Below are 72,089 nucleotides of genomic sequence, written 5' to 3' on the forward strand. Positions count from 1 at the left end.
GTGCTAACACAGTAACATGCTCACAGAAAAGACGCTAATTAACTGAAAAAACATTTTGTGCTTCTATTGTAGTTGTTGAGTGGGTAACAGCAAATACAGACACCGTTCAAGGCAACAACAACAAAAAAAGCTAAACTATACACACATGGTGAAATTAAGCTGACAAGACTATACATTCAAACGCAAAGGTTTCTAAAAATCTGGTGTCAGAATTAGGTGCTTCATACACTGTTGGCAGCTTTCCTTTTTTTCCGCTCTTCCTCCAACCTCTGATCTCCCAAGCCTGGAGATTCACGTTGAACTTGCAACGTAAGACTTTATTCACTAGAGGTCAGTGTTGGGCTGGCAGAGGCATTGCCATGGTACACGAGTAATGAACGTTAATTAATCCTCCAACCACACAGAGATGGAGGCAGGAGGTTGATACTAATTTTACAAAAGATCAGGAAACACTGATGGCACAGCAGTTTTCAGAACAACAGAAAACAGAGGCTGGAAAGGAAAAAGCCAACAGTCCTCGCAGGTACCAAGGTGCTTTGCAGAGTCATGTTATTTCAAAAGCTACACCATGCAACTCCACTGCAGAACTGGGCCCAGGTGCACCAGTAGAGGAAGGGCAGCGATTAGAGACGATGAGGACTATGTGACACAGCAGTTTGGCAACGAGAGAAAATTAAGCAGGAAAACAATCCTCTATACAGGAAGAACTTCACTTTCTGACCTCACCACGTTTTGGACACCCATTTGTGAGGAGTTACCTATTCAAAAAACTGTTTGTTGATCTTTGCAGTAACTTGAAAAATTAAACAATAGAGGTGAGGGAAACTAAAGAAAAAAAAAACCACACACATTTTCCTTGTTTATTTCTACCACATATGGTAGAAATACCATACCTTATGACCTGAAATATACTGTAACAGAGCAACTGAAGCTGGCTGAGTTATACTGAACCAAATCTAGTGGCGTGACATGTTTTTTCTCTCCCCTGTAGTCATTTGTTTTCACTCATTTGAGAATTTGGCCTGAGGTACTCCCTGATGGTCTTGGATTTTGCAGAACTCTCTATGTCATTTTGTCTTGTAAATATGATGTACATACTATTTTTCTGCACCAAATCTGTGTAAATTTTTATCTTCTTACTCTTTAGAAAACAAAGAAAGTGAAACATATTTCAGTCACTGATACTTCTTAGGAACTTTAAATAAATTCCATTTGTTTCCTTCAGTTCCTCTCACAATATCTTTTACTCTTGGAACCCACTGACATCAGTGGAATGGCAAATGTCATTTTGGTATTTCTTTTCACATAACCGCTGATCTTCCAGATGTATATATTGTTGTCTAGAAAATGTTGAGGTCTTAGAATATACAGAATTTCCATGTCTTATTTAATGCTAAAAGGACTATTCAGTATTGCTGTTTCATTGAGCTTTTAAAACCCTGTTTATTCATTTTCAGAAGGCTTTCACTTGCTCAGTTAGCCAAACCTAGTGCCCTTCAAGAACCCCCCTACCAGATGGGTAGGTTGCCCTAAAAAAAGCAGTAAAAAAAGCTTTGCATTGATCAGAAGCTACTCAGGAAAGAGATCTTCTCCTGGCAAGTCTACATGAACCTTTTCTACAAATTTTTCCAAATAGATCATCAAGGTAAATTGACTTTTCTTTGATGGGAGACTTGAAAACCCTTGGAAAGAGGTGGACGTGCATCTCTCTAGTGAGATTTCAACACCCTAAAAAGCTGGAATATTTTTGATGATGTACATAAAATTTAACAGGGGCTAGTTCCTGACTCCGAAACAAGAAATACTTTATATTTATTCCGCTTCCTGAAACTGGACAAGGGCCTCTGAAAATCTTGGGACACCTAACAGAATATAACCATTGGTATTTTTACAGACTATTAAAATATGTATTTTCCAGATACAACTTCATATATTAAAGTTACCAAAATGTATTTTTGGTTTTAGCCAATACTTTAGAAATGTAAGTCCCAGAAATTCATCTCTTCCTTGAAAATTTTTGTCTTCTAAATAGAGGTTTTCTCTTCTGCTTTAATCTCCTAGCCACACTTTCTTTAAAGCAATCTTTGGTCTTATTGTTTCCATTTTTTCCAGTGTTATTTTTTCACTTTTCTTGGAACCTGCTTAAAAGACTTCACTGGCTTTGCTTTCAGCTTCATAAAACACTCCCCTTTCATTCATTTTACTCCATCTTAGTTGTATGAGTTAATATAGAACAACAGAAAAAATGTCCATCTTTCTCTCCTGTTGTCTCTACAGATTCATGCCATTCTCCTTTCAGATTAGTGGCCCCAAATAAATTTCCCTGAATAAATGAGCCTAAGGAGTTAAAGGCATTGAGTATTTCAGAGAAATGTCATCCTATTCGGTTCCATGGCAAAAAAAAAAAAAGCCTTGAAAATTAGTGACAAAGTTTTGTGCAGTTCTTGAAGACACATAAAAAAATAACAAATAGGCTAAGACATCTACATTTAATCCAAAAGAGGATGGTTATTTAAAGCAAGTTCAATGAACGTATAGAGGTTACCCTTTTAAATAATAAATTAAAGAAATTAGTAAATTAAATATACTTAAGTATTCTTTTTTTTTCATAGAAGGAATTAGTTATTTTATTTAGCTGTCCCTTTGGCAGGCAGCAGGGAGAAGAAAATATTACAGGTGGATGTTCTTGTTGACAGCAGTTTCTAACAAAATAAGTACATCTTTTCTTAGTTTAGTTACATGTGAATTAAGTTCTGCTTCAAAAATTTAAATAGGTCATTAATAAAAAGAATTGTGGGGTGGTTTGTTTGTTGTTTTTTTTTTTTTTTTTTTCTGGTAAACCCGTGGTTTTTCATTAAATTAATTCCATTAGAGTAACAGTTCATTTTGTTTAGAGTTATGTGAAAAAGACTACAATGTCTACATAAAAATCAGAAAGAAAAAGCTTATGGGAATCAAGGGTATTACTTTACATTAAAAATAGACAAATATAAGTTAAAATATTTTGTTGAAATGTATTTGGTCAAGTTTTCACTTCATAGAAAAAAAAACAACAATGGCACAATGAAGCATTTTAATATTTAATCTTAATTTTTAGTTCAAAATCCTCCATACCTCTACCACAAAAAATAATACAATAAACAGAAAATGTTATTTAAACAACTTTCAAAGCACTCAAAGTGTTTGAGACCAGTTTTGGTTAGCAGCTTGTCCTGCCTGGTAAATGCTCCATATAATGATGCTCTGGATATTATTTGTTGCATGAGGTTTTGATTTCTACTTAAGAAATTTATTATAAGCTTATTCAGTTGCTGAGTTTGTAACCTCCTAATTCTTGCAATAACAGATACAGCTATATAAAATCCTTTCTCAGAAACAGATTACCTTAGTCAATCACTTAGAAAGCAGAGGTCTTTTCATAATCTTTTTTACCAATAAATAAATCACTTTAGGAATAGCTAACCTCCCAGACACGCGAACGTCAGGATAACTATATTTAAAAGTACATTAAGCCTAAATATTTGTACTAAACTCCCAGTAAAGTCCATGAAAATACTGTCTCTGTTTTCAGTTGAAGTTGCAAATACCCTAAGACCACTCACCCCAACCCAGTGCAATATAGAGCATCTGATTCATCCATACTTAATGTACTAATATAAAAGTAATTCTGTAGATTCATTTTGTCGCACACTATAAAAACATCAAAGGGCAGGTACAGGTTTCCCAAACCAAAAGATTAATAATAAAATGTTCAAACCATTTTCATTGTTGGATATTATCCAACAAATTAAGGTAGACTGCAAAAAATATTACCTTTCTTCTCCTGATAGTTGGGGATAAAGGCTTTTCAAGTTTTTACCATGGCCTGTTTATTCATTAAAGATGCAAAGTTATAAACTGGGTAAAAGACAAAATTAATTTTTGTTCAAAGATGTCATTTTCTCTGTGTTAAAATGGTTATTGGTACAGCTTAATGGATAATTTACAATATTTGGCCCAGCTGTACACTGATACATTGATTTCTTGATCTTGCATCATTAATGAATGCAATTCCATTGAAAAGATATGAAAAATGCCTACAGCTAGACAGGCCTTTCACAAAAAAGAAATGAGACTGAGAAAATACACTTTCAGGAGTATATCGAAGCAGTCCACTTCAGTGAATTGTACATGGTGATACATAATTGATTTTGCTGCACCTGAGGAGAACAACGAGGCTCACAGAACTTTACCATTAAGAACACATAAGCCCACATAAATTGCACCTCAGAATTGTCCAGAATTCAGTTGCTGCTGCGCTGAGAAGCTGCTTAGAATAAGAAGGCCCAAGGGGGGAAGAACTAAAATGAATAAACATTCCTCAAGTTTCAGGCACCATCGAACTGTTTTGTTAACTGATGTTAGGAAACAATATATTCAACACGGCATTTCAAAATTAAGGGCTCAATGGCTTCCCAGTTTATTTCTTCAGGTTCTTAAAAATGTTCTTCTTTACAATAGATTTTCACAGGCAGTATCTGCATTCAACTTAGCTTAAGGCCGCAGCTGTGAGAGCTCTCTGCCTTGCAAAGATGAATGATAATAGAAAGAAAATCAGAAAACTCAGTTTTAACAACCCAGAATATTTCCCTGGATTCTAGACAACAAAGTGAACTGGAAAAAAAAGAATCTTTGAGGGATGTAACTACATAATTTTTTGGAGAAAACACACCAAGTACTGGAAATAACATTTTCAGTATATTTAAAGAAAGGTGAATAACTGAAGAATAAGACAAAATATCACAAAGAGGAAATCATAAAAATCTGCATTGTTATGTTTCAATTGTTCTGTACTGGTATGTTGAATAACAGGTGTACAACTGTTGTACAATTAACACACACCTCCCCAAACTTTATTATTAAAAGACCTCCAGAATGTTATCTTTTAGCCTGGCCCTAATATTACTCCTTCATTCAGGATACATAACTAATATTATCTCTGGCATTCACATCTGCTCTGATGAATATGGTTACAATTTTTCCAACACTAACCAATCCGTTGATGAGTAACGTATTTCCACCACTAAGTAATCTATGGCTATTAGAGCTTCAGAGAGAAGAGCTACTATTGCGCAACAGGAGATGCCTACCCAACTCTAAGGAACAAGACAGGAACAAATCTACCAGCAAAATGCAATCATATAAAACATCTAACTTCACTGTTTTCACCAGCATTTGCCAATAAATTCTTATTTATTTCACTTTTCAGGAATACAAAAGAGTTCATATATATAGTTATTTAAATCTGGGGCAGATTCTGAACATTTGTGAACTTCAAACACAAGAAAGAATCAAAGTAATTTGAATATGAAAAACCCCAAATTGCTGTGTTTGATTAACAACAATTCAATTAGTCTATGATTTTATTGTTCCTATTTAAACCAATACAGTACTGGAATATCAAAGTCTATATTTATGTTTTAAATTCTGTGTTATGTACACAAACTAAGGCTTCAAGAAACTTGATCTTGAACTTAAGATTTATTTAAACTCTCCAATTCTCTGTTGCCTTCACTGCATTTTATAATGTGGCAAAAGAGTGAATTTAAGAAGAAAATGCTGCCTGGAGCAGCCTTAATCACCTTCCAACAGCCAGCTTTCTTTTTGTCTTCTGTTCCTTTCCTCGCATCTTCTTCAGGTTTGCAAATTGTACGCAAACATCTATAAGATTCCACCTATCAACTAATGCTCCAAGTAGAAGACTCCATTAAAGCATGTTGAAGAGTACTACTTGTAAAAGGGGACAAGATTGACTATCTGTGAATGATCAAACCTCTTCTATCCTCAAATTCAGGATCAATGTGCAAACAAGGTTCAAGAAGCTAACAGGTTCATGATATGGATCAAGTGTTAAAAGCCTGGAATGTATTACAGTAACAATTTTTTAAAAACAGAACAGAATGTGACTTAGTCACCTATTGGAGAAAACAATGGGTCACTAAGTAATACATTAGCCTGAATCTAGGTTCAATTCTAAATTGTGCCATTAACTTCCCACATTTTTTTGAATGTGTGAATTAAACGACTTATTCTAGAGTGAAATACACATAGGTGGATTTCTACTATACATCAGTCCTTTTAAAAGTGCCATATTAAGTCCCACTTTTATGGGAACATTAATTTACACTCCTAAAAGTGACTGGCCTCATAAAATCAGGGTTGTATTCTGTTCCCATTGAATACCTCAAACATAATTTTTAAATCACGGTGTTCTCAAAGACACTCTATAATTAATAACAAAAGAAATTAAATAGATAACATTCCATAAGCAAACTACCTCTGATCGTTCTTTTCTGCTGACAGAAATAAAGATTTTTAAGTCAATCAAAGTCTGTTCATTCATCTGACAACAATATTTTGTTGAATATTTCAGATATTGACGATAAATCTATCTACAGTAATTGACTGGATTTTGTTTGAAAACATACTGTAGAGCATTAATGAATACACCAATGTAATGAGCTGCAGCTGCTTGTTGACAGCAGTACACAGTATATTATGAAGATATTTGTTACATCTCTGATTAGCAAAGTCCTTTTTCACACTTTGATTACTAAGAAAAGTTATATACTTGCCCGTGAGACTTTTTTTTCAGTCTACTAGCTGAGAACTTCAGTGACTGGCAAAGAAAATGTCTGACTATTCAGTTCAATTCAAGACTAACTTTAGTTGCTTCAGAGCCAAACTCTCCTTTCACTGTACCGGTTAATTTTCAAGATCACACAAAATAAGGACAGCCCTGAAGGGTATACAAGGCCCAGTACAAAAGTTGGTTGAGAGAATTCTCATCCCACAGAAAAGAATATGAATGAGGATTTTAAAGAGTCAACATCATTGTGTGGTAGTCATTTGACACCTTGCCGCTGATTCAGAAGTGCAGGGTCATCCATTTCAGACTTTCACCTTATACAAGTAGCAGTCTAGGACTGACTTCAAAATACTCTGGCATCAGTAATTTCTCTGAAGTCAGGCATTTTCCTAACAATAAATACATGAAAATCATTGTCTGCCATGTCAAATCTTTTCTTTCAAAATGGAAAGCTCTATTCTGTTCGTTCCTTTACAGGAAAAAAAACATAACACCAATAACCAGAAAAACCCCACAGAACTCAGAAATCACCCAGATGCCTGCCATGAACTTTCTGGGGAGGGAATTCTCTCCTAAGAGAATCTCCAACCTTCTCATTAATTTTTGTCATTAACATACACATATGCAACTCACCCTGTAAAAGAAAATATTGTTTTTCTGGTCACAAGACAATAGCATCTAATGGGTTAGATTTTCAAAGCTTTTTATGTACCTAAGGCAATTCATAGGAAATGACTTGAATTTTCAGTAGCACCTACACAGGTTATGTTCTTGGCTCACACTGGAAAGAGTAATGAGTTATGCAATAAAAATACACTTTGGCATAAATTACACCAATCTGCCACAGGCTGTTTTCAAATTACTGCTGTAAAATACACTGTATTTGTCCAACAGTTATTGCTTTGAATCACTGCAAATCTCTTGATCTGGGGCCAAAAGCCTTAGTTTTACCAAGGTCAGTGCTTAACATTTCATATGTCTTTAATCAATTTTTTCTTTCTACAGATAGCCCACCATTATTATTGTCCTATGATTTTTACTGAAAAGTTTTACAAACCAATAGTATTATTTCCAGAGCTGATAGGTCAGGAAAACCCTGAAGCTGTCATTAAAATTCACAAACATTCTCTCATGAACTATTTTACCCTATATATATATTGCTGCAGGGTGGCTCAAAATATGACAGGTGCAAAACCAAAAATATACCTGAACTGCATTTTAATTTTGTCTTTCTCATATTCATATTTCAAAAGAGTTTTCTTTCTACCAAGCCATTTCTAACAACAACATTACAAACACTTTCAGATCTATAAATAATTGCTAATCCTTTTCCAGGTCATAATAGACTGACTTTCTTTTGAGATATACCTTTCTGCAAAATGGTTTTCCATTTTAAATATGTATTTTCTTCTTAATACCTTGTGCTTAATGCTTTTTGGAGAAAGGGAACTTAGCATTTTATTCAAAGTGTATTCCTGAAATCCTTGTCTTTACATAACGTGCAATCTCCATGTTGGAAAGAAGGCTAGCTCTAAAGTTCACCGGAGTTGGAAAGAACCTGCCTTTTGATTATTATGGTCCTTGCTTCTCAGTAAACGCCTCCTTCCTTTTTAATACTAACGAAGTCCTACCTTTGATTATACTTGGCTTTGTCTTTTAAACTTTCCTTTACCCCAAAGTGAAAAAAAAACTGTGTCCAGTTTTGGGCTCCCCAGTTCAAGAGGGACAGGGAAATACTGGAGCGAGTCCAGCGAAGGGCAACCAAGATGATTATGGGACTGGAGCACCTCCCTTATGAGGAAAGGCTGAAAGAGCTGGGACTCTTTAGCCTGGAGAAGAGAAGGTTGAGGGGGGACCTGATTAATGTTTACAAGTATCTAAAGGGTGGGTTTAAGGAGGACGGAGCCAGGCTCTTTTCAATGGTTCCCAGCGACAGGACAAGGGGCAATGGGCACAAGCTAGAACATAGGAAGTTCCGTTCAAATACACGGAAAAACTTCTTTACAGTGAGGGTGACAGAGCACTGGAACAGGCTGCCCAGGGAGGTTGTGGAGTCCCCTTCTCTGGAGATTTTCAAGACCCGCCTGGATGCAGCCCTGAGGGATGTGCTCTGGGCAATCCTGCTCTAGCAGGGGAGTTGGACTAGATGATCTCTAGAGGTCCCTTCCAACTCTGAAGATTCCGTGATTCCGTGAAAGGTAAAAGCCCAGAGACTGGATTTTATGCACCGGGATTGTTTTACTCCAGTATTACATAAAAATTCCTTGAAAAAAGACCAGAAGCAAATTAATAGAAAATTCCAATTGATTTTAATGAGGCCAAAACTTTATCCTACATACCTCTGTTTTCTTTCCATTTAAAGCAATGAGACCCTTATTTAAACAATTACATAAACATGCACAAGCTTCTCAATTTAAATATTATAGAGCCAAAAATCTGTTCTTGTAGCCTTGGGATCCCTGGCCTAGACCAAAAAGCCAAATTCAAACTTTTGAAAATGGAGACAACAGTTTGGGTGACAATCCACCTGTATAAATAACAGCAAAAACTTTCTGTAATAACTATCGGTGATAAGTCCATACCACACTGAAGCTCATGATTTCAAGCAGCACCCTATAAATTGAAAATTAATCCTTGACCTTCCTCAGAAGCCACTGTTTTCACCGCAAGGCAGCTGAGGCTGTACGGCCCTTGAATGGTTTAAGTGGCACACTCCTACACCAGGGTTGTACTGTTATCAGACAACTCTGCTGGCACAGATTTGGATTCTTGGTAAAGCAAATACCAGCTGTGAAAAACGGCAGTTAGTAGTGACTCTTTAGTCTAGGACTATGGAGTTATCCTGGTATGCATCTATTCAGCTATCCCAGTATGAAGTGGTGGGAATCATAAATATCCACATGTGATCTGGTTCAAAACACTCCTCTCAGACTTAAAGGTCTCCAATAACATTTTGCAAGCTGCCTGTAGGATCAGGTAGGCTGGGCATTTCTACATAAAACTAGGAAGTCACACTCACATTAGTCTTACTCTATTCTCATGAATATTTGCTTAGAGACATGTAGAGTCACCAACCTTGGAGATATTCAGAACGCGGATAAACAGAGCCTTGCTAACCTGATTCAGTTTTAAAGTTGGACCAGATGAGTGCCACAGAGACCTTCCAACCTTAGTTATTCTATGATTAAATGATTCTATCAAACTATGTGGAAAATCTCCATGAAGTACCAATCCGTAACTCCGTTCCGCAATATTCAATTTATCTGTTCTGTTTAGAACTCTAATTTTAGGGTTTCTAATTTTAAAATACTCTTGGGCATTTTATAATTGAGGGGGAAAAAATTAAACTCTGAACTTACCAGTTCCTTCAGGAAAATCATAAACAATAATTAGTTATGAGGTAATTTCATCACTATACCCATAATTTTCCAAACATAACAGTTAGGTCAAGGTTGTTAGGTTTCGCAATTTTAGTGCCATTCTGGTGATATCTGAAGTTTTATTTGATAGTTTTAGGCCCAGCTTCCAATGATTCCCTCTCATTAAAAAGAATATCTCCTCTGTGCAATGTGTTATGCATGAGTTAGTGGAAGAAAAAAAAGAAATACTATTTTCCTTTTAAAAAACATCATGTTCAGTATTGAGAAACAGTTTATATATTTGAAATGCGTGGGAATGGCAATGCTATAGTATAGTAAAAATATACAGACATTGGTCACTTAGTGTTTTCCACAGACGCTACCTAACTACCACACATTTTTCTTGCAGAGATCATGTATTCACGAAGCTTTATCACCTACAAAACATTTGGAGTATGTAACATACCCTGGCTGAAGACAGAATCACTCATTTTTCTATTTTAAAACAAGACCAATTAAGAATTAGTACCTCAGATTTTTCTTTTGTAAATTCTTACATGGAAATATGAAAGAGGTCAACTGATCCAGAAATAATATAACTAAAGAGGAATTGCTTCGAATTCCTCTCTGTAGCCAGTGCCATACCCTCAAACCTATTAGGAATTTTAATATTAAATGCTGGTTAATACTGCCAAAAACCGGTAGATCCTTAGTATGCAAATAAGCCTTCACTCACAGTTTATTCATAGCAAAGTGCACAATGCAGGATGCATCCAACAATATCATGTATACATTAAATCTCTATTTGCTGTGCACAGTATACAAGATTGCTCCGCATATATACTGCAGATGTTCCTCAGGAATCTCACATTTGGTCCCCACAGCTCTTAGACATCTAAAAACCTACAGATCACTGTTCAAATATAAAAGGTAAATCTTCAATTACAATACAAACCAACTGAAATAGTTGGTTTGCCTACAGAAGACACTGTAGTTCAGTGAACTACTAGTTAACTGGGGAACAGGGGGAATAATCTACAGTTCTAAAAACAGAGACAAGAGAATTTTTCCAAACTGATCAAGACTCAAGTGAAAGCCACTGTTCATTTTCCTTAAGTGGTAGGTGAACACTGCTAAGCATGAAAGAAGAGGAATCTTTTCATTTAGGAAAGGAATTGTCTTAACTTCCATGGGAGAAAGTGTCAGCAATCAAGAGCCTGATTCAAAAGAAATAAATGAACACTTTCTAGAAGCTGAGCACCCCCATTTACAGTGAAACCCAAAAGCAACCAGTTCATTCTGTACCTCGCAAAAATCTGCGATGCCACAAACCATAAGACGGTGCAATATGTCTATTTGAGAGGAATAGGGTTTTTTCAACCTTAATTTGGAAACCTAGCTTATTTCTGAAGAAGAGATTCCAACTAGGTATAAATTAGAGATGAAATATAAATCAATTTCATATTTTTATAAAGTGTCATGGAAACTTAGAGCAACTAAGAATATAGTATATATTTCATGTTTTCCCCCAAACTATACCTGTATTTTGGAAAAATGATAAGCAAAGTAACACAAATGCAAATTTACAGGGGATAGAAAACACAGAAGGTTCTAATTTCAAACCATAGGTACCACCACCTGTCATTCAACCCTACACAGAATGATGAGAACCAGAACGAACTCTGTAATGCCAAGCCCCAGATTTGCTGCTCTGGCAGCAGTCCTCTCTGGCTGATCAGCTTTGTGACCAATCTTGTTTTCATTACCTACTTCCCCAGTGAGGAATTACGTTTAGTTATGATTATGCTTGTCCAATTATAAATACAGCAGATAATCAAGCAATAGAAGGACTAGATAACTTAAGGATATTTTGAATTTAGAAATTATTGAGAATTACTCAGGAAGAAAGAAAATGCATTGCCATTCAGAAGTGTCTGTGATTACAGACATATAAATTAAGTCATTTTCAGAGCTGCCAACATGAATTGGATGCCCAGATTTAGTAAATCTCAATGTGATTTACTTGTCTAGATAACAGCCTAAAAAGAATAAAGACTCTAAATACTTACACCTGTAATTAGCCATAATCTTCCTCCAAACTAGTTTGCAAACTGCACTTGATGACATGTTTACTACTAAAATGAAGTTATATCGTCATAGTGCCTAGGACAAGAACAGGACATATTGTGCTAAACTCTGAATAAATGAAGGAAAAAGGTGATCCTGGATCATACGACTTAACATAAGAAGTACTTACACCTTGCACATCTAACACCAATTACAGATTGCAGTGGCATTTTTTGACTGTTCCCCATCCTGAAATGTCACATTAGACGAACTGCAGTGAGAGGGAGAGCTCATTCTTTAGCAGCATTACATCAGAACGGGTTCACTAAGGCAAATATCTGAAATACAGTTTTTGCCCTTGCTGAACATCTAGCTCTAAGAAGCTCCTTTTCTGCAAAAAAGGAAAGGTATATGAGAAAATACTTTTTTTTTTTTTTTTTTAATGCTCATGCTATAATCAAAACTGATTGGAAAGCAGTAAAACTCTATATACAGCTGGGAAAGGATGAAACTGCAGTGCAGAAACAGTTTCACCCAGTGGCAGCTTGCCACTGAAATGATAGTAGGCAGTTATATAAAATGGACATTCTACATAAAACTTCATTGCCAGTTTTCTAGCTCTACAGGGTTGGTGCTTGACTCCGTCAATGCTTATGGACATTGTACTGCTCATAAAGTTATTGGATTAGAAAATATATCTGAAGAAAATATGGCTCCTAGTGCACGCTGTAGTTTGAAATCATCCATATTCATTTTGATGTGCCTCCATAAAGACGTATGATACTTCAGATGCACATCTTGGCAAGCCTGAGAATTTTAAAAAGGCTTTACTGAGAGAAGTGGCATGTTCAATGAGTGGAAAATATTCCAGAGTTTTCTAGGGACTGGACTCCTAAATAACAAGAAAAAATGCTTAAAACTAGAACCATATGCTCACACTGTTCAGTGGGTTTCCCAGTGGGTGGTACATGAGAAAATAGGCTTTAATATCTGTTTCTGACTTAAACTATGGGAAGGTGATAAAGTCTATCCACTGAATGGCAAAATATTTCACAATGAAATCTAAAGAGAAGCTAGTCTAACTATAAAATTACATTTTAACAGTGAAACATCTCAGCGTTTTACCCATGAAACTTAGTAGCATTTTAAGGCCAATCCATCTCCAGCTGAAGACTTCCCCAGATCTGAATAGGAGAAGAATTAAGCATCAAGCTCTGTACTAGCAGAGATAATTTTTCCACTCTTTATGTAATGACTTAGTATATGTTTCCAGGATGTTTATGGGAAATAATAATCAAAATCACTTGACTGAGCATCTGTATTATCCTTAGTATGACAACATATACCAGACAATATATAGAAAAAGTCTAATACAATGAATTAAATAAAAAAGCAACCTGAATGAGCAGCAAGTGCAGAATAAAGTATCATATAGCCTTTTCTCTTAGTCTTGAAAATGCTGCAGTTTTGGGGTTTTTTTCTGCAATGTTTTGTGTGATGTGATTGCGGATATCTCTTTGAAAGGCCAGTCTATTTGGGTCAGGGAAGACAGGGTGAGAGAGTTTTCATTTACTAATTTTTAAGCGATTAGCAGAATCAGAAATTTAACTGTTTGTTTCGTCATTAATGCTTACAGCAAAACTATTATTTCACTTCTCAAAAATCAGTTGTCAGTATCATATCAGTTGTGTGAGAGTGACAGAGCACTGGCACAGGCTGCCCAGAGAGGTGGTGGAGTCTCCGTCTCTGGAGACATTCCCAACCCACCTGGACGCGTTCCTGTGCAACCTGCTCTGGGTGACCCCTGCTCTGGCAGGGGGTTGGACTAGATGATCTCCAGAGGTCCCTTCCAAGCCCCACAATTCTATGATTCCATGTGAAGATGCTATCGAATGATATGAATAATATTTAAAGGACTCGCTTTTAGTATGCAAGAACCCATGATGTTACTGAAGGTAAGTGATAGCTTTTTGATAGTAAATAGCTTTAAAGAGAGACCTCTACATTTATACCACTACCTCCTTCAATCCCCTATCAATTTGACATTTCTCTGTAAATGAAATCAGAAAGACATGATGACTTATCAAAAAAAAAAATTAAAAGGACATTTCAAAGACGGCCAGCCTGAAGAGAATAATGGGGGAGTAAACTGGGATCAAGGCTGCAATAGAGAATACTAAAACTGACAGATAATTGCCCACATTATTATCAACATCAAAATGAGTATTTGTATTTTACAGCAGTGAGAGCCTTCTTCGAATGAGTTTACTAAAGCAGAAGCCAACAGAAAGGAAGATTTGCAAACTGGTCAAGAATATATGCTTGTTCGCTGTGAGTTCTAGTCCTGCTTCCTCAGCTACGCGTCTTTTCATAGATCTTCATAGACCTTGTTGTTGGCTTGATTATAGCATTAAACAAACCTGATATACAGTATACAATACACATACTATGTTATTTTTCAGGTGTACTCTAAGATTGGATAGTGCCTGATGCTTTCACTTAGTTTGATTGTGCATTTCAGAAACGGCTTTTAACAAGTAGGTAATCCAGGTAGCACAGTAGAAAGTAAACTATGTTTCATTTTGTTTCAAAGAATGGTAGGGGTTGGAAGTGACCTCTGGAGATCATCTAGCCCAAACCCCTGCTAAAGCAGGTTCACCCAGAGCAGGTTGCACAGGGTCATGTCCAGGCGGGTTTTGAATATCTCCAGAGAAGGAGAATCCATGGTCTGTCTGGGCAGCCTGTTCCAGTGCTCTGCCACTCTCAGAGTAAAAAAGTTTTTCCTTATGTTCAGGCGAAATTTCCTGTGTTCTAGTTTGTGCCTGCTGCCCCTTGCCCTGTCACTGAGCACCACTGAAAAGAGTCTGGCCCCATCCTCTTGACATCCCTCCTTTAGATATTTATAAGCATTGATAAGATCCCCCTCAGTCTTCTCTTCTCCAGGCTAAACAGACCCAGGTCTCCCAGGGCCTTTCCTTATAAGGGAGGTGCTCCAGTCCCTTGATCATATTCACATCCCTCTGCTGGACTCTCTTCAGTAGTTCCTTGTCTTCTTGAACTGGGGAGCCCAGAAGTGGACCCAGTACTCCAGATGTTACCTCACCAGGGCAGAGTAGAGGGGGGAGGATGACTTCCCTCGACCTGCTGACCACACTCTTTTTAATGCACCCCAGAATACCATTGGCCTTCTTGGCCACAAGGACACATTGCTGGCTCATGGTCAACTTATTGAACACCAGGATTCCCAGGTCCCTCTCTGCAGAGCTTCCTTTCAGCAGGTCAACCCTTAACCTGTACTGGTGCATGGGATTATTCCTCCCTAGGTGCAGCACCCTACATTTGCCCTTGTTGAACTTCATTAGGTTCCTCTCCACCCAGCTCTCTAGCCTGTCCAGGTGAATGGTGGCAAGCTTTCTGGTGTGTCAGCCACTCCTCCCAGTTTTGTGTCATCAGCAAACCTGCTGAGGGTATGCTCTGTCTCCTTATCTGGGTCATTGATGAATATGTTGAACAAGAATGGGCCCAGTACTGATCACTGGGGAACACCGCTAGCTACAGGCCTTCAACTGGACTGTGCACTGCTGATCACAACCCTCTGAGCTCTGCCATTCAGCCCGTTCTTTATCCACCTCCCTGGCCGCTCATCTAACCCACACTTCCTAAGCTTACATATGAGGATGTTATGGGAGGCAGCGTCAAAAGCCTTGATGAAATCAAGGTAGACAACATCTGCTGCTCTCCCCCTATCTACCTAGCCAGTCATACCATCATAGAAGGCAATCAGACTGGTCAAGCATGATTTCCGCTTGGTGAATCCATGTTGACTGTTCCTGATAACATTCTTTTCCTCCACAAGCTTAGAGATGACATCCAGAATGAGCTGTTCCATCACCTTTCCAGAGATGGAGAGAAGGCTGAGTATTTTCCCAGGTCCTCCTTCTTGCCCTTTTTGAAGACTGGAGTGACACTGGCTTTCCTCCAGTCCTCAGGCACCTCTCCTGTTCTCCATGACCTTTCAAAGACAATGGAGAATGCCTTCACAATAACATCTGCCAGCTCCCTCGGCACTCGTGGGTGCATCCCATCAGCACCCATGGATTTGTGGATGTCGAGTTTGCCTGAATGATCTCTAACACGATTGTCCTCAACCAAGGGAAAGTCTTCCTTTCTCCAGGCTCTCTCTCTTATCTCCAGGGCCTGGGATTTCTGAGGGCTGCCCTTAGCAGTAAAGACTGTAGCAAAGAAGGCATTCAGTAACTCCACCTTCTCTGTATCCTCTGTCACCAGGGCACCCACTTCATTTGGCAGCGGGACGACATTTTCCCCAGTCTTCCTTTGCTACTGATGTACATGAAGAAGCCCTTCTTATTGTCCTTGGCATCCCTTGGCAGGTTTAATTTTCAAGCAGGCCTTAGCCTTCCTCATGGCATCTCTGCATATTTTGACAACATTCCTATATTCCTCCCAAGTGGCCAGTCCCTTTTTCCACATTCTGCAAACTTCCTTCTTCCATTTGAAGTTTTCCAGAAGCTACTTGCTCATCCATGTAGGTCTCCTGCCTCCTTCACTTATTTTCTTACTCATAGGGATGAACCAGTCTTGAGTTTGGAGGAAGGGGTGCCTGAATATTAACCAGCTCTTTTAGACCCTCTGCTACCTTCTAAAGCTCTGACCCATGTGATTCCTCCAAGTATGTCTTTGAAGAGGCCAAAGCTAGCTCTTCTGAAGTCCAGGGTTGTAATCCTACTTATTGCCCTGCTTCTTCCATGCAGGATCCTGAACACCACCATCTCATGGTCACCACAGACAAAGCTACCCCCAACCGTCACATCCCCAGTCAGTCCTTCTTTGTTTCTTAATACAAGGTCCAACAGCATACCTCTCCTTGTTGGCTCCTCCACCACTTGCGTCAAAAAGTTATCATGAACGCTCTGCAGAAACCTCCTGGACTGTGCATGCCTGGCTGTGTTGCCTTTCCAGCAAATGTCATGGTGATTGAAGTCCGCCATGAGAACCAGGGCCTGTGATTGTGAGGCCTTTTCAGCTGTCTGTTAGAGAGCCTCATCAACTTCCTCTTCCTGACCAGGTGGCATGTAGTAAACACCCACAACAGTGTCACTCATATTAGCCTGCCCCTTAAGCCTTACCCATAAGCTTTCGACTTGTTCTTCATCCACCCCAAGGTGGCTCGATACATTCCAGCTGCTCTCTCACATAGAGAACAACTCCCACCACCATGCCCTGCTAGCCTGTCTTTCCTAAAAAGTACACAGATATCCATGACAGTGTTCCAGTCATGAGAGCTATCCCACCATGTCTCTGTAGCTGCAATGAGATCATGGTCCTGTGACCACATACAGATTTCTAGTTCTTCCTGTTTATTCCCCATGCTGTGTGTGTTGGTGCATAGGCATTTCAGAGAGGTTAAGGTCCTGCAGGTTTCCCTGGAGGAGTGCAAGAGAATCCATTATAGCCATACACATTCTTCAGGTGGTTGGCCTTCTGATTCTCGTCTTGGGAGTCAGTTGGCTTATTCCCCAGTTGGATGGCATGGCATGGCATGAGCATTGCCACCCTGGACACCACCCCCCAAGTCCTTCAGTTTAAAGTCCGCCTCCCAAGTTGTCCAGCCTGTTTCAACAGTTTCACTCTAGCATACAGTTCTCCGGGGTCCAACCGTACTGAAGCAACTGTCTTCAGAAGCAGGTCTTCTCCATAAAACTCAGCTCTTCCTTGGCTTAAGTCTTTTTGTGTAACCTTGACAGTGATTAACTTCATCAGAGAAAATTACCACTCCCTTCTTATCTCAGGAAATTAAATATAAACTGTCTTTAACTTAATCCTATAATCAATACATAATGTTTCAAGTATAAGAGATAGACAGTACTTTGGAAACTGAGCCATCCAATGCACAATACTCCGGACACCTACATGCAGATAACATAAATTCTGATCTTTTACTGCTAGGTGCTGTTCAAAGAAATGTTTTATATTTTGGGCTTTTTACCTTATAGGTTTTGACTGCAAAGCCAACTCACAGATGCCAGCAAAATAAAATTTCTATGGAAATCCTAGAACTTGAATGACATTTTCCAAAGATCTCTTTATTAAATAAGGTAAGAAAGAGGTATGTATTAAAATTACAGGAAAGTTTTCAAAAAATTGATGTTGCTGAAAAAGCTATGTTAACCTGGACACTGTAAAGGTTATAAAACCATTTTATAAGCACTAACAGAAATCCCATATTGTCTATTAAAAAATTTATCAGCAACCCTGAAAATTTATTTCTTCTACAGCATAAAGCATAATTGAAAGGAATAAACAAAGAGGAGCTAGGTTAATAGTGCACAGCTATAGAACAAACTTTACTCTAAAGAACTGTGAAAAGGAAGATAATGAATACCTTTTAAATCATGCTGCACAATAGGAATTTATTCAAAATGATAATACTTACTAAACCAAATTTTCATTTTCCAGGTGTTTTTATAGATAAGTCTTCTTTTTACTTCATGTGCCGTATGTTGCTTGGATTGATCCTAAAGTTAGGACGACTTTGAATCACTTAACTTTTTCTCGCTTAGAGAATGGGGAAAAAATCCATTCTACTGAATTTATTTTACTTTTCAACACATCAAGAAACTTCCGCCTAAGTTTGAGCATTTTGTGAAGATGTTATATGTGAATTATGTGCTGTAAAGATACACAATGAATTTTGTCTCAAGGACTGAATGTATTTGAAGCAGAATATGAGGGCAGGAACTGCATCAACTCAACATACTAGTTGGTAATTAGGCCAACGTATACAAAGCTGAAACTATGAGGAAGGAGAACTGAGTGGCTTTCCTCAGGGGTCAGAAGTGGGACCAGTGTTTTTTAACGTCTTTGTTGGCAACATGGCCAGTGGGATTGAGTGCACCCTCAGCAAGTTTGCAGATGACACCAAGATGTGTGGTGCAGTCGACATGCTGGAGGGAAGGGATATGATTGAGAGGGACCTGGGCAGGCTTGAGAGGTGGACCTGTGCAGACCTCATGAAGTTCAACAAGGCCAAGTGCAAGATCCTGCACGTGGGTCAGGGCAATCCCAAGCACAAATACAGGCTGGGCAGAGAATGGACTGAGAGCAGCCCTGAGGAGAAGGACTTGGGGGTGCTGGTGGATGAGAAGCTCAACATGAGCTGGCAACGTACACTTGCATCCCAGAAAGCCAACCGCATCCTGGGCTGCATCAAAAGAAGTGTGGCCAGCAGGGTGAGGGAGGTGATTCTCCCTCTCTGCTCCACTCTTGTGATACCCCACCTGGAATACTGCATCCAGTTCTGGGGCCCTCAACATAAGAAGGACATGGGCCTGATCAGAGGGCTAGAATAACTCTCCTATAAAGACAGGCTGAGACAGTTGGGATTCTTCAGCCTGGAGAAGAGAAGGCTCCGAGGAGACATTATAGCAGCCTTCCAGCACTTAAAGGGGACCTACAGGAAAGATGGGGAGGGACTCTTCATCAGGAAATGTAGTGATAGGATGAGGAGTAATGGTTTTAAACTGAAAGATGGTAGATTTACATTATCTATAAGGAAGAAATTCTTTACCGTGAGGGTGGTGAGACACTGGAATAAATTGCGCAGAGAGGCTGTGGATGCCCCATCTGTGGAAGTGTACAAGGCCAGATTGAATGGGGCTTTAAGCAACCTGGTCTAGTGGAAGGTGTCCCTGCCCATGGCAGGGGGGTTGGAACTAGATGATCTTTAAGGTCCCTTCCAACTCAAACCATTCTATGATTCTATGATATCTGCAGATGTAATGTCATCTGGGAAATAAGTTGTCCAGTTGTCTAAAATGGTAGTTGTGGACCTACACTGGGGTTGGAACAATCCTCATTATCAATACAGGCTGGGGGATCACATGATAGAGAGTAGCCCTGCAGAAAAGAAATTGGGGGTACTGGTGGATGAAAAGCTGGACATGAGCCAACAATGGGCGCTTGCAGCCCAGGCGGCCAATCGCATCCTGGGCTGCATCGAAAGAAGTGTGGCCAGCAGATCAAGAGAGGTGATTCTCCCCCTCTACTCTGCTCTCATGAGACCCCACCTGGAGTACTGTGCCCAGCTCTGGAGCCCTCAACACAAGAAGGACATGGACCTGTTAGAGTGGGTCCAGAGGAGGGCTACTAAGAATATCAAAGGGCTGGAGCACCTGTGCTATGAAGACAGGCTGAGAGAGTTGGGGTTGTTCAGCCTGGAGAAGAGAAGGCTCCGGGGAGACCTTACAGCAGCCTTCCAGTACCTGAAGGGGGCCTACAGGAAAGCAGGGGAGGGGCTGTTTGCAAGGGCATGTAGCAATAGGATGAGGGGCAATGGTCTTAAACAAGAGCAGGGTAGGTTTAGATGAGACATTAGGAAGAAGTTCTTTACAATGAGGGTGGTGAGACACTGGAACAGGTTGCCCAGAGAGGTGGTGGAGGCCCCATCCCTGGAGACATTCAAGGCCAGGCTTGATGAGGCTCTGAGCAATCTGAACTAGTTAAAGATGTCCCTGCTTACGGCAGGGGGGTTGGACTAGATGATCTTTAAGGTACGTTCCAATCCAACACGTTCTATGATTCTATGATTTGTGCAGCATATGAATCGACAATACCACAGATGCTCATGTTTCAAGATGTGCTAAAGCTACTGGACATGGTTAGAGCTTCTTTTTAACACAAAGATGACCACAGATCTCTTTTCTTGTCCTTTTTAACTGTTATGGTTCCTGTCTCTCTGGTCTATGCAACTCAACTGCTGGTAAGAAATTGCCTAACTCTACAGGTTAAAGGTCTATGAAAAATCACATCAGCAAAAATAGTTTACAATTGTCTAAAATATTTCTGAAATACTTTGCTACAAAATATTTTTCATGTACAGAACATCCCCTTGCAGTGGTCGAATAAAAGTTTTACAGGACCTTATTTAGGATAATTAACTAGTCATTCAAACTCATACCAATATATTCTTTGTGTCACACCTCAGTGCCACTTGTTCATATATAACAATGTATAAAAGCCAAAGCCTTTTTCTTTTTAAAACAAATCACGGCTGTGAAGAAGATGGAAAACACTCACATGAAGTGAATTATACCTGTGAGGAAAATGGGGCAGTTCCCCTTGACTTCAAAGCACTTTGGACCGAACCCTAAGGAAGATGGGAAAGCCTAAATGAGGACAGACAAGTCAGATGAAAATCATTCACTAAACTGGCATTTTTAAGGAGTGAGAACAATGAAAGGAATCTTTTTTTTTTTAAAAAAAAAAACACCAATAACAACAAATAGCTGGGGAGCACAGAGAAGTTTTTAGCAGTTTAGAAAACATCCTGTAGAAAAATAGTTACAGATAAAGAATAAGGTGCAGAGAAACATAAAAGCTATTTCACACAGAATCACAGAATGGTAGGGTTGGAAGGGACCTCTGGAGATCATCTAGTCCAACCCCCCTGCCAGAGCAGGGTCACCTAGAGCAGGTGGCACAGGAACACGTTCAGGCAGGTTTGCAATGTCTCCAGAGATGGAGACTCCACCACCTCTCTGGGCAGCCTGTGCCAGGGCTCTGCCACCCTCACAGAAAAGTTCTTCCTCACGTTGAGATGGAACTTCCTATGGTCAAGTTTGTGCCCATTACCTCTTGTCCTGTCGCTGGGCACCACTGAGAAGAGCCTGGCCCCATGCTCCTGACACCCACCCTTTAAGTATTTATAAGGGTTGATAAGATCCCCCCTCAGTCATCTTTTTTTCCAGACTGAAAAGACTCAAATCCCTCAGCCTTTCTTCAGAAGAGAGGTGCTCCAGTCCCCTAATCATCTTCGTAGCCCTTTGCTGTACCCTCTCCAGCAGTTCCCTGTCCTTTTTGAACTGGGGAACCCAGAACTGGACACAGTTCTAGTTTCTAGTAGCAGGTAACAGAATTTGATAATTTATAGTAGTCCTGATTAGAATCTTAGCATAACTTTTATCCTGAACCAGAAGAAGGAATGTGAAGCATGAATTATCCATGTGATCCAAATCAAACTTTCATGTTGAATTCCCTAGCGTTTGCTGGCTTGTCCTACTTATTTCAGTAGGAAATTATTTCACATTTAAATGTGTTCTGTTAAATTCGTTTTATTTTAAAAATCTAAGCTGTTTTTTTTTTGTATTTTCTATTTGCAATATCACACAAGTTATGTCTCGCTTACTGTCTCATCTCTCCCAGTAAAGTGCAACACTATTTCGTACAAAAAGATCAAACAAAGCACACAGAAGGCTAACTGCCTGTTACCTAAAATAGCCTGTGTTTCAAACGGATTTCATTTCAAGGTAAATAAAGGCCCATTTAGCAAGTCTGGCATTTGGTTAGCTATACAATTTACCTTGCTGCAGGTCGTAGCTTTCAAGTTATCACAGAATGATAGCTTGCATGGGCTGTTTACTTCTTAAATACAATATAATACATTGAACAAAGACAAAGCTACTTCATCCTCAAAATGTCTAGCAACTGCAAAAGATATCATTAACACAGGACACAACACTCCTTTCAAAGCAGAACAGTCCCACGGATGCATACCATAGCTCTGTTGCTGCAGAGGCTGACGAAACATCTGGTTGTCAAAAAGTCTTTATGTATCGGCTTTATAACAGCACTAGATGAAATATAGCACCGTAGGGAAAGTCTGGATGGAACTGCTATTGATTAAGGCAGCAATCAGAAATGGCATAGTCTTGAATTTATTTTTCAGTTTTGCCACTGGTTGGTTTTAAAATTTCATGGAAATCACTTTTGTATCCTCCAGGCTGGGAGGACTGTCTCCTTCAATGCTTGTGCAGTACCTGACAGGAGGACTGAGAATCACAATGAATAATTCACACTTCAAGTAGCATGAGTTGTATCACAGTAGAGCAAACTCACGGGGTGCACATAGCTCCAAAAGCTGGATTCCTTCCTCAGCCACTGTATACCAGTACTTATGACTTCATAAGAAATTATATGTGTGCAGCAGTTCAGCCATCAAGGAAGTGATCAGCAGTAGTACCTGGTGGGGCACAGCCTTCTCTACTTAGCACCACTAAGAGACAAAGGAAGGGTGAGCTCCTGGTAAGTAGGGCAAAGCACAAGGGTGCTTGTCACCAACTTGACCTGTTCTTCAGCCTTTAGGTGCTTTGTTGTGCTCCCAATGAACATGCTAACACACAGCTGACTGCTGGTCTAACAGCCTTACATTATATGAAGAATAAATACGCAGTTTGGGCCTATCTTAGGGAGGTGAAGACGTACTGTAGTTCTGAAACCCTCTCCTGTACATAGGAGATAAAGATCCCCTGAATGTCTCCACATAACACCCATTCAGCTTTCACAGCACTTTTGCAATTGGATTGCAATTGGATTCCTTTTGAAGGGAACTAAACCAATAGCTTTTCTTTGAAAGCACCCCAGCACATGGCTGACTAGCACAAAGTCATCCACTGTGCACCTGGTACTCCTTTCCCTTCAGAAATCTTCAAACCATATGTTCACAATGTGACACTGGATCAAGGGACCAAGTGATCAGAATAAACCCTTGAATCACACATAATAAAGAGATGCATAGTCTCAGCAATAACTGCCTCAACGTACTTATCATATTGCAATGAAATACCTAATATAAACAAAGCAACAGTTTAACTAATTTCAAAATTTGCTACATGGCAAATTCTGTGTCTCTGTGTCCATTTCAAAATTTGCCATCATTGGAGTAATGAGGATGAAATTTAAAGTAATGTTTAAGAGCACATTTTTAAAAATTGCTCTGATTATTTAGAAAGAGTACCAGAAAACATTACAGATGAATGTAAAACTCCCCTTTGAGTCAAGTGCTGGGATCCTGCTTTGGTGGAACATGCGTGATTTAAGATGGTGGCTTTTTCTACTCAGTAGAACCACTTTCAGAATGAAGTAACAATATTAACTTCTGGGTTTAAACCAAGCTATGAGTGACAACCATCCCTCATGTGCCTTTCTCTTCTGAATATTTTTCAATGGTTAATCTTTATTCCACAAAGGTAGTTTTCCTCTTTTATGCTCTCTTATGCTCTACACTATTCTTCATAAAATTCTTCTTTTTGTCCAGGCACATTGTTTGCTCTGTAACTTCCAAACTGCTGTAATTTGCCTTGCTGGGACACTCTAATTTTCTACTACTTCCTCAGACATACAGGGCCTGACTCCCATTTCATTTCCACCAATTTGTACTACTGTTACCTGCCTCCAGTGAACTCTCTCATAGTTTATATAGTGATACAAAAGGAATTCTGCACAACTGAGTTGTCTCTGCTTCAGCTGCCGTTAACTCTTTGTAATTGCCTCCAAGTTCTCAGCTGGTTTCTCTGGACTGTAGTCAGATGAGCAACCTTCTAATAACAATAGAAAGATGCGCTACCCAGTAGCTGATGAATAACTGAACACCCTGGGAATATTACTGATAGAAAGAAAGGCTTACAAATTGAATGGCTCTGAAAAATGGAAGAATAATAGAAGTCTGTTGGTGCATATTAGAGGGAGACTCTAAATGACTAAATTTTATGAAAAATGAGAAATAGTCCTAAAGTGATCATTTGAAACTAACAGGAAATATCTCCTCCTTCAGACAATGAGTCCCTTTCCGTCACACCCCTTTCTGATAATTTAGCCTCAGGCTTTACGTTATTTCAGACAGCTACATATGTAAGTACAGAAAGTAATTTTTATTTCATAAATTCGGACCTTTTAGAAGTAATCTTACCCATGGGTCTGTATTATGAATAAACAATATGTAAGCTTGCATATTGTTCTTTTTTCATACTTATCCATTGAATCACTGAGAAGTAAATTTCCAGGGGAATTGATCTATAGCCTAAGTCATTCCTTGGACAAGTGGCGAACAATCTGGAGGCAAAAAAACTTGTCTGCATAAAACATCCATTGAATAGCAAACACAGCCTCTAAAACAGCAGCATGTTCACAGGCTATTCACAGTCAAGACAAAGGGCTGATTCACAATCAGGACAAAGATAATTGGGCACCACAGCTCGTTCAAGCAGCTTTGGAACAAAGGGCCTATGTGGAGACTCAGTTTTAACTATTTTACCAATAAATATAATATCTTCTGTTCTGACACAAGAGTCCCTGGGTGAACATCCCAGGTCTTTCCTTCTGCAGTGGCCTGCACTTGCATTATAATGAAAGAAAATACAAAATGAAAATAATTTTTTAGAAGACCAGAACTGGCATATTGTAAGAAAACGTGAATTACTTTCTTGTGCAGTTATGACCATATAAGCACTATTTCCAGTTTGTTTCTGCAAAGTCATTGATAGTAATTCCACTGCTTGAAGATGCACAACTGGGGTAGACTTTCAATAACATTTTCCTGAATTAAGTTTATGCATTCAAAGAAGAGTGAGATCCCTACACTACAGAGAAGGTAGTCTCATTGCTCAGGACAGTTCTAGAGAATACAGGTCTTGCAGTGATAAGGCTGGAGTAACACCTGGATGCTTTCACTCCTATTCTAAAGCAAATCAATGGACTCACGGAGAAACCCATCTATGTTATTCAAGACCACAGAGTATGACAGAAAGGCAGTTCCATCAGCTTTCCAATGAGAAAGAGAGTGGTCCCTGGTTCCCAACTACATGTGCCAACTAAATTGCCTAGAAGGAAAATCCTAGCAATTCCCAATGTTGATGTATTAGCATTGAAATGCTAATCTGGACATTAATTAATGTTAAATTAGTTACAGTGGAATAAAATTACATCAACATAAAAATCAAAAGAGCTAAGCATAATTTGCCACTTAAGATAAATATTTCTGCTTTACATGGGAATTGTAACAAATGATTTCTATATCAAGTTAATTGATGCCAAATAACAGTGAAATTCCCTTGGAAGTGAATATTACATTCACATTATTTCCAATAAAAAAAAATAAATTGTATTGTATGCTGTTAACATAAGAATAAGATTCCCACAGTGTACATTGAAACTCAAAATACAGTAGCACACATTCAGGGTAAAGTAATATACCACCACAATCCCTGTCCAGAAAAAGGGTGAAGTAAAAATTTCAAAAGCTCGATCTGTATTTAATTGTATTTGTGAAAGTACCCATCATCCCCAATCGAGGTTTTCATCTTAGTGAACAATGGATATTGGCTTAAGCCACCTAGAAATATTCCTCTCCAATGGGTAGTAGGCCAAACCAATCTTTCACTGCTACAGCATTTTGTCCCCTTCAAGTGATGATTATCAAAACCGCATTCTAGTTAATATCATTTCTTCCTTGTAGTAGAAACAAATCGAGGTGTTATTTTTTTCCTTATAATAACTTTTATGAGTTCTAGATAAGTTTTCAACAGCTCCTGAGGATAAGAAGAATTACAATAAAGTTAGATAAGCATTTTGAAATAATCTATATCCTTAATGGTAGAAATATAGATACTGCTTATAAGACAGGTTATATCTTATATGTAATTTTACTGCTCTTATATAAAGAATCTACAACGAAAAATTCTTCAGCTATGCATATACCTGCATTAAAAGTACAGCACCTTGAATACAAGCCATGTGTCCCTGAAAGAACTTACATTATTAGTATATATGCAGCAACTATTCATGAAATGGAGAATTAATTTGATGCAATTGTAGGCTAAAATAGGAATCCAAGATACACGGGATGAATCATCACCATTTTCGATTGACTGTAGAGAGACCCTAGTTGGAATTAGACAAGTCAGATCCCACTTTCACCTTAGAATTTTCCAAGTAAAAGTGAGGCCTCCAAGACTTTTCCAAGCCTAGTTTTGTTGGAATACATAATTCCTTAAGCTCTCTTTCAAAATTCCATTTTACAATCCTATTGACTTCACTGAGCATAAGTGATTAATGAGTCTCAACATTCAGGTGGAAAAATAGAATTACCTAGTAATGGGTCAATACATCAATCAAAATGTATTTTGATAGCTTGAAGAGTTTAAGGTTGGTTGAAGGGAACTGCACACACTTAAAAACACAATGCACTGCCTGCAAAAACATTCTCATGCACTTCCGATGCAAGATGTCACATTTATTTTGCCATTATACCTGCAAGAATGAAGAACTAATCTCCCAGAACCCCTCAAGAACAAATTATGGTTTAATGATTAAGTTTTCTGCTATTTCTATTGGTAACGAGAAACACCATATCCATGACATAAAAAGCATCAGAATATTAAACTATGTTCCTCACAAAATGAGGAATAAGACACTGACCTTCAATGCTGACTTGTTTTTCCCCTTTGTTTTATTCAACATCATAGTAAATTATTCCATTTTAGAATCTCCTCTTGGCAATATGAAAAATAAGAACTAAAAATAGATTTAATTAGAGGGATTTCAGAAGTTGCATTCTATCAAAAATTCTGTCATAATGAACTGAAAAAGCATTCTTTACTCAGATAAAGCAGCTCTTTATCATCCTAGCACATAGCTATAATAGACTGGCGTGTTACTATTTTTTAGAATAAACCTCACTGGAGTATGCTTTTAAGTCAGTATAGACACTTCCCCTTACAAACTAAATTTGTTTCTGAAAAATGAACCCAATATTTTAGTCATGCAAATATATACTTTTCTTTTTAATTAACATACTTCCTTTCCTCAGACCATCCTTGTTATTGATATTTAATGATTTAAACTAGAAAAGATTACAAGAACTACCCTATGGGTTACAGTTTTCAAGGGTTTATGACACCGGAATGGATCTCTGCACCTGGGTGTAAAAGGAGAGTGGATTGTGCACCTGCTGAATATTTTCAAAGGAAAGTGCAAGCAGTGCCTTCTGTATAATTTTACTATGCAAGCATGTAAATTGCCACATAATTGCAGATTATTTTTCAAATTTCTACATAATTGTGCTTCAAAAATATGAACTTCCTATAACAAACAAAACTGAGGGCCAGATTTTTTCTCTTACTCCCACTACTTCACATCATTCTAGACCTGCAGAACAGCTATAAACTGGGATTAACAGGTTGGTTAGACAGGTTTATAGCTGCTTTCTATCCTTGCAATAGCAGATATCAAGCAAAACACAGTCAAATTTGAGCCTGAGGCTCAAAACATTATTTCAGATACAGACCTAACCTTTTAAACATGGCACGTATAGGATGTCTGCCTAAGGCTGCAGACAGCTTGAAACAATCACGTGACAAGGTATATATTATCCACTTCATCTCAATGCAGTATTAACTCATAAATCTAATCTGGCTGGATATTAACGCGGTTCACTGCTCAAGTACTAATAAACCAGAAAATAATAAATTTATCTACAAAAGAAAGCAATGAGGAATATCTTTTTAGTTTCTAATTAATTTTCACACTTAATCAGAAGATTAGGTGTATATAGTTCTGTACTTCAAGCTAAAGCGACAGTAAAACAAGACTACCCCACAGATATTTCAGAGTCCGAATAATTTGTTAAATCCCAGTTGCAACTTTCCCTTGAACATTGGAAATGCCACACAGGAACTACACCTTCCGCACCCACTAAGAAGTGTGCCCTAGCATCTTGTTTGTATAGACAACAGAAAACCCCTCCAATTTATATCAATTGAGTTTGAATTAAAGACAGGTAGACACAGTGCTTAGCGATATGGTTTAGTGATGGTTTGTGTCAGAGTTAGGTTGATGGTTGGACTAGATGATCTGAAGGTCCTTTCCAACCTAGGCAATTCTGTGATTAGGCACACACTAGCAGCAATAACAGTTCAGGCTGTGAGATAGGCCTATTTAGTGAACGAGGTGCCAACAGACCTTCCTATCAGAATAACGTGTTTACACACAGAGTATTTCTAATTAACAGGTTTTATAAAATAGGATTGTTTTGATTTATATCGACATGTTTGCTCTAAGTAACTATGAGCTTTGGGAAAAGATTGGGAGAAAAATCAGGAAAGAGCATGGTGCATATGTTGGGGTATATGTTCAGGTTTATGATTCATGGATGACTAAACCACCTGCCTACCTCTTTCACATGGTGTAGTTATTTATCAAACACTAGTGCAGATCTAATGGATACACATGGAGATGAGACTTGTTGGATGCTACCTTTGAAAAATCAAATCTATAAACGGTGATGGAAACCATCATACTTGGCTGGTATGCTTGCTAACAAGCAAGAGCTTGCATATTAAAAAGACTGAAAACTAAAATTGGAAAGGACTAGAAGCAAATTCTCTGTTCTCTAACTCTATTGAGACTTTTAATAAACACGTGGTTTCATTACATTTCTTACAGACTGCTCATTTAATATTCTTTAGGTACAGCAAGCCACCAATACTTCTATTAAAAGTTCAGGTTTACTGAGTAAAAATGTACTTTCAGTCATTATATGAGAAAAAGAGGAACAGAAATGAGGAAGTAATCAAGTAAAAATGTTTTAATAAACAAGATTTAATGTCAGTATTTATTTCCTGTGATCTCTGCATATAGTCTACACACAATTGTGAAGGATAAACGTATTTTTCTCTCTGGAATACTGCATCTGATAGTGTTTGTTGGAAAAAAGGTTATTGAAACAGTGTTTTTTTTAAAGATTTAATTAATGCTCATTAATTTTTTTTTTTTAGCTTAAATTTAAAATTAAAAGTGGTCTTCTAGTTTAATGCTGTACTTATGCTGAATTTCTTTTCTTTAAAGCAATAGTTGGTGAACTGGAAAATTATTGTTGAGCACTCTGTCATATTCACTACAGTGCACTAGTGATGATACGTTGTATGTGAATAAGCAAAAACAGCCTCCTTTCTGCATTCTTTTGAATCATATTTTGCCTGTTAGTGGCACATGAAAAATAAAATAATCTAATCAAACAACATTGTGAGATTACTCGCTATCAGCTTTGAGAGGTCATAGCAAACGGGAGGTTCCTGACATCTGGAAAAAGCCAATCACGACACTTATGGGCAAAAGGGATTTACAAGATTTGCAGGCTGAGTCACCCTAACCTCACTCCCCGGAGGGTTATGGAGCAAGTCTAGGAGGAAATCACTTTCAGGCCTATGATAAAATCATGACTGGAGACAACCAGCCCGACTTACCAAGGGCAAAGCATACATAACGAACTAACCGCTGCCTTTGATGAGCAGACTGGCTCTGTGGACAGGAAGACTCTGCTTTCTGCAGAGTATCCTATAGTGTCCTTATAGCCAAGATGGAGTGTGTGTGTGTGTGTATATATATACACATACACACACACATATATATGTACTTGTGAGATATGGAGGTGGGTGGAAAATTGGTTGAGTCACTAAGTGTTAAGGTTATGATCAATAATACGAAGTCCATCTGGGAGCTTATAACTAGAGGTGGGGGATTATGTGTTAAATGGATCTCTGTTGGCAATCGGTGTTTGCTTTGTATGAAATATTTAGTATTTGTGATATTTTTATTTTCCTTTTCTAGTTTAGCGTTAAGCATTCATTACTGAATGCAGATGCTCACACCACCTTAATACCAGATTGACCTCAGAACTACTGAGATAAGGTAAAAATGCTTCTGATGAATCATCGTAGCATTTTCCTAGCAAGCGGAACTAAATGTAACTCAATAGAAAGCTATCTTTAATACGAGCAAAGAACATAGATTGTTTTTTGAATCAAAATTTGATCAAAAGATACCAAAAATAAGCTCAAGAATTACGCCACTAGAAAGTTTTAGATATTACTTCTAGTATTTTATCTCCTTTGTCACCAAGAAATCAAGGAATTTCTTTGCCGCTATAACAGCATACAAAAAGGTAAAGACAAATTTTATTTGCTCTTAACACTTTTCCAAGGCAGAGAACTAATAACTGTCTGTGACTATATCATGCAGGCTACTTTTACGTACACAAGAATATTTTGAAAATACATATCTTCAGGCAAAAAAAAAAAAAAAAAACTTTGGAGGATAGATTGGCTTCATTTTCCAGATTTCCATCTATCGTAAGAGAAAACTTTAATTCTTGCGTCTTCTGTTCCATTTCTATTGCTTAAACTAGGAAGTCATGAACCACTGGAGTCAATGCATCCTGGCATATTAGCACACACACACCTGTTTTACGCTTGAAAACACTCATGCTACTCTATGTTCACGGCATGATGTTCCAATTCCAAACACTTGGTTTTCACAGGTGGCCTAAATATGTGGATGACATAAATTGTTCCTATTGTCAAGGCAAGACCTCTAATCTACAAAAATACATGCTTGACTTCTTGTAAGTACCATAAAACAACATGAGTCTCCTGGTTTTCTTCTGAACATACCAGAAAAGCTCGAGAGAATCATTTCTGCCATTACAGCTGACCCAAAGGCTACAATATGCACTGTAATACTGTATTATCTGTCTTGTTCAAAAGCAAAAGTAGATCATTTATAGTAACCGATCCTACAAATAAGACTGCTAAAATACAGATGGTTTATTTCAATTTACCTTATTTTAGTTATCTCAGTTATTTACATGTCAAATTTGAAGTACTTCAAAATGGGTTTGGGAAAACCTGTGGACTACCCACAGTGGATAACTGGAAATCCATTATTTTTTGATGATTGCATTCTGATAATTTTCTTCCAATTAAAAGATTTTTCCAATAAACCACATCAAATTTTAAGCTGGTCTTTTTCATCTATCAAATACACCTGAAGTATAACAAAGTAAATAAAATTAGCAAAATGCTAAAAGAAGGTCTTATGAAACTGAAAGCTGGTGGCTGTGCATTTACCATAATGCACTGATAGATCTTAAAAGGTGTAACAAGTAGAAAGTTATAGTACAGGTGGACGCGAAGGCTGTGTTCTTCTAAAACAAAAAACAACTAACCTCTGAAGGAACCTAGGTCTACTGTTTTTCAGAGTGTGCCAGGTCAACGCAGTAAGTGCTCCATACTTGCAGCGTTCTTATCAGATTAAATAAGAAGATTCTCAGGCCATTCTGAGATTAATCTGTACCTTGCAGAATAAGGCTCTAAATGGTATTTGATTCAACACTCATCCCCCACTGAGAAAAGGATTTGGGCACTGCAGAAAGCCAGCCATGATTAAATCTGGATTATGCATCACTGATTAAATTTAAACAAGTCTTTTATGCACATTTACACAATGCAAAGCTTTTGATATAGTTCCAAAATAAAAATTGCTAAAACTTTGCAGCTGTAGAATTCATTTAATAAACTATAGCTCCAAGAGTTGTTGCCAAATTTCCAGCTACGCTTTCAGGATGGAATTTGATTGGATATTTAAAGAACAAAAATGGTCATGCGGCATCTGTGAGAAAGCCTTAGTGCCTCTGAAAAGAATTATGGTTGTGCTTTAGTGAAGTACTTAGGATGAGAACCAAAAAGTGGATCCTTAGATATCCTAAAGTAGATTTTCAGAAGATTTCAGATGTGCTAAATCTAAAAGTGAGCTAGAAAACCCAAGGACTAACTACTTCACATACCTAAATTTTGGCAGAAAGCTTAGTCAGGAATCCTAAATTCTATTCTCCCTTACATTCTGGGACACCATGCTTTTAGCTGAGCACTTTCCTACTATTCAGAAACATACAATTTGCAAACGTGGTCTCACACACAGGCTTCTGTGAGTGCCAATCTAATAGGACAGCCTCTATCTTCAGTATTCGTTGACAACTGATTTGTCACCTAAACCTCATCAGCAAGCTGGTTCTCTGAATCCTTCTTTAATAGGTGCTTACAATGCCCTGTTTTACAAGCACACACAATAGAAGTGCCAAAGCACTGAAGCCTGGGCCACGCCAGACTTTCTAGGGTTTGTCTGGAACTCTGCTTCACCATAATGAAATATATAAAAGGGAGAATGCACTTAGGAAATGCACAGGATCATTTTCCTTAAAAGCTACCAGAATATCCTATTATGTACTGAATTCAAGCTCTTACATTCCATTGATTCACATAAGAACCCACTCAAAAATATACTTTTCAGTGATTGAAATAAACTTCTAGACACACCTTAAAAAAACAGAAAGTGAACCTCTGACACCTTGACCCCAGTAAATGGTTGTCTATCCTAATGGTACCTACAATATGTACATACTGAATTTTTGAATTCTTTAAACTTTAACTATCCCTCCAGGCTTGAAAATTTAATCTTAGAAATGCACAGAGAAACTCAGTTCTGGAAAGTTTCATTAAGCATTTCAGTGCCCAGCTTATGCCTAAAGTTGACAAAACTTCACATACTACTACTTTTCAGAGGATCAGACAAAGGCAGCTTTCTTCAAAAAGCGGAAAAGTGTCAAACTTTTTGTGCAATAGTGTAGGTTTTGCAATAAACTTTTGTAAGGGAGACCAAAATGCCTACCTACTTTTTGCCCAAGGTTGCTCAAATTCCCGTCTCCCATGTAAGAACCCTAACCAAATTTCTTGGGCCTAATTTAACGTGGGAGGCAAAAAAAGGCTTTCTGTAGCCCTCATGCTGAAACTGTGCTAGAAAGAAAATATTTCAGGAGGTACTGTAATATATAAAAACTAAGCACGAGGGAGAAAGAAATGATAGGATGATCACTTAAGGTTTACAGAATTGCACACCTCATTTTTAGATCTGTGTTACACTGAGGCATGATCATAATAACTCTTTAAGGTCAAACTTAACAAGATCTCAGCATTAGACTGATGAGCTGATTTTGAAATTCAGAGAATAAAACATGTTACAGTAAATACTTTGTGATGCTTCCGGACCTCACTGCCAATACAAAGCCATGTCTCATTGTGTGGTCGGTATTTAACGTGTGTTAGAAAAACGCTGACTACTCTGAAATAGTAATATTTAGGAGGAAAAAAAAATTACCACAAAAAATTAACACTAGACACAGTGATAGGTAATGCGTAAATCACAAAAGCACTAACGATCACCAGCTACAGTTCCCAAAGAAATACCTCCCAGGGCCATAATTAGGTGCCCTACAAGGGCCGACTGAATCTTTCTCTAAGTGCCCAGCCCTGGTTATGGACTAGAGATAGGATGCTGGTCATGACTGACTTTTATTGGGCAGCATAATTCTTAGGAACTGGATATGGAATCCTCCAGAGATGATGTGGGAGGTACCCAGTAATATGTAGGCATCAAATAACCTATAATACAATTTAGTAAATATTATTTGCAATACATTTTACATGATGTAAACAAAACTAAATTAAAATACAATATAACAGGCAGAGTAAGCTCATTTGGTAAACAAGATCCTTCAAAAGACAGCATTTCCAGTGCTCAGAAAGAGCAGACCAATTTGAAGCAGATAAGTAAGGACTATTATCAAAGGGATAATAACCATCTCATACTTATGCATGCAGCATAATGAACAGAAAAGCACAATAAGGCAGATATGTTAGATTAGCATAATTTTATTCCACTATTCAAATGTGTAAGTTGGAAATGGGTTTAGTTTCAATTACTGCTTTTCTCCATGGGTTTTAAACATTTTATTCAAAATCCAGAATCTGTTTTATTTTGCTTTTTGCCCATTATCTGCAATTAACATCTACCTTGCCTCTGTTTTACCAACGGATACAGCTTTTCAATCTATCCCAACAGTCTTAAGGCCACAATAGATCACTGCTTACAATGTCTAGTAATATCTTAATGATATTTCACATAGAATTTCTAAAGTGTTCCTCCCATTTCTTTATTTGGTTATATATTTAACTTCTACCTTTGGCTAAACATTCCCTCTGTCAGAAATACAGTATTTGGAGCCTTTAAAAGCTTTTTCAGAATATTTTATCCTGTTAGACATGTCTTCTTTAACAAGTTACATCCACTGCATTAAGTAATTACATTCTAATTTAACAGTACTGATCAAAAAGTAATTACGAAAGTAATCAAAAAAAGTAGGTAAAAGTCTAACCTACTGTATATGAAAAACTACTATATTTAATTTGTTTACTTGTATTCAACAACTTGTTCCTAAAGGACAGAATCCTCCAGAGATGAGTAGTTTAAATTTTAGCCAAAAGAAGACAAGTGTCCTTTAGTGAACTGTTTCGATGGTTAATCGACATTCGTATTATTGAAAACAGATACAGAGAAGCCTTATGTATGACTTCTTGTTTTACTTCAAGTACTGACAACTGTGCCATTTTCTTTTAGACTTACTTACACGGTATTTTTCCTACCTCTTACTCTGATGATGAAAAAAAGAAAAGATAGATTGTGTCCAAAAGGTAAGCCTCACCTAAGGCACTCTAACTAGCTAGAAAATAAATCCAGAGGGTACTTTTTTGGACTGATCAATTTTTTCTGTACCTTTCCTCAAGCACAACAGAACTAGACATATTGCTCCATTAAAAAAAATCTAACTGGTGTCTTCTAGAGATATAAAATTACCTCTACAGGCTCTTGTACTCATCGTCTGTTTTCATATTTAAGGCTGAGACTATCCCTTTTTGCCACGATACTCCTCAGAGACTTTACTTCAGAACATCAACATTTCATTCTGCTGGAGCCTCTTGCACCCCCAATATCAGAAGCACAAAAAGCAGATTTCCATTTTTAGCTTGTTTTGAGCTAGCAGGAGGCCAACCAGCTTTATGCTAACTATGCCTTATGCTAACTGCAGGAGACCGCAGTTTTGGCCCGATGGGTTGGTTACCAATTTGCCATAAGAACTTGTGTGAGCTGGAGTTAGGTACCACGTATCTCTTGTTACCATAGAATCATAGAATCTGTTGGGTTGTAAGGGACCTTTAAAGGTCATCTAGTCCAAGTGTGAGATACCAGGAAAATACGTGCACGTGTTGAAAATTCCCAGAATTAAACAAGATTCACTGTTAGTCAACTACTGATCATTAAAGAAGTGCAAACACAAAACCTTTAAAAAAAACCCTGCTGCTTTTGCTTTAAAGAGAAAATGAAGTCACAGGTATCTAAAAGCAATTCTACAGATTAAAGATCTTTGATATCAGACCACAACATTTGTACCGACTGTATTTAACAGAGAGTTGATCCACTGTGATGTGTATTTATTCAGATGAGCTACATTTTATTAGAGTACAAACAAAACCTGTTTATTATAGAGTTGCAATAATGAGACCAGGGAATCAGGAGTGTCGGATTATTGTAAGTATTTGTGTCTGATAAGATAGGGTGCTCTGGAAAACTAACAGGACTATAAAAACAGACAATAGCCCCCTTTGTATCCTTGGGACAGGAATCAGTGCAACTACTGTGGTGTATCGTTCCAGAAGAGACTGAAAGTTACCATAGTATACAGATAATAAACAAAGGTACAAAAAAATGAGTAACTTAATGTAATACATTAAATAATTCCACTATCTTTCAGATGAAAAGCTATCTGAATAAGATGTGTAACCCTGCTAATATAATTACTTATTGAAATCACTTCCAGTAACATAAAATAGCTAGTCAGCCAGGGAGTAATAAAACTATTAAACCAATAAACTGAAAAGCAAATAAAACTACAATTATTCTGATCATACACTAGCATATTTCTGCAGATTACAATGTTATACTTGCATCTAAAGTAATGCCCTCAAAAGGGTTTCCTCAAAGGTAGCAAGAGATAATCACGTCTGCACTATCTCCCAAGGCAGTCAAGAAGATAATGGTAATAAGAACAGAAATAGTCATTTATTTACCATGCTAAATAAGATTTCCTGAGCTTGAGGTTTCAGTTTCACAACACACAGTTGCATGGCTTCTTGTCAGGTTACTATCAGTGACTGGGGATGTTTGGTTTGGCACAGCTTGCAGTCATTGCAACTTCTTTCTATGAAAACAGAGTCATTCTTCGTTGTACGTATTTGCTTCTGCTCCATTTCACAACTTGGTATGCTGTCAGGTGACACTTGTTTGATACTGTAAATCAATTAATTTTCTTTAGCACAAAACCAGCCCTTCCCTAAAAGGTCTGATCCAGAAACATAAGAATATTGAAATACAGAAAGCATCATTGCCCAATGTGGTACTGATCTGTTAATATATTTTGACTTAAGGAAGTTTTTTTGCTCAAAATAAATCAATTGAAACCCAAAATATCAGACACCCCCTCTCTGTGTGTGTTTATATGTATAGAAAGGTATCTGTTCAATACTCTGATTTCTAGAAATTAAATGCAATTAATTAATCCACAAAAAATATGGAAAACAGTCTGGTACTACCTAACCAAAAGATTTAAAGATGTTATCAAGGTTAAAGAGATCCAAGGAATCAACTGTGTCTTTTTATACCATCTGCCATTATGTTAGAGCAAGGCTGAATTCTGCACGACGCTGAAACCCCATTACACTAGAAGAGAGAAGTACATTGAGTCCTAATACCAACGAAAAATCCAGCTGATGGAAAAAGACTTCCCTATTGATCTCCCAGATATGCCTGCAGAATAAGACAGAGCAAAGCACAGTACCTTTCTATACTTATATTGTCATTTCACCAGCATTTCTGTGCAGCTGAGCACTTAAGGGGCCTTAGCTAGGTCCCTGTAGACAGCACATACATGTTGTATCTATAAATATATGCTGGTCACCCATTTATTCACTTCCCCAAGTAAAGTGGACAAGTAAAGGATAAGGGAACAATGGGCTTCATGAGACATGGGAAAAACTGTAAAATATGGTACGAAATGAGTATAAACACATTAAATATAAATATGTGCACAGACACAGGGCAGTGCATAATTTAATAACAGAAATTTGATTTTTAGTTAGAGCCACAGTGAAGCATCTATTTACAGCCCTCTGAATAGAAAATCATGCAACAATTACAAAAGCAACTGCTGTGAGCAACTTTGAAAAAATGCCACTCCTGCTGCAACTTTGGTATTGTTATTTAAATCGTACAGCAATATTTTTGGTGACACTATCAACACCGTGTATTCTGGATTTACTCTATTTGAAGAATACAATTCTGCAGCAAAAAGCTAAAGCCACAAGAGGTCACTTTTTTCCCCCCACCCCTTTTAACCAGCGCTTGGTTATATATAGTGATTTCCTGGCCTCTCAATCACTAGTAATTCTGCAATTAATTTAACAGTGTAGGATTTCATTAATTTCAGCCTACCCCCCACCCTCAATACTTTAACTTTCTTGACAAACCTTAAAGCCACAGGAACCATACCATTTACAACCTAAACCTACAATCTCCTTCCGGAAATAAGGATTACTACTCTTAATACTCATACTGTAGTCAGTTGACTTCCACATGAATTTTAAAACATTAGCTTTCACATGGAATGGTTGTTGATAAAAACCTATTTTGGTTAAGTAAAATAAAAGTCTAGATCAATTGGATTTTTTTTTTCCTGGGAGCGATTACTTCAGTCGTTTAGAGTTGGGTTCAATAATTCACCTTTCTAGAAACTGAAGCTTTAAAGCCTTTACCTGCATGGACAAGTCATCCTATGGGAATTCATGGCAGTACTTTGCCTCAGTGAGTATGAGAACTTCCAAGTCTGGATCTAAGACCTGATACTACTGAAGACATTGGAAAAAACTGTGACCTGTCCTTCAACTCTGAAACAACTCACGTCAATACCCCAGCAGTGTCATAATGATTTAGCAAATTTTATAAACATATCTCAGAACTGGAAGTCAGCGTATAGCTAGATACATATAGCCAGATACGGTACGATTATAGGTATTACAATTAAATGCAATGGAGAAACAACCCTCCATCTAATACCACGTACTGATTCTATTATCTAGCATACATGCAGACTTGTAAGAATATTTTTAAATTATCTTTCACAGAAAATATTACATATTTCCAAAGGTATGTTTACTCATATAGTGCTACACTAGTAATCATCAAAGAAAACAATAGCACAAGACTAAAATGCTTCTGAAGTTATTAAATATACACTAACATCTTGGATGCTGGTGTTCAGGATGATTAAAGAAGTGTGTACCTTTTACATGACGCATGAAATTAGATCATTCACAGCTTGCATAAAATACCTGTCATTTTGTAATAGCATGGATATCTAGCTGTTTAACTGGGAAGTGAATCCCGGACATTTTATTGATAAATATTGGTGTAGCCTATTAAGCTCAGTAGTTCTAAATTAATCAATTTGGACTGAGATTATGAACTAGTGCATTTTATGAAGATCAGAGAAGTAAAACATAACCACAGAATTTTGCTTGAATCACAATTAGCCTTTTTTGTGCTTTAAAGTAATAATTTGACTGATCTCTCTAATCTTATGTCTAAATCTTTCCTGTTCTGTCAGATAGCACATAGACAGTCATATGATCCTCTAACATTAAATCCCTTAAATCCAGTGATGCATTACATTTCCTAAACTTCCCCTCTCAGAAATGTAAAAAAGACACTTGGTCCCCTTCACACGATCTTTGGATGGCCAGTAGCATGCCTGCCATGGCACACATTCTGGCTTAATTATCATCTTTTCACAGCATAAATTAAAGGGTAAATCATGTTCTCTTAAAAATTATGTTCACTGTAAATTCCTTGATCTCGGAAATCTTAAACACGTTTGCAAAATGTTTATAGATGTCTATGCTTCTGCTGATTTAATGATGCAAATTTACACGTTTATATCAAAATATCAGTTGCATGTTAAAAGGATAACATTTTTGATAACCAGATCACGCTGAAACCAACAGAGGTAGCTGATAACTTTTCAATTCATCAGAGTAATCCCTGTACGATATTCCCATTGACAGGTAGGGTACCTAAATTAACTTGCTTATTTTATTCCTTTGCTTTCAAAAGTACCTTAAAGTTTGCAGTCACCAAAAGGTTCTTGAAGGTTTTCGTTGTTTGGGGTTTTTTTTCCCCTCTACAAGTAATTAACTATGTCAGTTATCTTTGCAAAGCGGGACAATTATTTGGCCTTTAGGTTGTCTGACAGTTTAGTTGCCATGTAGAAGCCTCATATCAAAGTCTAGATCTGCTGATAAATTGTTGAGATACATGGTGTCTCTATTATAGTTTCCAATATATTTTGCTTATATTAAACTAGAAACAACGCTCATTAGGAGCATTCATCCCTATTTCAGCAGAATCTGTGGCAGTTCATACAAGGCTGTGTTTAATTATGAACACCCTCCTTTATTTTGAAGTCTCGATAATGAAATTTACATGTGTTGCTATACTGCAAGATATACTCACAAGTGAATAGCAAGAGCGCCTTACCAGTGGTTTCTTAACTTTCAGGAAATTTATATCTTTCACTTCTACTGATTTAGGAATGCTGCATCTCTTATACAAAAGGCCAGTTGTCTCAGCAGTCATCCAGGAAATTGAACAGTTCAGAAATTTTAAGCCCACAATCTCCTTCCCTAATTAAAAAACTATAAACCGTCTTGAGAGTGTCCATCAGTCCTTCTGCGAAGGACACACAGTGAAGAGATAAAAGAGAACACAGAGAGACTATGACTGCAGCTAAGTAGACAGGGCATTTAAAGTGGTGTGAACCTTAAATGTAGAACATGTCTCTGCAGTCTCTGTAAATAGATACACGATCAAACTGATAGCTCCAGAGTCAAAAGGAGTTTTAGGGCAAAAAAAATTACACGATTGAATCCCTACTTTATGAAACTATTCCGGATTCTATAAAGTGAAGAATGTCATCTACTGCTCATTGACATTCTCTGTTCAACAAGTGACTCAAACATCTGTTTCCTGTTAATTACCTGCTTAAGCATCATAACCAGTTGAGGCCTGAACTGCCACAATAACTGTCATCTTTCTCATACAAATCTGTGCTTAGCAACCTGAAATATGGGAATATCTTTCTTCCAGAAGCTAAGGTTGAGGTCTGTTCTTGGCAACAGGCAACGTATAAGAGGATATGGAATGGAATCAGGATACAGAATATCCATATAAGGCGTATGAATAACAATCTTACTCAAAACCCATGCCAAAAAAAGGTACATGATTCACTCAAATCAAAAGAACCTCGGTTTAGGATCTTAGAAAAGAGTTCAGTTTAGCCACCGTTTAAAAAAATTTCAGTAAGTTCTTTATTTCAAATCAAATTATTTTGATAAGATTACTCATAGATAGATATTTCTGTTTCATGTGAAAGTCAAATCCTGAAAAAGATGCATAATAATAAAAGATTCAAGAAATACTATGTAGAAAATTCTTGAAACAAAGATGAATGTTACATGACCTGGATCACTAACTAGAAATAACATTTTCCTTTGAACAACAAAAATTCTCTAGGCACTGTGCTCTTACTTTGATACTTTGTTTAGGTATCTTAGGAAAGATGATCATGAACATAGGTGAAAAAATGCATGTTAGTGTACTTGCACACACTCATTTTCTGTGGCTGAACACAGTAATATCTTCTGCTGTGCATATCACTACAATGAAAGTACCTAATCATTACCAGAGGCAGTTGCAGTGAAGTATAAAAATGGATCTTGCCATAGAAATGATTATTAGAGATTTTAAGGAGCTAGAGGAAATACAAATGCCAGCACAAAGTCAGTGAAAAGTCAATATTTCTTTATGCAATGCAAAGATTTTACAAATGTTTCCTAAATAAGAAATAGCCCATTTCTGTAAAATGGTGCTTCCCTTCTGAGACACAAATTCTTTCAGCCTTAAAATGTTCTCTTCCTTCTGTACTTCTGACTAATTAATATTGAGAGCTTTGGCTTTGTAGTATATTTGCCCTGCATGTTGTTAAATTGGTCAAGTAATAAGATATGACAATGCAAGTCAGGTAGTTATGAGATAATCATTTCGCCTCTCCAAGAAAAGAGATGAGAATGAGATAAAGCCAAGTGTCCTTCATGCTAATGGATGTAATTACTTAACAGTAACTACTCTCTGCGGAATTTCACATTCTTTTAACAAAGCTCATGTTGCATGGAATATCTACTGATACACATACTATCTGCCAAGGTGTACAGATGCCCAGTCTCTGTCTGTGTGTACAACTACACATGTTCTTCACTGCCTATACACTTGCACCTACATTACACTAATCTTTAGGAGTGACCTGAATACTGAACAGTAAACAAATGATTTTGGTTCAAGTACAGAAATGAAAAGCTAAATATTAGGGTAACATTCTGAAAAACTAAGCATCTCAAACATTTGTTGAACAGTAATCTTCAGATTTTTTTTCTCATTTCCCAACTCACATTAAAAGCTCAAAAGCCAAAGACTACTGATATACATATCTGCAGAGCATGTGCAAGCTGATGACTTCTGCTGTATATAACTAAATGCAAAGTGGAAAAAGCGTGACTGAAAATACCATGAAACTCGAGTGTCTTTAAATCTAAAAGCCAATGATTAAAATATAAAGGTTGCAGGTTTAAATGAGGAAGTTCTCACTGATGGAAAAAGCAAATAACATTTTTAATGATTTGCTTACAGACGGACCTCAGAAACCACAGGATTTAAAAATACGTTGAAATAGTCAGTTATTCAGTCTTTGTTCAGAGTATTCCCTGAAGCCTCCTGAATAATCCTATGCAAAAGTTTCTTCACAATTCTCCACAATTTGGTGGAAAGTTCAAGCTAGAAGAAAAGGGTTTCAGAGCTAGGTACAAATATCTCTGCAAACAGTTAAGAGGTCTGTGACAACTCCAACAGAATTCTTAATACCTTCATCTAGCCTGGGGAGAAGAACTCACCCTTCTAAGTTGCAACCAAGGACCTGTCCTAATATTTCAAGTTTTCTATTTTTAAATGGATGAACAAGCTGACCGTATTTTTTGGAGAGCACTAGCTTGATCAAAAATATGCTCTTAGACTATATTCTGGTTTACCTGCTACTGGGATTAAATAATTTGTTTTTATATTCTTCTACTGAAATTCCCTTCCCTGTAAGAGTCAATTCAACCATTCTCATTCTTAGTTCTTCTGGAATACATTAATTCTCAGAAATTAGTATCAATGAACCTCTGACTTTCTGGGCAATCACCTCTCTTAGAATCACCACTTGCAAAATTGGACCCAAATTCTGATCAATTTTTAAGTGAGGATTACACAAAGGAATTTATAACCAAACATTTATCACAAATACTGTACCTAACACTTGAACTGAAGCAATAGAAGCATAATCAATTCCCTGCTTCATAATCAGCATAAGAACCTGTTTCTTTCGTCTTGCTCAAGTTCTGCTTAAAATTATTCATTCATTAGGATCACCTCTCTGTACTCCTTCATTGACTGTACCACTTTTTTGTGACTTTAGAGAAAAGGGGTTCCAAAGGGACAAATATCTACAACTCAAACTTTACTTGATTTGCCTATCCAGAGCAAGAACAATAAATAGGTCATGCTGAAATTGTGCTCTAAATTACAGTGTGCCTGGGGCTGTTTAAAAGCCTTCTGGAGTTCTTTGCCATTTCTTGGTCCACCTGTCAAATACAAAATGCTGTATAGAGAATGGAGTTATGGTTTCAATGTTAACATTTTCTCCAGACTTGAAGCAGTTTCAGTTTTCTAGTATTTTGCTGTTTTCTTCAAATACCTCATGTCTAGAGGAGGATGAATAGTGAGAAAGACAGATGAGGAAGACAATGCAAGTGTACAGAATAGGTGTTTTTAAGTGAGATTTTATTATAAAACTTGCAGATTATCTTTCAAATCTATTTCTAATATTTTTTCTAATAGTCAGTCTACCTTTTATTTTAATAACATTTAATACAGTAACAGCTGAATGTTTATTTTCATTTATGCAGGTTTGTAGGCACATGGATCACCAGTATGTTTGAATACTAATCTGCCATAGATAAATCTGTTTATTTTTCCTTGGGGATAATACTGTGCAAAAGTACAGTTTATTACTTGACTAATGGAAATAAGGTAGTTATGCAGAACGTATAAAGTTTACTATCATAAAACATCACTTACCATTTATCTACATTTATTCACTGCACCTGTCTTTCTAAAAGAATAATTCAATGTAACTAAAATAGCAGTATCACATCACATTATGGCTCCCGCAGTCTAACCTGTCAATCATATAAAAGGCAATACACACTTTCAGAAATAGTCTTCCAACCCCAGTACATTCCAAACTTTATCCCCCTCCTTCATCTCTTTTTTCCTAAACACGCTTTGTTTTGGAGCAACAGAATTGTCTTGTACGATCAAGTACAGAAATGCAGCCCAGTTACTACTAGCTCTGCAGTCTTTAGCGTTTCATCACCCTGCCTTTTACCTTGAGGTTGGTATTTAATATGTATAATCCCAACGCAGTGATTCCTCTGCTGCTGTAGTCTAAGAATCCCATCTTTATGAATAGTAAATCTACGGCAGATATGTAAAGCACCCTACTCTTCCTCTCATATTCACAGCTTTCAGAATGTTAACCCATTTATTCCTTTCGTTTAACTGAAAAAGAGAGGGGGTTTGTGTTGTTTTGGTTTTTTTAATGTTTTCTTAAAAGCAAGGATTCTACATTTTGAACTCTGCAACCACTAGTATTTAATCCTCTAACTTACTTTAATTGTGTGATTGTGCTACTAGATACATTTCTCTATAAACACATCTGTATCGTGCTCAATAGGCATACATCAGTGATTTACATTAAAACAGTATTTACATGCTAGAATCAGGTACCACAACCCCTTTTTGCCTTGTACTATACCACTATCAGTGGAGAAAAGCTGTACAGTTGCTGTTGCGTATCAAAAAAAATTTTTCTCAGCCGGGCAGTTCCCTGCATTTTGAGTAAGTTTAGTATCTCATAGTAGCAATAGATTGAGAAAGCAGCCTATATATTCCTTGCCAGCTAGAGTTCTACCTAGTCAAATATACAGTGACAAGAATTTAGCAGGCACAAAACTGCCAAAAGGCAATGAAGACAGAGTAGCACTAAGATGCAAGCACAGACAGGGCTGGACTTAGACTTGGACAAAGCAGGCGGTTGCCTAGGAGAGAGGACAAGCACAGGAAGAGGAGAGGACCTGCCCTACCACCTTCTGTACCCCTCTTAGAATCCACTGTGCCATCACAAAAATTCATTTTTCCCCTCAGTCCATGTTACTGAGCCACCTCTGCTCTCCTCTCTTCTTAAGCCCTTTTTAGATTATTACGTACAACCCATCTCAATGAGTCAAGTCTCACAGTTCTATGAGGTAGGAGTTCTCCATGTACAGTGTCTCCCCACTTTAGAGTTTATAGGAGGTTAAATTATTTCAGTGGCATACAATTAATTGCAAACACTTGAGTCTTTTTGCCTTGCATGAGAAGAGCTATATGAAGAAACTACAAGTTCAATAAGTCAGCGAGAGCCTCAATTTGCTTTTGATTTATTTTCAGTGTTTACGCTGTGCTTAATAGATTGTTGCTGTTGGAGACAGTAAAAATTCCTTCTGGTAAACAATTTAGCTTAAGAATTAAAATTAGAGATAAATAATGATCCAATTTTATTGAGACTGAACGCAACTGAGAAGAATGCAAATTAAAGCATCCTGATGGCAAATTAAGTTGTTTCATTATCTTTCATAAATTGCTTTGGGAGGATTCACTCTTGGCTAATGAGTATAAAACTGAAGACTGAGGTTTCTGAGGTTTTTTGTTCCCCAGGAGTTTGAGTCTTTGAGGTCAAAGGGAGTCTCTCAAAGTGACTCTAACAAAGCTTAGGCATGGGCCCTTGATAATTACTAGAAGCAACCGCAGTTCTCACGCTAGCTGCACTAAGAAGTATGCAAAAAACACATAGCAAAAATTGATCCACTTCTAAATCCATTTCATGGTCATTTCAATTAATGTCCTTTTCTCTCAAAGATCTTTACAAAGCAAACTCCTTCCATGATGTCTATTGTTTAGAAAGCAATAATATACATGTACCATACTAGTAAAAGTGAGTGAACATATATTCAAAGAAAAATTGTGCAAAAAAAAATTCATGCTGAAAGGGACTTTTGACAATCATCTGGCCAACTATCCTGCTCATATCATCACTTTTGAGAGAAAAAATACAAACAGCATATGGTTATATTGAAAGTGTATCTTCTTAAGAAACGTACACAGCAAGCAACTCCACAGAGTCAAATCACAAGTATTAGTGTAACAATTAGTACTGTACTGATGCTATTACTCTGTTATTATTGTCATTATTATCCAAGTAAAGTGTGGGAGTAGACAGTGATTTCTAGACTAAGCTTTCTGTTCTATGACACGCATACATTATAGTCATACGCATGAAGGCTCCTGCCCCCCCAGTCCGGTTTAAACCAGCGTACCACTGACCCATGGTAGTGGGGACCAGACACCCCTGACCCACCCTGAATCTCTGGCTCTTGGCTGGAGGCCCAGGCCTCTGCATGACGCTTCCATCACCAGCTCAGACGTCTGCCGTGTCAGACTCCTGTGTTTGGGCGTTCTAGTTTACGTGTCTGGCACATGCCCATGGCCTTTTCAGTCACATTAGCCCCAGACTAGTCTCTGATTTTCTGCCTATCTACACACAGCCAGGAGTCCGGTTACTACTGCATTTTGAATTCCTGCCCAAAATATGTTACAAAGGATGCAAAGTTGTTACAAGTTCACCTGTGCTTCTGTGCCACGTTGATATAAGACATCACAGCAGGATAGATGTAGGCCAGAGCTTTCAGGTAAGCCTCCATTGTAACGATTACCGTGCTTTGCTTCTTTTCCCAGTTCAGTTAAGAGCTGGACAGATGTGGACAAGGTTTCATTGCTCTGAGTCCTTGCAGGTAGGCGTCACCTAGTGACAGCATTCAAAAAGACGGTCTTCCCTCTTCCTGCATTTTGGAAATACAGTTTTGCAAAATGAAGGTCTAGCCGTGATTTTGTTCCGTTTGCCATGGACCCAAACATACCTTCAGGTGGCTTGATTTAGGGGAAGCAGCAAAGTATTTAGCGGTGACTGCCTGCCACAGTTGTATACAATTGTGTACCCCATGAAGATAACAGCAGCCAGCCTGCAACTATTGAGAGGAATAAGATGGCCCACAGGTGGCATGTAAATACTTAACACCTATCTGAACAAGCTGGAATGGACCGGCAGCCACCAGGTAACATTCATCTGTAAGAGCCAGAACTGGCTCTGGTGCTTTGGACCAAACTGGTTTTGGCCCACAAAAGTTTATATGAATTCCAGTAATGGAGATGAGATGATTGCTTCATTTCTGGCTTCCCTTGTCAAGTAGCTGTCTAATCTGGCCTCTCTGCCTCAAAAAATGAAGCACTATCAAAGACTGATGCAATCAGAGTCATCATATTTAATCAGATTCATGGTACCATGTATCTTTGGGAATGCTCAGAAGCACAAGAGAACATTCTACCTTCACATAAAGTAACAGAACTAATACTTCAGGTGCACTGTCTCCATATGCATTGGTCCAGTGCTTCCATATGTAAAATCTCCAGATTCAAAGAAGCTATTTTTAAATAAGACACAGAATATTGACATATTTCCAGAGTATGTTTTTCTAAACCATTCCATGCATACTGGGGAGTCACATTTGCTTATTTCTGATCTCACAGTTTGCCAGTTTCCATAATTAAAATCTCACAGGCTTTGGTTTTCGTTTTAGCAGTTCCACTCAAGTGGATCTCATTACAATTGGTATCCTAATCCCCGCATGCTGAGAAGATTTAGTGTGTTTGGAATACTGACATAACGTGCGCTGAAATCCACGCTGCTTTCATTTTGCTGTGCTGAATTCCATACTGGATTCCATATTGCAAGCTTTTCTATATATTATGATGTAAAACTACAGAAGAGTAGACCACTGGACTTACAAGATTGTATAAAATAACGTATGAAGTACTAATCTCAGAACCTCATCTCTCTCATATTTTGTATTTTTTTACTTTGGTTAAAGAATCAGCAATGCCTAAGAATCAAGAAGTTGATACACTCCAAACAGTAGCCAGTGGATAACAACATAAATGCCTCACTACTTTGTATAAATTTGATGGGGAAAAAGAATTTGAGCTACTGTATTGCTATTTAACTGCTTCCTTTTTGAATGCATTTGTTTGCTATTATTAGATTCAGTCCTCTAAAAAATAAATAAATAAAGATCACACACAGAAGTTGCTGTCAGAAGTTGTCTCATGCAAAGAAAACAAAATAAGACAACTATCCATATTGCTTATAACAAATCAGTTCTAGTAACACAGAAGATTTCTCATAGTTGCAATCCCCATGCAGTAGAAACAAGATAAATTGAATCTGCCACAGCATTAGCTATGGAAGAGTTAAAGAAGAAATCCAATCATTAAACACCCTCCACACTATTTACATATTCAGTGATCTATCAAAACATAGTATACATGATTCCCAAAACAGACTTCAGCCACCATGTTCCACACAGAGGCCTGGCTAAACAGACTGGTTTGCAGAACAAAGACAACAGATTAAGAGAATAAAAGACCGTTTTATAACCATATGTATCAACTTATTGGGCTGCTAAGTTTTGTATCTTGTCTTCAAGTGCAGCCAGCACTGCCTCAGATCTTACAATGATAAATTAATAGCTTGCGTAACTGACCTGCACAATCTTCTCTGTAAATGCAAGGAAAAATTCCTTCTGTAATTCATGCAGTGCTCATTCTGAAACTCACAACATGATAACGTTCACACAAGGCTACGCATCACAGCAATTACTCTGGGACCAGTTTAGAATCACCCTGGACTTTGTTGCCTCCATGACACACTCACCTCTTCTTGCAGAAGATCCTACCAGCCTATCCCATGCTATGCAAGGTGTAGAGTACGTTTTCATTTCTACTAAAGCAGATTAAATAACACCAAAAATTCTATCCCTAAACCAAATATTCCCATGACTAATTCTGCTTTCCAGTGTGCTGTAATACCTTATTGATTCCAGTAGGAAACACACACTCTCATCCAAAAGGTATCAGCCTTAAGCATACACATTAAACCTTTACCAGAAGCAGAAAATTTTTTACTGTCATTAGAGCTGAGCTGAATTACTACACCTGAAAATCCTAGTTTTACATTCCAATATCAAGCCTTTCAAAATAATGTGTTCCTATCATTACTGATTCCTGAATCGTCACTATAGATTGTTTTAAAATAGTTATAGGCAATATGAGTTACAGGCAAACAAATTAACTACCACAGCTCAACCATTCGGCATGGATTTTTGCTGACTACATTACATTATTTAATAATTAAGTTTAATTCAATACTATTTCACTGGCATTTTTCAAATCTCAAGAGCTAGAGGAACAAGACAGTCTATTTATACAAAGTGCATAGTGTAACTAGACAGTAATTAATCAAAAGCTCTTCCAAATTATTTTCACTCATCCTTCAAATCAAGAATAGAAATCAATAACAGGAAATACTTATATTAAACTAGTTCAGAAATCAAGAAGATAATTCCAGAAAGTTCTGACACCTTCATAAAATAAACAATGGAGAGCAGAGTTTGCCAGACTAAATCTCTGTACTGTGAGGTTCATTATCAATCAACTGAACTTCTTTTTTCCCCAAACATTCTTCATTCTAAATAATCATCAAGGTGTCATAGAGTTCTACAAACGTAAGGTTTTTTACACTATGCTGTATACAAAAACCTCTTCCTTAATATTTTTTTTCTTGCATTCTTCATTCATTTTTCAGTTATGCTGAGTTTGGATTGAATGGAACATAGAAACTCCACAAATTAATCAGAAGTTAAAAACTGTTCCAATATTACACGAATGAGGATGTAGTTTTGAACTGCGGTATTACGATTCAGATCTGCATTACTTCTCATTCTTCTCAGTTAAGATTTTTACTAAAACTTTGCCTCTTTGCAAGTACCAGAGGAAAATAATCAATCTTTAATACAGAAAGAGAAAAACTTCCTATTGATTTTTTAAGTCTAATCTAATATCTAAATGTAAATTACTCACTCCAGTAGCTTTGTTTTTAAACCATTAATTAAAAGTGCAACTTATAATAAGCTGTTAGTTTTGTTTCTTACTGTTTTCATCTGTTTCTATATCTGATGACCTGTAAAGAACAGCTAGAACCCTATAGTCTTAGGAGCCTACAGTTACTGATTTTCTCTATTGATCAAAAAAAAGCTTCTAATAGATGAATCCTAAAAAGATAAGGGTAGGGCTCTAAAAAGATGAACAGAACCCCACAAGATTCTACTGTCAAGAAGTTGTGGGGCGGGTAGTTGAGTGAATGGGACTTTTAGTGGGAAGAAGTTCACATCAGAGAGAAGGTGTGGTGGGTTGGCCTTGGCCGGACTCCAGGTGCCCTCCAAGCCACTCTATCACTCCCATCTTCAGCAAGATGGGGTGTGGGGAAGAGAAAACAAGACGGAAAAGAACCCTTGTGGGTCAAGATAAAGGCAGTTTAATAAAGCAAAAGCAAACACTGTGCACGGAAGCAAAGGTAAACAAAAGATTTATTCTCTGCTTCCCATCAGCAGGCGATGCCCAGCCAGTTCCCAGCCAATAGGGCTTCAGTGCATGTAGCCATTGCTCCAGAAGACAAATGTCATAAGAACATTACAATGATAAAATCTTGGAAGAGTCACTGAAACAGCCTTTTAAGAATTGTATGAAAGCTGGTTTTAAGCAACATTTACAGACCAAGTGTGTCCAGCTAGAGAAGTGTCCTAATTGGTTGCACTGAACCCAAGCACTTCATTGAAGTAGCCCCCTCTCACATATTTTGTTGGAATGATGCCATGGATTTATTTAGGGCTGTCTCTAATACACAATGTAGCACTTCTTCCAAGAGTAAAAGTGATAATTCCAGCTATTATGATATTGCAAACTGTGTCAGACCAAAGGGGTTATAGAGACACATGCAAGGAAGCCTGGGGGATTCAGTTTAGTGGAGGAAAATTTCAGATGCATTGGGTCTAGACAGATGATTTACAGCAAGAAGCCCTCATTTAGAGCCAAGCAGTAAATTAAATGAAATTCTTTCACAGTCTAAGCAGAAGTCTACCAGTTTGGAGCCAAATCATTCCAAGATACATACTATCCATAGCAACATTATTCAAAGACTCATGCGTTATGTTAAATAGCTTAATAATAATCGTTATTACATGCATGTATTGAACTTCCCAAATGTAACTGAAGATGCTCTTTTCTCAATATCTGTCTGCAAAACTCATCATAGCTGAAAATTATTAATATTGTTCATGACACCATTTAGACTCATTTGGGGATAATGTAAAAAAAACAAAGTTAACTTAAAGATCTCTTCTCAAATTCCCATTGCAAAATAAATAAATAAATAAAAGCCCCAGGTTAAAACAGAAAAATAAAGGGAAATTACCTTAAATACAAACCATGTTAAAGTAATTTTGAAGTTCAACTGGTATAAAGTATGGTACATACTAGCAACACTGCTATAAACTCAATGTTAGCTCTCATGCAGTAAGCATGAGAGCTATGGCAAGGTTGATACATTTATAAAATTTTAAAAACCAATTCTTGTTAAAAGATAATAAAGCATTTCTTCCAGTTTACATGTACCTAAAATTTGTGACCTCCTCCCTGCTTTTTAAGAGGGATTTTCTGTGGCATCTCCATAGGTAAAACAATTCAAGAAATTAATTAAAATAACCATTTAGAATTCTGTGCTGCTGAGTTCCAGTCTCATCTGCTGTAAAGCACTACATGTCACATTAGTTTACTATTTGGTCCTCTGGGAGAAAATTAGCTTTGTGTAGAGAAGCTGCACAAGACCTAGGCATGATTTAAGTTTGTCCAAATGCTTTGGTTGAAAACCTGATACCATTCTTCACTCGCAAAATTCCCAACAGCTTCAGAGGGCAAGATTTCACAGCTCATATTGTGCCTACGCCTTGTACTGATCCTGCACGAACAGGAGAATCTAATATTAAAAGAATAAATTAGTCTTCTGAGTAAAGAACTTATAAACAACTTTGTTAGGTTGCTCCTTAAAAAAAAAAAAAAGGATTAGGGGAAGAGTGGAGTTAAAGAGAACCAGAAGATATTTAACTTGAGTACCAGCAGATGCATAAATGTATTTTCTGCTACAGAGATAATGTGGAAAACAATATATTATTTTATAGTGCTACCCCTTCAACAGCACTTTCATTTTCAACTGTATGGCCTTGTACCTGTGAGTTTCTATTGCAGAACAGAACACATGAACTTTTTTTAATTGTAACTTCACAAACATAAGGTTTACTTTTCCAACATTGCAAAACTGCTGCTTTTAAAGACTGCACAGAATACTTGCACATAAGAACAAAGTCAGAAAAATGTCAAATGGACATGAAAAGGAACATGTCGAGCAGCTCAGAAAGCTCTCATGAATTCGAGCTATGCTCTGCTCAAACATATTTGGCACCAGCATCAGAACTTTGTTAGTCTTTATGTTTGTGAAATATTCACCACTGCTACAAGGAGAGGAGAAAGTAGTTTATTTCCAATTTACTAGTTTTTCTAAACTAATTAAATACCTATAAAAACAAACCGTGCTTACTGAAATCCAGTTTTTAATTTTTATAAGGATAAAACAACTAGGATTCACAGGATAATCCATACTCGTTTGTTTATCTATACACATCAAATGAAAACTTTTTTCCATCCGAATAATCTCCAAAAACAAACAGTTCAATTAATTTGGTTATGATATCTGTACACTGAGATCTCAAGAGCTGAAATGCAGAATCACTTATACACAGCAGTCTCATGATAATTTAAAAAAAAGTTAAATATTTGCATTTGCAGCATCTCATAGATCTCTCACCACAGAACACGATGTAACCTCGTCATCATGTTTTAGAAAGTAATATGCAGATGAGAGGCCTTCTACCAGGTTATGTCTAAGCAGAGCATGCAAATTGTTTTGAAAAGCAGCCAGCTTGCAGCATTTGAGTATTATTGAGCCTAGAACTCAGACCAATCTTTTAATTTTTCTTAGTAAGTCAGCTGGAGATTTCAAGTCTTTACCTTGATTATAATGAGTACTATCTTATATCTCAAGTAGAATTACTGAATTGTGAGCCAAACTTTTGGAGTAAAAAACTATATGTGTGTTGGTAAGGTGACACATTTGTGATTTCAGATCAGAGCTGCACATAGCAGCAGCTGTCTCCTTTCTTAACCTACTTAGCACCGATTACATTATCATGAGGTACAAACCATAGTCATATGAATATGCAGAAATCCAAGTACAGCATTCAGATCAGCCATTCTGCCAATTTGTCAAAGAATAGCTTTAGCATTTTTTTCCTACCTAAAAAGTCACTATAGTTTTCATTTCATTATACCTTTCTGTTTTTTTTTTTACTCCTCCAAACTGGGTCATGGCAATTCCAAAACAAAACTTGTGCTATTGTTCAGAATGTGTCATTTCAATGGCTAACGAAAATGGTTAACACAAAAGCTATAAGCTCTTTTAAACTCCCTAAACTTAGTCTTTCTCATTAAAAACATAATCAGCTTTTCTGACTTACAACCTCTGCATTCATTATTAAATAGAATTCAGGGTGGTAGATCTTAAGACTTAAGGAGAAAGTCCTCTAAATTAAATGAGAATTGAGTTTAAGTGATGAACATATACCAATTTTAACCTGTTCTTCATATTTGCCATAGCCACCTCTGATTCCCTAAACAGCTTCAGCAACTATTTTTTCTCAAGTTTTAACAAAACAGATACAGAGCTCTACAAAACACTAAACAAGGAAACCCGCTGCTAAAGAAGCCAACTGAAGCCAAGTGTTTCACAACCTTGAAAGTTGGATAGCTCTGTTAACTTCCATATAGGTCATTATCCCAGTTAGCAGCAAAAAGGTATGACATTTGCCCTTGCCAGAGAACTAGAAGAGATCTCGGCGGAAGATGAAGTCCCAGAGAAGTAGGGTCCTGAATGAGGTGGATTTTGAACACCAATTTGCAGTTCAATATTCCAATGTACAGAAAGAATTATATAATCAGAGCCTTTTCCAAGGAGTGAGAGCTGGTAAGCTAACCTATGCTGATCATAATGGTCTATTATCAGTCCAACAAAATTATTTATTACTAGGACCTATAAACTCAAAAGACTTTTTATAGGAGTGTTTGTTATCCACTATAGACTGCATGGTGACAGCATAAGCAACTGAAGTCTGTAGCTCAAATGTGCAATGCATATAAATCAATAGCAGATAAATTAGTTGTCAGGTGGTGAGATTTCCAGCTTTTTACCATGTCTGTTGCATTGGCATTTTTAATGAGCTTTTTCTATAGGAATGATGGAAAATTAAAATCAAGTCGTCACTGCTTCCTTAGGTGATGTTACTAAGGAGCACACAATCTTTTTATTTATATTCATTGCTGAGAATGAGCTTCCTTGGTCCTGCTTAAATCCCTTGATAAGGGCTTTCTGCCCTCCCTCTCCATTTCAATGTAAATAAACACAATATATTTACTTGTGTATTGACAGCATCTCAGCATCCTCTGAGCTCAGAAAAGCTTTCAAAGTACAGTGCTTCCTATGGGGCATAAAGATCCTTTTCAGATTGTCAAAGTAAAGGTTATCTACAATGAGCCAGAGATAACTCTTTAGAAAAGAATGTTTTTCTTCCAAGAACTCCTCCCCATGGCAGCTATTTTTCTTCACTTCCTTCACTTTGCACAGTTTCACCTATTTGTTCCCCCTTATTATACTATTACAGTCATTCACTACTGAAACTGTGCTGTCCTCATTTTGCAGCAGTATTTAAAGGAGTATTTAGAGTAGAGCTTTTGAAAATGAAAAACAAAAAAAAAATTACATCCTACTTGGAGCAAAAAGAACACTACAAACAAATTAAAGGTCTCAGCTCAACTAAAACTTTGAAACCCACTCCTCAGACAAACAAGGGCTGCAAGTACTTGAAGATTTGGAGCTCCAGCCTTGAGGTTATCTGTACGAGCTTTGCCAGAATCTGTCACATTAACTTCACGGTGCAAACCTCAAAGACAGCACACATCACAGTTACACTGAGGCTGTGGATCATGGAAGCCTGGACTTCCTAACAAAAGGACTTTCAGGAAATCTGACTGAATTTTGCCATTTCCATCCCACTCCCCCATCATAACTGCCAAGCTTTTGCAAAAACTTTGTGACTCCATAGAGATCTTGCTTTTCTCCTTGCTATTCTGTATCAGGTGTAGATTATAACTGATGCATTTTGGGTTTTGAAATAATTCAATATGACTCACATGTAGGCTTCAGTCTTGGAGTACCTTGGGATGCTCCCATTCTGGCGTTTGTGTCCAGTTTCTTCATAAAGTCTCTGTTGCTTAAATCTGTGCCCAGTGCACGCTTCAAGTGAATAGCTGTTTTCTGTGGAGAGCATCTCCCAGAGCTGTATTTCTCCATTCCTATAAAAATAAAGGCAGTTATTAAAGAAGGGGAAAACCAAACAAATAAGAAAGCACACACACAAAAAACCGTCTCTTAATTTTGTTCCTTAATGTTTTATTGGTTTGGGGTTTTTTGCTAATCATGGAGAAATCTGCATGAAAGTCTATATCCCTTAAGTACCGGTAAATGGATGGCTTGATCAGATTAAAATTTGGTCTTTAACTGATGCACATTACAGGTTGTAGTCTAAATGTATGAGCAGTGTAACAAAATATAGGAAAAGAGCACTACATTTTAGCCCTCCTAGTTATCAAAATACTTTGCCCTTCAGTGTTTACAATCTCTCTTTTCTTCAGTTCCCTGTTACAAACAGTAAAATCTGTATTAAATAATAATTTGGCAGACTTTTAACAACTAGTATTTCTATAGCCTGTATACATATTAGCAGTTATATCTTTTGGAAAGATTTTGTAGCATTTGTCACATTAAAAGTATCAATAATACTCCCAGTATATGTAGAACATAAATCTATCTTGTGTGTAGTACTGTTAGAATAAAATTCATTTTTGATGCCTTCTTTTTTTTATAGTAACAAAAAGTCAAAAGTGTATACACATTCACCATGTTTTTACCTTCAAGAAATCAGGACCATCACTCAAGCAGTCAAATAGAAAAGTGTGAAGAAAAAGATTTGCAGAGTTTCTGTCACAAATATCATTATTTTGCATATTGAGTTACAACACTTAAGCACAGGTGTGTCAGCAACATGAAATTTAAATCATGCCTAAGAGCGTATGTTAGTTTCTCAGAACTTATTGCCTGATAATAAAAATTTCCATTTGTCAATTCATAAATTAAAGGCTTTTTAAAGTCTGTAGCATAATACAGCCATAGGTATAGCTTTCTGGAGTCTGGAAGAGCATCAGCTTATCAAGGGCATGAGACGTGACCGGTGAATGCTGCATTTACAGTTGCGCGTCCATGTACTCATGATAACGTACACTCATGAATGTGTGGGGGTCCCTCTTATTCTCCTCACCTGAGAACCCTCAAGTCCTCCTCACCTGTCCTTCTCTGTAGTATTCAAATCCAAATTTGAATTTTCCAAAGTTAATGAAAGAGTAAATGTTTGAGATGCTACAATCCACATGCAGAGGAAAAAGAAATAGTCTATCACTTTTCTCTGTTTGGGGATTTGCTAGTCTAAGCCTTATTTGTATGTAATTAAATTTAAATAAACATTAGAAAAACATTGCTTGATCTTAATTCAGGATTAGAAAGCTGTCTCTTCTGCAAGTCTTACTCATTTGAGCAATTGTTAAAATTATTCTCATCGCTTTGAGTAACTGAGCAGAATATAGGTTTCACATTATACATCCGAAAGAACTGTGTCACTAGATATTAATAGCGTGTAAACTGAAGCTGAAAAAATGACAAAAAAGAAAGAAAAAAAAGGAAAGGGAAAGATTGCAAAATGTATGCCATTTTATTATATAAATACCTTGACTTAGATGTTTTTAAAAATGCTGAAGTTAGAACAGCATTAGAACAGAAAATATCTATGAGAATTTTTCTTTTTTATTATAGAAACAAGGAACTTTCAAAGTCTACACTAACGTTGTACAATACTAGAATTTGCTTCTGTCACTTAGTAATTAATGAATTTTAAGTCTTAAAGGCATTTTTAAATTTGCATTCTCATAGAAAAAGAAAAACACTGAATATCAAATCCTATTGTTTTGGAGGCTAGAGGTATTTGATTTAGGTGACAGTGGTACCACCACAAATTAATTCGTTCACTCCTGAGCCATTTAATTCTATTCTGAAGAGCTCCTCCCTTCCCAGTGACTGCTAAAATAATCCTTTTCATTTATTTAATGCTTACTCTACAGTCCAGGCAATTGGCATTCCACATCTGAGCCAACCCAGTACAATCTTGGGCTTTTCACCTCATGCCCTTATCTTCTCCTTCAGCACTTCATGTTAGGGAGCAAATGTGGAACACAAGAGAACTAAAAGCTGCTTTCACATCATTCATATTATTAACTAAATATAAAAAATAATATCCAAGACTGTAAACACAACATTTTAGGAAATGGAAAAAGCCCTTAAAGTAGTCCAACTACTCTTCCCTCTCACTTTTTTTTTTATCAAGCCACCAACAATATAGATCCTTACATATATTGAAGAAAAAAATCCTTGCAAAACCCACTGCATTCACATTAAAAATGTGTTAAAATTCACAGTACTTCATGAACACCACAATACAACAATAAACAATCATTCCAAAATATAACGTGTTAGAAGTGTACTGAAATGTGGATCTATACCTCTGATTTTAAACTTTCCTAAAAGGTTTGAATCTCCCTTTGAAAACATTGCCGACTTAAAATGTCAGAGTGGGCATTTACAGACACAGGTGAGGAAATTGCATTGCACTCAAAATACATAAAACCAGACTTTACTTGAGGTCTTATCAAGCAGAAATCATGCAACAGAGCACTTCAATGACTGAGCTATTATGGGAATATGCCAACTAATAACTGGAAAAATCAGAGCATGGGCAGAGTCTACTGTTTAGTTAACAGACAAAACCACCAATGCTTGAAAAATAAAGCAATGAAAATATTTTCTTTTAAACCAGAGATACACGTGCATACTTACTTTTATAACATTAAAGCATTCGCTAAATGCAATATTCACTGTCATTATCAATAGGTAATTAAACAACTTTCTCTGAAGTGCTGAAAAATACAGCAAGTTTACAGTTATTTTCAAGTCAGATAATCCCATAGCTGCTCATTATCTATTTTATTCTGCAACTGGTAGATTTCAACTCTCATTTAGTACATTTTGTTTAAAACCCACTTACTAGTTATGGCTTATTTTGATTCATTTATTTTTTTAATTTTCAAGCTTCAGAACTTCTTAAAAAGCTAGCACTTCTAAACTGACGAAAACTATGCGTATGTCCTTTTCATTTTCTCTCTGGATTTCTGCAATAGTGTATTAACACACTTCTGCTGGGCTTATATCACAGAAAACAGATCAAATTCAAGAAGTTGTGGAAAACTGCTTAACTTGAGAACACATTTATGTTTCTCAGATATTTTCTCAGCAGGTGGAAAAAAGAAAATAGAGGAAAAAGGAGATTGAAAGATTGATAAAGCAGAGATTAGACATTCAGGCATATCACTGCTGAGTTGCAGTTACTTTCCTGATGACTTCAACAGAGTTTATGAAGTTTTCTATCCATCAGCTACACTGTAGGGAAAGGTAGTTTCAACACTTTTAGCTTCATTAGAAAGTCAAATACAAAAGGATGAATGACAAGAACTGAAAGGCCAGGTTTAATTCAGAATACTTCTTGCCTTGATTCTGAAACATATTTGTATATGTTTAATGTGGTTAAAGCGTCCAAAGTATTTTAAAAAATAATCTAATAACCAGTGTAAAACTAGCTGATAAATAGCTTAAATGCAGAAAAGCGTAGTCTTCAGTGGCACAAAAATTCCCATCAAACAATGAATAATAGCAAGGTCTATCAGTCCACTATCAACCATCTCTGTAGCAGACATCCACCCCATACCTGCACAGCAGTTCATGCATTTTAAAAGGTTTAACAAATATTCTATAGCTCAGACTTCAGTACAGTTACAAGGGTAGCTTTTGTAACAGAAACATGCACCCAAACAGAAAAGAGGGTTCTATTCACAGCAGGCCAATAAAATTATTCTCTCTACTTTTTCTGCATCTCAGCTACAGAAGCTCCTGCTAATTTGATGTCGATATTCTCAGAACTTTTCTTCCTGGAAGAAAACACAGGCCAACACTGAGTACAGGCATGTCCAACCTTCTCATAGTCTCTCCCTGCAAACACTGCTTCTGAGAATAACACCTGATTAGGACAGCAAGGTCTGGAATGATAACACCCCAATTTAGGCATCCACATGCAACTGAAGAAATTTCTTAGCTATATAGTAACTCAGAAACACAAAAGTACTTAATTTTCTTTTGGACCAGATCATGTTGAAAGCCTTTACGAGCTTCTGGACATCTGCTAAACAGTTTGCTTCCAACGTATATTTTTCTGATTTGTATACAAACAAAGCAAAGTTTGTTGCTCAACACCTTGCAGCAAACAGACACCTTGGATCTATTCCGAATGAGTTGATTTGTTTCACATAATCTCTGGGCAAATTTCCTTTTATCCCTCAGTTTCTTTTATTTTGCTTTAAATAAGTTAAAACAAAACAAAGATTAGAAACAAATTTTATTGGTTGCCCTTGCACCACATCTAAAAGGTATGGAGATCAACGATGGGCTGCTGAGAATGATATTCAACAAATGATTCCTTATTTTACCAAATCACGTTTCTGCATCTCATTCATTGTAAGGCCATTTTCCCCTGCAAATTAATGCATCAAAGAAGCAGGCTCAGAGAAGCCCAAGAATGAGTCAAAGTAATTACTAGAAATTTACCATAACACACAAGCACTTCTCTGAGTTTAAGGTTTCTGGCAGACGAATAAATGCTCGCTCTGACATTAACTCCATGAACAACACTCCAGCACAATCTGTCAGCTTACACATTTATTTATGCATGTCTGTATCACCAACAAAGTTCTTGCATTTTGTTATTTAGTTAAATTCAGAGCATTTGTTAATGTTAAATTCAGAGCATTGATAATTTTCATAAAAGTAATCTAAAATATGATGATTATTGCCTGGAGCCTATGCGCTAAAATACATTGACTTTGGCTTACGCAGTGAAACTTGTTTTCTTGCTTAGTTCCCTAACAATATTCCCAAACCCACAACATCAGTTGATGACAAACTGCATTGAAAAAGGGATTTGATAACAAAAATAATTCAGAGAGCTGTGTGTCTGCTGGTTTTCAACAGGACCTGCTACAATACTTTATTTCCCCTGTGAAACAACTCTAAGGAGACTGAGCTGACAGACTGACCCCAACAACACAGGGAACCACAGGATCAGTCCCTGAAATTGTGATGAGCTTTTGGCTAGTAATCTGTCAACGCCCATACAACAGGAAGAGACCCTGTTCCTTTAAAATATAGAACAGTATTGTTCACTTCTGGCTTCTCTTTTCTCCAGCTCCTAATTTTCTTGGAGCTCAATTTTAACACTATGGGAGCATAGAAGTTGCAACTACCAGAGTAACAACTACCATCAATTTCCCGTTACTACTTATCCACACGAGTAGCGCCCTACGTTATGCTTTTCCTTTTGAACAGAAGGGACTATGCATGCCAAGTCTGATGGTATTAGGTTAATTTGGAAAAACGTGTCTAGTGAATGTAAATGATGCAGCCTGCAGTTGAGAGCCCACGACTGTCTTCTGATTGTTCCTATGGCATTGAAGTTCCTGAATTTGTTGACTTCAGTAGATGTGTCAAGATGATATGAATAAACAGTTCCCTGATCGAAAAAGGTTAGATCAGAATCTTTGATACAAATCAAGTTCTCATATACGTAACCACGTCATGCATTTAAGTTTCAGCTGCTGTCAGTTTGACAGACTACTCTAAATGTGAAGCGTGTCGATCCGCAGAATTCAAGACGAGCAGCCATGGTCAATATTGTCATGAGATACCTCCACCACTACTGTGCATATGCCCGAATAACCAACTGTAATAAGCTTCTACCCTCTCTTTAACTGGGAAAGAAATCTTTGCTTCCTCCCAAAATGGGAAATGTACTTGAATTAGTTTATCTTGCATTCAGTACTATTTTCACAGATGATACATATGCTGTAATTGTATTATGGTTTGTTTACATGCAGCTGGAGATTTGCCCCAAACTCAGGATGTTTAATATATGCCTCGTAATACTTCTGGCTTACTGATGAGAGGCATTCACCATTGATTATCAATGCCAGTAATATAAGCAGAAGTTTCTCCCACCCGCTCCACCTCTCTCCCCCCCCCGCTTTTTTTTTAGGTATATAGAGGCAGTTATTTATATACTCTTTTACAGTATCTTCTGACAGGCAGATCCTGAACCATGATGGTTTAACACAAACTAATAGCTAGTGCAGCACAGGCCTCAGCATGTTCCATCAGCCTGGAGTACTCTGAAAAACAAACACTGCCGTATTTCATAGTCAGAAAACAGCAAAGAGGTTAGAAAGAAATAAGCTCCGCCAAACGCCCTAAACAAAACTGATCTGGACTGCGCTTAAAGGCTCACAGTACCACAACAGTTTTATTTCATTCCTCCGTCAGCCACATAAATGATTTGCAGGTATAATTACAGTTAAAATACACGGAATTTAGAAAATATATATTCTATATCAAAAAAAGCCATCTTGTTTAAAAGTATTTACTAGGAAGCTCATGAAAAGACTATGGTTAGAGAAAAGAAAGTTTAAATGTATTTATAGGAAAATTACAATTAATAATCTTTAAGATCATTAAAAATAGAAATATTTTTATTTTTAAACAATCATTACCCTCCCACAGGACATAACATTCAGATACCTTTAACATAGCTCTGTGCAGGAGATAGGGATATCTGAATTCTATTGTTGTCTTAGCATCTGATTCTGGGGTATTTATTTTACTTTTCTTTATTGTTTCTACTCCTTCTGGTCTGGATAAACCTTTACACAATGCCTCCTACAGACTTTGGGCTGCCTAGGCATTACTTTAAAACTAAAACACGTTGTATGTGAAAGTCGTTACAAAACCAGAAAACACCCCATCTGCAGAAAGTATTCTTGTCCTTCCCAAATTCCTCTGGGAAATCAGCTCTGCTCAGTTTAGCAGAGGCATCTCTAGGACAGATGTCATTGGTTTTTGGTAATGCTAAAAAAAAATGCCGTTGAGAATGGAAGATAATCTATAAAAGACAATAATACAATGCAAAATAAGTATAACAGGAGACTATGAGTAGATGGCCTAACACTGGACAGTAAGAAAGAAGGCTGGTATCTTTATATACCTACACAGATATCTGGATGATGTTATATTTAGTTATAGTGGAATAATTCTTCTCTACAGGTACATTTACTGTATTCTGATTCATAACCTCCTGTTAAGAAACACAGCTCTATTAATCTGATTCAATTCTAGACAGAAATAATTTCCTTGAAATAATAGATACGGGAGAGCAGCAAGTTTTCTTCGTTTCCTCTGGGAATTAATACATTTGCATTGTTTTGTAGCCTGACCTTGTTTACAGTTCTACTCTGTTCACGTCATTTATGCTTTGCATTTAAATCTCTCACTGCATTAATTGTAACTTTGTAAATACTTCCCTCACATACTCAATGTATCTATAATGCTGTGTTTCTATTCTCACATTGAAAATATAAAATCCTTCGGGCAGGGATTAAATCCTCAGAACGTGTTTTTTTGTGCTACCTGGCACGTAGGAGTTCCAAAGTCATATCTTAGCAGAAAAAATTAACCCTCTTACTGAAAACGCATGTCCTAACTTTTGACGGCTATTTATATGCGACCCCTTGCAGCCATACTGCCTCTGCTCATAATGTCCCTTCGCTTGCTCCCTCCAAAATTTCCTACCCATCTGAAAGGCTGAGCAGTCTCACGGATCAAGGTCTGTTCAGAGCTGCACGTTTCTGCAATAACCTTTAGGGGAGCTAGTTGCTGCATCTCAGGAACAGCTGAGGAACCCAATTACAACTGTAGTTCCTTTAGTGGCATCCAGCGGTATTTAGTTATGGCACCCTTCCACTTGCAGGCCATGGATTTTCGCAGAGTTTATAGAAACTTAACACTTTGAGGCCTCTTTGAAAATGTTCAAGAGCTTCAGAATTTCTTTTGATTAACCCAGATGGAAAACATTTGTGTATTAAAAAAGCTCAAAGGGATATTCTACTTGTATTAGCGATGAGAATAAAACAATTCTTTATCTAAAACACAAAAATATTTTCCAAACCACAAAGCTATATATATGAATACTGGTTATTGACTATACTCAAATATTCAGTGAATATATTAATTTTCATTATTGACTATGTTCAATGCTATTCAAGCCACTATCTCTAAGTTTTCAATCGACTAAAAGGCCATAGCATGTTACTTAAGTAATCAATTACATACCGTAAAACAATGAATAGCAAGTGAGCAAATCAAACAGCTCATGATCAAACAAATAGGTTAAAGGCTACTTATTCAAAACATTATGCAAATATATAACAGTATAAAAACATCTGCAAAAGCTGAAGTCACTTCACAGGTTCACAAGCAGAAAATTTCATGTGAATAATAATAATGAATTCTGGCTCAAGTTTTTACATCTAGGAAATCCATTTCCATAGTTATAATATTCAAATTGCATGCACGCTGTGTGGATCTCATGTAACAGTATTTTTTGCAGGAGGTTCCCACTTTTAATTTTCATTAAGAGGCACAACACTATTCATACTTCAGTGATGTATCAACACCCTAAGCCTCCCTCCCTCTGACATTTCCCATTCCCTCATCCTCCCTGCTGTGTATTCCCTCTTAACCTCAAAGGAATAGCACTTTACACTCAATCTTCTTTGAATTTTCATTGCTTGATCTTGAGCAATGAGAGACAGGCACAGTATCCCAAGACAAATTCTCACCAATTCTTTGTACAATTGTACTTCTTTCTTTGTGAAATACCCTGCTGAATAGATAATAAATTTGTCTCTCTCAATCATCCTATGATCTGCTAATACACTTTCTCGTTCCTCTCTCATTTCCTATGAAAAGATTCTAGCCATCAGTAGGAATCTTGTTATTAGTTTCAAGAGCACAAACTTTTATTTAGGGATGAAACATAACAGTATTTCGACTGTAATACATCTCAAGGACATCCAATTTAAAGAAAAAAAAAACAAACAAAACAAAACTGAGCCTTCTCTTCTTTGACAGCACCACTCAATTCACATTAATGAAGAGAGCTATCCAGAAAAGGCATGAAGGACCCCAGGCTTTAGACTGTTTTCTTATTATGCAAGTTTAACTCTGTAATCTGGAACAGGGAAACAAAGCAAAATGAAGAACTGAAGCCTGCTTACAACAGGGAAAAGTCACATCATGTTACCCAGTATCAACACCAATTACAAAAAACATTATCGCTTAAAAAAAATGCAGTTGCTTTTAATTAAATCACTAGCAATTCAAATTTCATACACAATCAAATAACATTTCAGAGCAGTGTCCTAAAACTATTTCTTGTATGGCCATTATTGCAGTATTGCTTCATTAGAGCTGTTCAATGCAATGTGGACTGACACATCTGTGACAGGAGGCTCTGGCATTCAAGGAAGCAAATGACAACCCACATACTCGCTAGGACTGAAATAGAATGACATCGAGCAAAAGTTGCTTCAGATCATAGCCCTCTCCTCTTTCCCCAATATTTGCATGTAGCTCTTCTCAGGGTTCCTAAAACACATTCTTATTCTGATTTTCGTAGCAAAATTGTTCAGGCACAACTGTAATCTACTATTAAAAGTCACATATTTAAAGAAGTTAAAAACTTAGAATAAGAATTTTTCAGAAATCTTGAACCATCTTTCAGAAAAAAACTCGAACAAAAGAAGCATAATAATGTGAACATCACCATGAACGTTGAACAGCAGAGACAAAAGAAAGACATAAAAAAATGTTGCTAGCAGCAGTACCTACTTTTCAGGAACAACAAACCAGCCCTCAAAGATCCCTGCAATGTGTGTAATTTTCACTGAAATAATAGAAAATAATGTCACTGCATAGCAGCCACAGGCGAAGAGGGAAAATTTTCTTCTGTCCCACCCCCCTCCCTTAAAATAGTCACATACTTAAAATATCTGTTCCTAGACCAAAGAGACCAAAGCTTTACTCCACACACATGTTTTAGTCTACAAGGTAAACTGTAAACTCCAGTATACATATTTTATTCTTTTTCAGTCTGTTTCTGCTGTTTGTCAAGTTGCAGTACCAGTTTACAGATAAAAATAAATGTTATTCAAATTGGTTTTGTTATAAAAACCTTATTAGGTTAAGACCCCAAGGGACACACACAAAAAAAAAACCCAACAAAAAACCATGTCTCTGAATTTGGTCTACCAACATGGTGCTTGGATGAATTTTCTCTCTTGTATTCAATACTTTTTAGAATTATTTTAGGGACATTGCCAGTAATCTCAGAGATTTCACAGATAAGAAATAGGAAGCAAAATAGATCAAATCATAGCATGAGAATAATCGGTGCATTTTGAAATTCACTTCAGATATAAAAACGAGACATGCCTCCACAGTATTAAATGGGTAGTAGAAAGGTGTGCCTCCCCACAAGACAATTTAAAGAGTATAACATTCATTTTTTTTCCTGTCTTGTCTGTAAAACCTAATATTGATAAAACTGTGGGTACATGAATCCCAAATGTAAGTCATTCTGACCATTTCTCATTATTCACAAGCATTAAGGTGTCTTGTTCTTCTAAATAAGCACACAGGGAAGATCAAGAGACACCTTTGTTTGTAGTTAGAAATGGCTACTAAATACGCTTACCAATCAGGCTATAACACATAACATTCTCTAAGTTGTGGTATTTAATTATTTAATAGAATAGAATAGTTTGGGTTGGAAGGTACCTTTAAGGATCATCTAGTTGAACCCTCTTGCAATGAGCAGGGACATCTTGAACTAGATCAGGATGCTCAGAGCCCCATCCAACCAGACCTTGAAGGTTTCCAGGGATGCGGAACCTACCACCTCTCTGGGCAACCTATTCCAGTGTTTCACCATCCTCTCAGTAAAGAATGCCTTCCTTGTATCTAACCTGAATCTACCCTCTTCCAGTTTAAAACCACTACCCCTTGTCTTATCGCAACAGGCCCTGCTAAAATGTTTGTCCCCATCTTTTTTACAAGCCCCCTTTAAGTTATGAAAGGCTACAACAAGGTGTCCCCGGAGTCTTCTCTTCTCCAGGCTGAACAACCACAACTCTCTCAGCCTGTCCTCATAGCAGAGGTGCTCCAGCCCTCTGATCATCTTCATGGCCCTCCTCTGGACTCGCTCCAACAGGTCAATGTCCATCTTATGTTCAGGGCCCCAGAGCTGGACACAGTACTCCAGGTGGGGTCTCACCAGAGCAGAGTAGAGGAGCAGAATCACCTCCTTCAGCCTGCTGGCCACGCTTCTTTTGATGCGGCCCAGGATGCAGTTGGCATTCTGGGCTTCAAGCACACATTGTTGGCTCATGTCCAGCTTTTCATCCACCAGTACCCCCAAGTCCTTCTTGGCAGGGCTTCTCTCAATCCCTTCATCCCCCAACCTGTACTGATACCAGGGGTTGCCCTGACCCAGGTGCAGGAGCTTGTTCAGCACCTTGAACCTCAAGAGGTTCACACAGGCCTACTTCTTGAGCTTGTCCAGGTCCCTCTGGATGGCATCACAGAATGATAGCAGTTGGAAGGGACTATGGAGATCATCTAGTCCAACCCCCCGCCAAAACAGGTTCTCCTAGAACAAATTGCACAGGAATGCTCCTAGGCAGGTTTTGAATGTCTCCAGAGACGGAGACTCCACCACCTCCTCATCCCGTCCCTCAGGCAAGTCAACCACACCACTCAGCTCGGTGTCATCTGCAAACATGCTGAGAGTGCACTCAATCCAACTGTCAATGTCACTGATGAAGATATTGAGCAGTACTGGTCCCAGTACAGACCCCTGAGGGACACCTCTTGTCTCCGATCTCCATCTGTATATTGAGCTGTTGACCGCTACCCTCTGGATGTGGCCATCCAACCACTTCCTCATCCCCTGAACAGTCCACTCGTCAAATCCATATCTCTCCAATTTAGAGAGAAGGATATTGTGGGGGGACCATGTCAAAAGCCTTACAGAAGTTCCACTGACGGAACTTCTGATGTGGTCACTTGTGTTGGTCACCAACAGGTCCAGTATCGTATCCCCTCTGGTAGGGCTGTCTATTAATTGGCTTAAAAAGTTATGTTCAATGCATTCCAGGAGTCTCCTGGATTGCCTACAGCTCGCCATGCTACTTTTCCAGCAGATGTCTGGATGGTTGAAGTCGCCAGCAAGACAAGAGCCTGCAAGCACAATGTCTCATGTAGCTAGAGTAAGAAGGCTTCGTCAACAGGCTCCCCTTGATCAGGCAGCCTGTAGTACACACCAACCACAATGCTCCCTTGTTGCCTCAGTCTCTAATTGTTACTCATAAGCTTTCAACCTACCTGTGGCTATTCTTCAGAGACAGCTCTTCACACTCTATCCATTTCTTGATGTAGAGGGTAACACCTCTGCCCCTCCTTTCTCGCCTGTCCCTTCTGAACAGCCTGTAGCCATTGAGAGCCACACTCCAGTCATGGGATTCATCATACCAAGTTTCAGCAATGGCAACTAGGTCGTAGCTTTTTTGGCTGGAAGCAACATGGTGGCTTCCAGCTCCTCCTGTTTGTTGCCCATATAGTACCCTTGGGCTACATGTTGCAGCTTCACTGCCACCCACATGGAAGAGCAGTAATAGTTCAAGGGCTGTACCAGGCTAGGAAGTTTCCTAGCGATGTCCTTAATCCAGGTGCCAGGGAGGCAGCAGACTTCCTTAAGAGGAGGGTCTGTCCGGCACATTGGACCCTCTGTTCTCCTCAGAAGGGAGTTGCCTACAACTATAACCCATCTTTTCTTCCTTATGGAAGTGGTTGCGGTATGAGCGGTTGGCCCTTCTGAACTCAGCAACACCTCTAGTGAGGATGGACCACCAATAATGTGCAAAAATCTGACCAGAAGGACTCATGAAATTTTTAGACTTATGAACAGAAGCGTTGACAGTATCAATGGAAATATAGGTAGCACCTTAATATTCAGTACCAGATTGACCACTGCTAGAATACTCCAGTATTTTGGAGAGTTCAGAAACAGAACTAGTAGTTATAGGGCTGGAACATCCTTTATTACAAAAGCTTTTTCTTTTTTTTTTTTTTTTTTTTAAATCATGAGAGCCTCTGAAAGCTTACACTGTATGTTAAATTGCCAGAAAGAAGGTTTAGAGATTATTTGATCAGAGTACCTAGATGAGAAACAAAACTTGGATTGAGGGCACTTGTGGTTTTATAATCTATAACTCCGAAGGCAAAAAAGTTGGCCCCAGGGGCAGCTAGGAAGAGCTGGACAAAGATTAAAGTCTGTGCAGTAGCCCACCAAAATTGTATGCATTAAAAACAGTTTGGATGACAGATTGTATTCAACATAGGATAACCACCTTCAACTTTGTAGGAAGTGCAGCAAAGCCCTGTTTGTTTTATATAGAGATAACCTTATTCCTAGTGAATAATGTACCTTGTAGTTATTTTCAAATGGATTAAGTCAATTGGGGAAAACAAACTCTGTGCTGCTACTTACTGTTAGAAACAGTGTCAAAATATTACCATTGCAAATATCAGATGAAATATCTATTGAAATGCTATCTTTTTAAATTATTTTCTAAACTTAAAAATGTCTATCTGACAGTAATATGTTCATCTCGCCTACATTAGAGCTCACTATCAAGGCCTTATAACATTTTAAGCTACACAATATCCACGAGCCTAGAGCAGTAGCGGAAGACGAATCCTATAAAGATTAATTTTTATTGTAAAATGTCATGCTGAATAATTCAGACCGTGCTGAATACTTCACTAGTTCCAGCAGTCAAATGCAAGGGATTTCTTAGTGAAACCACTGAACAGAGGCAATGAACTCTGCACAACAACATGCAACTGATAAATTTGTGTGTCAGCACGCAGGCATCCCGGGGTCTGTTCCATGGTAACAATCTCCTTCTGGGTCCCCTGAATAACAGCAACTATTTTCAAGGTCAAATCAAAAGTTGAAAACAGGGAGGTTATCACTATGTATAATATACAGAGGCCACACAAGCATCCATACCCATGACTACTGTGTATGACCATGTTTTGACAGCGTCGCAATCAGCATTTCTGATCTCTCCTGCTAAGGTGAAAATGCATGCATGTCGTGGTTTAGCCCTCACCGCGCTGTGCTGGGCCCTGGCCAGTATCTACCAGGCACTGCTCAATGCAGTACTGCGTCTGCCCATCACTCACTGTTGATGACTGTATTCCTTGTAATTGCTAACACAGCCTCCTGTCTACAGAGTAGCCATGCCTGGCAGATACTGATGTAGTCTAGTTCCCAGAGCAGGGAAAAGCCTTATACCAGGGAATACCAAGTCAGCAAGAAATGGACTTAAAATGCAGAGAAACAAGCAGTTTGGAGTTATACCCGCACACCTCAACATTAGAGAGCTGCAATTCAGAGTTTACCATGAGGACCTGAAGTCAGGACCTGAAGACAGCGGACACTTTTCTGTCTTAGTAAACTTCAACGAGCCGCCAGACAGGAGGAGAAAGAGCACACTTTTCAGTCACACCACAATGGAGAAGTTTCTGGTCTCACAAGACAGGACATGAGTACTTCCACTGTTAGAAAGCACAGGTGCTGCAAGCACAGTACAAAGAAATGCAAACCCACTATCTTTGTTTTTCAATGCATAATGATTAATTCTTTATATAACCAGGAGATCAACTCCATGTACAGTACAGAAAATCCACTCAGCCTGCTTGCACGTGTCAAGTTGATTATAAAGTTTCTCTATTTTAAATACCCTTCTATACTTCTATTGAGTTACCATTATTCGACTGCCACTATGATAAGAATCTGTCTCCAGCTACTTTAATTACAGATTTTGCTGATTTTTCATAACCAAGAAATTAAATTCTCAAATAGATTAATTATCAGTAATTATAGCAAAATACAGCTTTGGTATAATGACATGGTAATTGGAGTATTACATCCCCAATATAAAACCATATGCTATATATAAAATCTTTCACAATACGCAAGTAAACTGATGGCTACCTTAACATATGACTGGAGAACTTTATTATATAGGCTGCAGTGACCCATTTGAATATTGATATGGGCCCTGCCTCAGACCTAACAGTTATTTTTGTAAAAAGTCTTTTTTGCCTTTCTCAACTCATTGGGATTAGACTTTTTGTATTTATGCAATAATAAAATTACTCAAGCATTAAAGAATCTTATTGTTTTGCATGGCAGTAGTTTGGCTGTATTTAACTTTTTCTCCACTTTATTTATCCTTAACTCACTATGACTCCAAATTCACCATTTTTAAAAATAAATGTCACTGAGATCTGTTAAATAAGGAGACACGTACAAGACATGTGCTTTGCACCACTAAGAATAGTGGCGCTTTCTTCCGTTCTGGTTTATAATTACACTGCAGGGGATGAATTTAATGCAAAACAAGAACATGTTAAAATATTGTGACTCTCTTGTTGACTTTCCCTTGAAGGGAGGGAGGGTTGCCTTCTATGGAGGCAACCATGTGTTTTAAATATTGCTTTTTAACTTTTACTTTCAGATCAGATGCACCTAGAATACACTTCTGAACTTTAAACAACATTAATAATTAACTATTAAACATTAAGTAACAAAATGCTGTGTCATTATACCAGACTAAAGAAAAAGCTGGTATTCAGTTTTAAGATGAGTTTACTCCTTTTACAAATTCCAGAATATTATAAGCAAAGAAGTAGTCATCTTAGTTCACTTTAATTAATATACCAAATTTCATAACACAATATTTCAACAGCAAATTATTCACCAGCAAGTGAATACAGTTACAAGTTCAAACTTTGCAACTTCTCTGTCAAAGCATTTTAAGTATTAGCAGCTCATTCAAGCTGAAACGTACACATTTATTTTTTATTCGCAACTATATCTTTATTAACATCAACGCAGACTGGCTCCTCAAACTGCTCTTCTGGAAAGCTAGAGGAAAAACTGCACACAGAACTTGTTTAAATAATATGATATTAACTAACACAAGAGTTCTTTGCTGTATCTATAATCTATAAGTACCATTTCCAAGAGCTGTTCAGATACAGTCGTTAAAGACAATCATAAATGTATTTTTCCAATACAATAGGTGCTTTCTAGCTATTCAGAAAACACACACCCAAAAAATAATAATCCATCAATCCGTTATGAGTTTGTTTCCATATATACATTCTTACCCTTGGGAATGGCTTTTTCTCAGACCAGTTCCATGAAACAATGTGATGTCTTATTCATATTGGTCAAAAGAAATTGACGTCCCTTTTCTGTTTTGGGTGGAATGTCCTCAGCATTATCACAAAATATTTTAAAAAGCCACTGGGGACTGCTTGTCCTTGGTAAGACTCTGCGGAGCGTGCAACTGCACAGCGAGAGAAAGAAAAGAGGCGATGCTAGCGGATATCATTAGGAATCTCCATTAATAGCAGCTTAATCGCAAGATGTTTGTGACATGGTCATCATTCATTTCCTTGTGGAACAGACTTCAAGGTGGTGAATCTGGACGCTAATCGAACTGTCCAGGTATCAGGAACAAAAGAGAAGACCTAGAAGAGCTCCACAGAGGCTTCCTTCCCAGCAGAACCAACTACAACACATCTTTGGTGGGGCGGAGTCCTGACTAGACTGTGATAGCTGAAACCAAATAATTTGTTGTGTCTTTAAAATATTTTTAAGTTTCCTTATTTAGGGTATTGACCATTAAACTGCTTATGTTTGAAAGAGGTTGTTCCACATCTGAACAATTCTAAAGTAGCATTTCCTATTTACTGCAAACTCGTTAATATTTCTGCACCCTAAGTGTCCAGCACTGCTCTTAAATCAGTTTTCATACTCACCACTAAAATCATAATCAGTTTTGAAATTACTTTTTAACGTTTT

This window comes from Chroicocephalus ridibundus, chromosome 8 (genome assembly GCF_963924245.1).
Source record: "Chroicocephalus ridibundus chromosome 8, bChrRid1.1, whole genome shotgun sequence".
In the NCBI taxonomy this organism is placed as follows: Eukaryota; Metazoa; Chordata; class Aves; order Charadriiformes; family Laridae; genus Chroicocephalus; species Chroicocephalus ridibundus.